Here is a 72089-nt window from a genome sequence, read left to right on the forward strand (position 1 = left end):
ACAATTATAATACTAATTGCATTTCACATAATAACATCTATAGAGAGGTTCTGTTCTAATTTAGGTATTAAACCAAGGAAAATGCTAATCCGACTCGCCCAAAAGATAATAGCATGTCAAAGGAGAAAAAACCACTTGCAGATACTTTCCATTATCGTGCATGCCTTAGCTAATTAATTATCATATCCTGATGGTGGTTTGCTCCATAATTTTCAAAGATTTGCTGGATAATTGTTTATTTTATTGGATTATCAAGTTTACCATCCGGATCTCACTTCCATTGTTTATGTATTTATATGTCTGTGGATCTTCAACGAACCTACCAGCTAGTAGCTGTTAATGGAAAGTCTCACAGGATATGCTAATAATGATTTATTTAAATTTAGTAGCTGTTAAATGATAATGATGTGTCTTTGGATCTTCAACTAACATTCCACATTTAATAGTACCAGCAAACTTGATGAGACATACCAGAATTCTATCGGATCGTGTTGAAAGAAACATTAATGATTGATACCTCCATAGCATTATTGGAGTGAATGATTGTATATGATATTAAGCCGTTAAGATCTTTGGATATGAAGTGTGTGTGTATATATTACATTACGATAAAACTAATTTAAATTTGTATTATTTTAATTAATGATAAGATTAAAGAAATCAATGATTTATGTTAGGGTGCTTTAGATTTAGCCCCTTACAACTGTTGAACTCTAGACATAAACTGTGACATCCCACATCGTCCAGGGGAGTGATCCTTATATGTATATTTCCATCTCTACTTAGCACGAGGCCTTTTGGGAGCTCACTGGCTTCGGGTTCCATCGGAACTCCGAAGTTAAGCGAGAAGGGGCTAGAGCAATCTCATGATGGGTGACTCACTGGGAAGTTGCTCGTGAGTTCCCAAAAACAAAACCGTGAGGGAATGGTAAGCCCAAAGCGGACAATATCGTGCTACGATGGTGGAGCGGGCCCGGGAAGTGATCACCCCCGGGCAGGGATGTGACAATTTGGTATTAGAGCCTAATCCTGGCCGTGGTGTGCCGACGAGGACGTCGGGCCCCTAAAAGGGGTGGATTGTGACATCCCACATCACCTAGCGGAGTGATCCTTATATGTATATTCCCATCCCTACCTAACACGAGGCCAAGTGGTCCCCCCAGGCCAGGATGTGTCAGTTTGGTATTAGAGCCTAACCCTGGCTGTGGTATGCCGACGAGGACGTCGGGCCCCTAAGGGGGGTGAATTGTGACATCCCACATCACCCAGGGAAGTGATCCTTATATATATATTCCTATCTCTACCTAGCACGATGCCTTTTGGGAGCCCACTGGCTTCGGGTTCCATCGGAACTCCGAAGTTAAGCGAGAAAGGGTTAGAGCAATCCCATGATGGGTGTCCCACTGGGAAGTTGCTCGTGAGTTCCCAAAAACAAAACCGTGAGGGAATGGTAAGCCCAAAGCGGACAATATCGTGCTACGATGATGGAGCGGATAATATCATGATGGGTGTCCCACTGGGAAGTTGCTTTTAATTCCTTTTTAAAAAAAAAGAAGTTCTTTTCTTCTTTTATGTGAAATCGCCTAATCCAAATCTAATTAGTTCAATATACATTCTATAGATAAAGTAGATACATTAACTTGTGAAAATTTAAAAGAAAAAAAAAAAGAGGTAAAAATAAACTAGTAGATACATTGTTTCTTGTAAAAACTAAACAATTAGTTACATTATTTTCATAAAAAAATAAACAATATGTAAATTTTTTTTTTAAATTACACAATAGGTGCACAATTTTCGTAAAAATTAAATAATAGGTACTTTATTTTTGGAAAAAAAAAAAACTAGTAGAAACATTGTTTCTTTTAAAAATTAAACAATGAATTTATAAGGTAAATTAGTTTGCATGTATTTTGTATATATGGGTTTGTTATTATGTAGGTAAATTATTTTTCATGTATTTTACATATACTGGGTATATTATTTTTCTTTTTTTAAGCAATCTAACATTTTAAAATTTTAATAGTAGGTGCACTATTTGAATCAAATGTTTTTTTTAGTAGGTAAATTATTTTGCATGAATTTTACATATATCAGGCATATATATATATATATGTGTGTGTGTGTGTGTGTGTGTGTGTGAAATAATTTACCTACATTAATATGTAAAATATAATTTTATTGACTTAATTAAGCGTGTATAATAACATATATTAGATGTGATAACCCGTTCCAAATTTTACGTTTTTATTTTATTTTAAAAGCGTGAATTTACGAAATTGCCCTAGAGATAAGGACTTTGACTTCCGTTGACCATCGACTTGAGAGATGTGGGACTTATTCTTTTAGCATATCCTCGTAGTACTCATTGGTACGAACGTATAGGCGAAAGCCGTTTGCGAGTCCGGATTATAACGGTATAGTTACGGACGTTCGAAATTAGTTATTCAAGGTTTAGTGTTTATTTAAATTAAATCCTCACTTTGTGGGGGAAGCCCAATCAGAAATGGAGGAAAGAAAGAAAAAAAAAAAAAAAAAAAAAAAAAGGAGGTGGTTCCCGTCCACCCGCACCCACCGCGGGTCCATTTTCCAAGGCCGATTCCGGCCAACTCCGGTGGAGTTTTTCGATGCCACCACCATCATCTTGAAGCTCTCATTCCCCTCTACAAAACCCACCCAAGAACCACCTTGATTAACCATGGTATGGGGCGGTTTGTGGCCACAAAAGTTGACGAAAATCAATGGTGCTCCCGCCACCCTTTTCGATTTTCCGGCAAATCGGCAAAGCGATGGCCGATGCCACCACTTGGGATTTGTAGCCCATCATCCCAGGACCAAAACCCAACCAACCTTGACCCCGTTGGACCACCGTAGACGATGAATCGACGTCGGGAAGTTTTAGGCACCCGCCGGCTTTGTGGGAAAAATTGACCATCTTCCGTCCACTTTTGGACTTCATGGCAGGTATGAAAGTTGCTCCACTCACTGATATATTCATTTCTGTGAAGTTTGAGAATTTTTGGAAATAGTTGGATTTTCCGGCGAGTCGGGGTGGCCGACCGCCACCCGCGGCGGCGCGTGCGGCGGCGCGTGGCCAATGGGCCGCCAATGCTATTTTTAGGCTATGTCAAATGTCTTGAATTCAGTTTTGTCATTTGAATGACGTAGGTTGATAGTTGGAACCTAAATTCGTTACGATACGTTACTTGATAAAAATGTGAATCGATGATCCGACCGTTGGATCGTCACCAAAATTGGGTAAATTATAATACGTAATATTTAAAGATCATAGGAATTTATGGATCAGGAATCCGACTTACGGATCTTCCTGAATTGGATTTGTAAGTTAGTAAAATAAATGTTCACGGCCACTTGTTTTAGGCAATTGGCGGAGATCTGACCGTTGGATCGTAATGAAATTTTAATATGTTATTCTAGAAACATATTGTGGATCGTTGGGAGTTGCGGATTGGAAATCTAATACGCAGATCTTTCGGGTCAAGTTATACAGGGTTGTAAACCTTACCGTCGATCTTTGATCGACGGTTGACTTGTGGTCAATGAGTCTCAAACTATTTTAGAATGTCGTTGAGGTTGTGTTTTATGTGAATTACGTATTCTTCGGATAAGAGTTTTGAGATGTGATTTGATAATTGGTCACATGGACCAATCATTCAGGACGCCTCGATGTGTGCGCTTGAGAATCATAGCGTGGATTCTAGGTGAGTGGATCTTTTCCTTTTTATCGTACATAGTGTTGAGAGTTCTATCGACACTTTTAAATTGATTAGGTATATTACCTTCGTATAATTATTATGAATGCTTGAAGTACCTATATGAACTACGAATGGCTTGATCCCTGTCTAGGGTACGTAGGCAGTCTAACGAGACGTTAGATGCAGCCATAAAATATTTGAGACAAAAGCCTTGCTTGGGAAATTGAGTAATGCGAAGGAAATTGGTAAAGGCAAGTTTTAGTTTTATGAATTAGTTTGTTAAATTAGTGTTAATTGGGTTGTCATGGATAATTATCCCTGAAAATAAGTAGTTTGAGAGTAGGGCATTATTGATTGTACACTTCTCACTGTATTGTTTATAATTGAAAATGCTACGACATGGTTGAGTATTAGATTGCATCATGGTATATCCATATGTATATTACTTGCATATAATTATTGGGAATGCTTTCAAGTGCAAAGGTGAACTCAGGACACCCAGGTAAGTTTAGGTGAGTTTATGGTATTAGTTGAATCGATTGAGTTATAACATGACTACAGTTATGTGTTAGGCAACTTCGATACTGTCATACTGGTTGCCATGAGTTCCACATGTTATATTGAGATGCATTGAGAGCTCATAAACCTGCACCTCGGTGTTAGTGCTCCCGCCCGTGGCCAGGGCACAGTCCTTCACGTGATGTTCACCTCTCACACCTTACGCTCACCTTGGATTCAAGGTAGGTGCACAGTCCTGTCGTACATACCACTTTAGGTGGTTCCGACTCGTAGGTGACCCGCGATTATTCGCCCAGTCTTCACGTGATCGTACCACTTGAGCGTATTTATTTACACCCAGTCCTGTCGTACAGACCACTTTAGGTGGTTCCGACTCGTGTGTAGGTATACTTATTGAGCTATTGGCTAGCCATGATTGATGAGATATGGATAAGTCGTACAGGTCACTATAGGTGACTCCGACTTATATGCTAGTCATGATTGATGAGATATGGATAAGTCGTACAGGTCACTATAGGTGACTCCGACTTATATGCTAGCCAGGATTGATGAGATATGGATAAGTCGTACAGGTCACTATAGGTGACTCCGACTTATATGCTAGCCATGATTGATGAGATATGGATAAGTTGTACATGTCATTTTAGATGACTCTGACTGATATATCACTTTGTATTGATTTAGTTCATTTGGCCTACTTATTAATGTATGGTGGAGTTGATGGCAAACCGTGGTTTTGGTCATTTCTGAGTATGGTTTGGATATATGTATATATGTTGTACTGTCTTATGGAAAACGATATGGGTTTTACATTTAGGGGCATTACTTTTAGAGAGGTAATAACTTTGGGAAGCTTGGTTTTATTGCTTACTCACACCTTCTATTTGGTGCCCTCCAGCTTTTAGCTGCTGAGTTTGTATCGACAAGAATCTGTGGCGAATCTTAGTATTGATGGATATTTTTGAGGGTATGATTCTTACCCACACTACTGTACCTTACTTATGCTCTGACATCCTGGTACTTAGACACTTTTAGATTCAAATTTATTCACTTTTTATACACTATCACATTTTATGGCTTCGTCACCTTCCAGGTGTCAGCCAACATAGCTCGATTCAAGGTCCAAGTGGACTTTCTGGGTCGGGGTGTGTCATTAGACATGTTTTATGTTATTATATATTAGGCAATGAATTTATAACATTAATGTTTTTTTTTTTTTTTTTTTTTTTGTAAAATCATTAATTCTCCCTTACCATCCAACCGCATGACATTAATTATGTACATCAAACATTCAAAGAGGGTTTATAAATAAAAAAAAAAAAAATTCAAATAGGGGTATTTTAGGCATGCATAATTTTTTTTAATGTGTGAAGTCAAACATAATTAATGAATTTGCTGATGTGAATCTAGTTAATGGGTTTTATTCAAGAAAAAAACTTATATCAGGTTTTATGTAGAGAAAATTAAGTTTTAGGGGTTAAAGTCATATTTTCAGTTTATGTTATCTTGCCATATTTGTAACCTAAGGGCTTGTTTTGAAATGTTAGAGGTCTTGTGCAGAAGATATTAGATGAGTCTTTGTATAAAAATTCATGCTACAAAGCTAAATTATATGTCTATAGTTGTACTAATAAGTGATCTAAATGGAGTACCATTACTTGAGTTATAATTGAAATCAACAAAGCTAATATATACATCTATAGTTGTACTAATATGAAAATTGGGTTTTCCTTATTGATATAATTGCTAGTGCTGCCCCTTCTGCTATATTCGCAATAATGCAATTTTTAGGATAGCATTGCTGGAGTGGAAGTGATATTATTGTTTTAATTAAAAAAAAATCAACAAAATCATGAAAAATAAATAAATAAAAACAAAAAAGATAGGTTGTATTGGCATACAAAATAAAATTGTGACACGTAAACAAATAATTGCCCATAAAATTGCTAAATTTGATCACAATCTATTGATTAGTCTCTTGGGTTAGCTCTCCGATCTTTAGATATTGAAGAACGTTGAGGTTATACTATAAAATTAATTGAAAATATAAGGAATAGCTCAACTTACTTATAAGCCCATGCAAGATCACTCATTCCATCAATATAAGATTCATTCTCAATAAGTGCTGATGATTTGTCCGAAGTTGCAACATCCTCAGTTAATTTCTCAAATTCATTCGACAATTTTGCAAGTGGGTGAAGGAGCCTCGAACCCAGATGAGGAGAGATGCTTTATTTCCAATTGGGTAGTGTTATTCACACATTCTTTTTTACCTCCCACACACACTTGTTAATTTTTGTTAATTGATCTTCTTCAATTCATTCGATCTGATGCCACAAATTGAGAAGGGTGTGTGAGAGATAAAAATGAGTGTGTGAATAGTACCACCCTTTCCATTATGGCAACTCTCCTTTTATGTTGGTTATATTCAGCAAAAGAAAATTGTAATTGTCCTTTAATGACCAATTTCCCTTGTTTTTAGTTAATTTTATTTGACTTCGTCTTCCAAGTGCGTGTAACATGTATTGTGAGAATGAATGACTCGAATTTGTTTGTCCACAATATCTTTGTTTGTCAAGTATCTTTCTACTTATTTAATGACATATGGCGTATGTTGTATGTGCTTGTGTTCTGAACACATTAAAAAAATATCTTTTTTTATGTTCAAATTCTCCGTTCGTAATTTAGAGAATTCAGGTTATTCTATAACTTGTCAAAACAAAAGATTGTTCAACAGCAACCACCATTATATTAGACATTACGGAGTGTCCACAATCCACATCCTGGAACCATAAACTCGTGGTAGGATGAGGAGGAAAAATTCATCCTCACGCGTTTTTTAAGAGAATTATTGGTACTTGTTGTATATACAATCTTCCATTCACTTTCTCCAATCTTCCACGTAACGATTTCTTGTAATACAAGTCTTCATACACTCTGGCAGCGTGGTGCAATGTTAAATAATTGATATTATTTATAGACAATATTTTTTTATGGTCTGAATAGACTATATGTATAAATAATGCAAGTCAGGGATGATCCATTGGCAATGAAAATCTTCAAAGATCTAAAAATATATATATTTTTTTAACAAACGATATTATCTACACTAAGAGAAAAAGATGTGCTTAGCTTCACAATAGACTATCAATAATATGGTTCAAATTTTCCTTTGCGCGAGAATCAGACCAAAGATCTCTCACTTACAAATAAAAATGAATATCACTAGACCGTAGTATTAAGTGACATAGATCTAAAAACATTAATTTAGCAAGATTTTGTGAATCTAACATTTGTGGATACCCTTACCTCATCAGTCATCCCCCTACTTTTTTTTTTATCATTTCTATTTTGTTTTATTAGAAAGTCGGAGTTGGTAATGACTTTTTAGCTAAAAAAAAAAAAAAAAAAAAAAAAAAAGGGTAAATATCAATTTACTACCCTCATGTTTCGTGATTTTCAAAATTTAGTACATCAAGTTTTTTTTTCGCCTTAGAGTCATACCTAAAGTGTCAATTTTGGGACAGTCTCATATATCTTTTGGTCAAACTGTTAAATTTGTCGTTTACTGAAGACGTGACGCCTATGTAGACAATGACTGGACGTCACGTGTCATTAAGAGGTTCACGTGAATTTTTTAAATTTTTTTTAGAAGGGGTTCAAAAAAAATAAAAATAATAATAACCGAAACAAAGCAACCTCCCTTCTCTCCTCCTTCTTTCCTCCTTTCTCATTTCTTCTTCCTTGTAAAATCCCAGAAACAAAGCAACTCTCAGACCCAGAAACCAAAAAATGTAGAAAACCTATGATTTTGCTCTGGCTGAGATGAAGAAATCAGTGGCAGAAGGATCTTCTTGCAGGGTTTGTCCAAGGTGGGCTCGAGCTCTGATTTTGGCAAAGTAGGCAGGCTTGAGCTCTGAGAAACCGGGGCGCTGTCGAGGAACATCACGGTGGTGGGAAATGGGTGGTGTAGCGGAGAAGATCGGGTCGGGGTCGGGATCTCTTCAATAAACCCTAGAAATTGCAGAGAAAGAGGGAAAGCTGCTTTCTCTCCTCCGTATTTGAAATTGGGAAAAGATTGAATCTTTGCTAGATTGGAGAATGGAGGGAGGTACAGAGAGAGGAGAGAGAGGTAGAGAGAGGAGAGAGGAGAGAGGAGAGATGAGAGAGAGAGGTAGAGAGAGAGAGAGGGGGAGGGTGAGAGGGTGCGGGGGTAGAAGACGGTTTCAGTTTTTTTTTTTTTTGAACCCTTTCTCAAAAAAATCCATGTGACCCTTAATGACACGTGGCATCCAGTTATTATCCACATAAGCGTCATATCATCAGTTAATGGTAGATTTAACAGTTTGACTAACGGATGTATGAGACTGTCTTAAAATTAACACTTTAGGTATGACTCTAGAATAAAAAAAACTTGATGTACTAAATGTTGAAAACTACAAAATATGAGGATAGTAAACTAATATTTGCCAAAAAAAAATAGAGAGAAATGATTCTCTCTCATTCCATTTCCCTTAGCTCCGGTTCTCTCCTCTTTCTCTTTCATTTTTTCTTCTTTTCCTATAAAAAAGACAATACAAGATGTTGACGTGATTTAATCGTAATCATTCAACTAGGAAAAGACTGAAGAGTGGAAAAAAAAAAGGAAAAAAAGAGAATCCTGATAAAAAACACAAACGCATTACAAATCAATCTATCCGAAAAAATAAATAATGATAATAAACATATGTACGCACAATATTTTACTAGTGTGATGGTCAACTACACACAATGTTTTTTTTTTTTTTTTTTTGGAAACTACACACAATGTTATTTGTGAATTGATAACACATACTGTCCTATTGTGAAATGGTAACATATACCGTCCTATTGTGAATTGGTAACATATACCGTCCTATTGTGAATTGATAACATATACTTTGTCATTGTTTAAAACTGAAAAGACACTATAAAACGGAGATAAATAAACAAACCTTCCATCTATCAATGCATATTGTGAACTTGTCTTCATATGATTCCAATTAGAGAAATACCAAGGAGACTCTCAAAAGTGGAACTCTTTTCATAGATTCTTTGTCACCTTATATTTTTGGCACAATATTTTACAATGTTAATACGAGAATTGATGTTAAACTGTGAGGTGATCGTAGAGAATTCATAAAGAATCTCATTTTTAAAGAGTTGATTTTGCATTCAAGAAGTATGATTTTAAAAATATATGACTTACTATCTATCATGTGTTTCATGATTTAAATGCTTCTTAAATTGGATGACCCACTATTAAAATATTATGCAATTTAACTCTAGTCACTTGTATTTAAGGAGGTAGGAGCCGAAATTATACACACACTTTAACATTCTTCTCTTATAATTTCTGAGTAGCATCCATCAAAACTGCTTATAAACATGGTGTTGCATGGTAAAATTGGGACTGAAATAGAAATTAAGGCACCAGCTGACAAGTTGTATAACATCTTCAAGAGCGCCCACCTCATCCCAAACATTTCTACTGCCCATATCAAAGGAGTTGATGTTCATGAAGGAGACTGGGAAACACATGGCTCTATTAAGATTTGGAAATATGAACTAGGCAAGTACAAATTCAATTTTTATTCATGTTTAAATATTAACTATATACGTATGACCTTAACAGATGTGCTCAACGTCATCATACGTTCATAGCATGAGTTTGCATGTTTGTATATATACACCATAGGACCTCTTAGTTATGTTACTGTTTCCTTCAAATTTTGCTCCGGGCTATGAGTTTCCAATACGGTAAATACATGTTCCCTACGTACATGCAGTCATGTTGTCCTGTTTTTGCCAATGGAGCAAGATCCTGATCACTGGAAGGGGCTTCGATCTATGTACACACACACACACACACACATGTTCCCTACGTACATGCAGTCATGTTGTCCTGTTTTTGCCAATGGAGCAAGATCCTGATCACTGGAAGGGGCTTCGATCTATGTACACACACACACACACACACACACACACACCATACAGAGAATGAGAAAGATTGTATATTTTGGTGTGGTGAAATTAAACATGAATGCGTGCATGCATATATAGGGGACCATGTCGGAATATTCAAGGAACAGGTGGAGCTAGACGATGAGAACAAGGCCGCAACTCTGATTGGATTGGAAGGAGAAATGTTCAAGTATTATAAGAGATTCAAGGGTGTCTATCAATTCACTCAAAAAGATGAAGGCACGGGTATTGCAAACCTGTGGATCGAATACGAGAAACTGAACGAAGACGTTGAAGCTCCAGATAGATACATCGGTTTGATGGTTAACCTCGTCCAGGATCTAGATGCTCATTTTCTCAGGGCATAAATGAATTAATTAATGAATAAAACCATATGGGCAGCATATGCAACGGTTGGAAAGAGCTTCTACTGGCCTTGTTAAACGTAATTATATGTAATCATGCATGCATTTGTTCATCAATGCGTACGTGCATAAATAAAATGCTTTTCTTAATTATGTACGTGTGTATTATGAGAAATGTACGAAGGGATGTCCTATGTATGGCATAGTTATGTGATAGATTATGGTTATGAATCGCATCTATGAAATAGAGTAGTCTTTGTTGATTTCTCCCTAAATTTGTAGAGTTTGACCAACTTTTTCTTTGAACTTTAATTTTAATCAATTTCTTCATGAACTCTTATAATTATTCAGTTTTGTCCCCTGCTGTTAAGGTTTTTGAATTTTTCATCCAACATTTCATTAACGTTCGCCTCGTTTGCAGCTTCAAAGAGTAGAAAAGTCATTTTTTATTTTATTATTATTATTTTTTATTTTTCTTTAAATTTTTTTATTTTTTTATTTTTCTATAAATTTTTATTCTCTCTCTGAAACTCTCCTACACGTCCAAGCCATGTAGGAGACCTCCATCATTTCCAAACTTGAACGCTCCTCTTCCAACAATCAACCAGATCGGTGATATCGGATCCTATAGATTTCTGCCATGTCTGGAAAAAGAGGGTGGTGATTGGGAGTTTGGGCCTCTGGTGGTGGTGGGAGAAACAGTGGTTAAGCTGGTGAAAATGTGCGGCCACGAATTTAGGGGCAGTGGAGGAGCAGTCTTTACTGACCAAACAAGTAGAGTAAAATCGTAAGACAATAGGTTATTGTTTATCCATTTGTTGTGAGTGTGGAAATGATGTAGGTCAGGGGTGGTTAAACGGATATAGGAACTGCGGGTCAAGCGGGTAATCAAGGTTCAGGACGGGTACGGGCCGATTCTTAATTTTTAAAAAGAAAAACGGGGCGGGGTGGGGCTTTGAAATTTTAGGAGGGGGCCGGGTTCAGAAGTATAAAAAAGGGGTACCCAGACCGACCCGTTTGTGTAACATCCCAATTTAAAAATATCGTACAACTTGCGAAAATACCCCTGTGTTGGGTTCTGTCTCCCAGGCCACTTCCTTTTGTTCCTCCCCCGTGATAGTTCTCACTCTCGAGAACACTCTCTCCTTGTCTCCTTGTCTCCATCTCTCTTATCTCAATGCTCTTTCCTCTCTGAGAACACACAGACAGACCCCCCACTTCCCCGTGTTTCCCCCTTCCCCAATCTCTTAAACCTTCTCCCTTATTCCTCTCCTTGTTTCTTCTTTCCCCATCTTTGCAACTCTCCTTCCTAGAGCACAAACACACCACACATACACCCCACCGCAACCTTCACCGCCTCTGCGTACACTCCGGCGAGCACTATCACCACATGTGGACCGTTCCTCCTCCTTTTCTCACCTCCCTGCGATCTCACTCCCTCTCTCTCGACAGTCAACGTGCATTGTCTTCCCCGACGAAGGCAGAGGAGTTGAGGGGTCGTGATTCCTGTGATTGGGACTCCAGGGGCTTGAGGGATTCGGGGTTGAGGGGGCGTGGCCTTGGCGGAGGGAGGCGGAGACGTTAAGGGGTCAGGATTCCTGTGCTGCTATTTTCCCAAACAAAAAGAAAAAAAAAATCTGTGGACCCAACCCGGACCGGCCCATTTGAAATGGGCCGGGTTAGGTCTGATTCCTGTATTGAAATATAATGTACCCGACTTGGCCCGACCCGTTTCTTTTAAACTCAGGTCCGGTCTTGTTCCTTCAAAATTGGGCCGTGCCCAACCCTATGTAGGTTTCCTCCATGGCCTGGTTGTTGATGAGTGGAGACTAAAGAGAGAGTAAGCATTTAAATTTAGAAAGAAAAAAAATTTAAACAAGCAAAATGACGGTCAAAAACTTAACAATAGGGGGAATTGACTAATTATAAGAGTTTAGGAAGGTAATTGGCTAAAATTAAAGTTTATGGATGAAATTGGTCATTAAGGGACAATTACAATTTTCTTTTGCTGAACATAACCAACATAAAAGGAGGGTTGCCATAATGGAAAGGGTGGTGCTATTTACACACTCATTTTTACCTCTCACACACCTCTCTCAATTTGTCGTCTTAGGATAGAATGAATTGAAGAAGATCAATTGACAAAAATTAACAAGTGTGTGTGGGAGGTAAAAAAGAATGTGTGAATAACACTACCCAAGTGGAAATAAAGCATCTCTCCTAATCTGGGTTTGAGGCTCCTTCACCCACTTGCAAACTTGTCGAATGAATTTGAGAAATTAACTGAGGATGTTGCAACTCCGGACAAATCATCAGCACTTGTAGAGAATGAATCTCACGTTGATGGGATGTAGTGATCTTGCATGGGCTTATAAGTCAGTTAAGTTATTCCTTATATTGTCAATTAATTTTAGGGAGTTTTAACGAAACACTCCCAGTACTATTTACTTTTAACGAAAAATCACATTTTTACCTTTTTTTCTAGTACTATTCACTGCACCTTTATTTGTTATTTTTCATTAAAAGTAAATTTTTTTGAACTTTTCATTAGTTTTCCTTTAATTTTATAGTATAACCTCAACGTTCTTCAATATCTAAAGATCGGAGAGCAACCCAAGAGACTAATCAATAGATTGTGACCAAATTTAGCAATTTTATGGGCAATTATTTGTTTACGTGTCACAATTTTATTTTGTATGCCAATACAACCTCTCTCTTTTGTTTTTATTTATTTATTTTCATGATTTTGTTGATTTTTTTTATAATTAAAACAATAATGTCACTTCCACTACATCAATGCTATCCTAAAAATTACATTATTGCGAATATAGCAAAAAGGGCGGCACTAGCAATTATATCAATAGGGAACACCCAATTCCCATATTAGTATAACTATAGACGTATATGTTAGTTTTGTTGATTTCAATTATAACTCAAGTAATAGTACTCCATTTAGATCACTTACTAGTACAACTATAGACCTATAATTTAGCTTTGTAGCATGATACAAAGACTCATCTACTATCTTCCGCACAAGACCTCTAACATTTCAAAAATAAAAACCGGCCCTTAGGTTACAAATACGGCAAGATAACATAAATCATTGATTTCTTTAATCTTATCACTAATTAAAATAATATAAACCTAAATTAGTTTTATCGTTATGTAATATTTATACACACACTTCGTCGTGCCAAATCCAAAGATCTTAATGGCTTAATATCATATACAATCATTCACTCCAATAATGCTATGATATCATATACAATCATTCACTCCAATAATGCTATGGAGGTATCAATCATTACTGTTTCTTTCAACACGATCCGATTGAATTCTGGTATGTCTCATCAAGTTTGCTGGTACTATTAAATTTGGTAGGTTTGTTGAAGATCCACAGACAGATCATTATCATTTAATAGCTACTAAATTTAAATAAACCATTATTAGCATATCCTGTGAGACTTTCCATTTAACAGCTACTAGCTGGTAGGTTAGTTGAAGATCCACCGACATATAAATAGATAAACAATGGAAGTGAGATCCGGATGGTAAACTTGATAATCCAATAAAATAAACCATTATCCAGCAAATCTTTGAAAATTATGGAGCAAACCACCATCAGGATATGCTAAGGCATGCACGATAATGGAAAGTCTCTGCAAGTGGTTTAATACCTAAATTAGAACAGAACCTCTCTGTAGATGTTATTATGTGAAATGTAATTAATATTATAACTGTTAACAGATGAACATGAAGAACTCAGAGAAAGATTAAATGAATGAGAAAGCAGAAAAGAAAGGAATTGATGAGAGAGATACTATTTGAGTGTATTACTTCTGAATGAATTACATAGATACTACTACAACTTTATATAGCTCTCATGAGCTTTCTTGTGTCTTAAGCTGGAGTTAACTGACTTAACAAACTCTTACAAACTCTAACAGCTACTAACAGCATTTCTAACAGACATTCTTCAGCTAATATGGTTTCTATCTTCAACAGTAATGAGTAGTGACTTGTGGTTAGATCAACAACAATTAATCATCACAGCCTGTTATGTACTAAATTGTGTTTAATACTTTGGCCATAGAAGACAGAGCCATTACTCTCCCACTCTAGTTTCATTCACTCTTGAATTCAGATAGGCCGCTGGACATGGGTTGAATATCACAAGGCTGTCTATGGCAGGACCTTGTATTTAATTTTCTGTCCCCAATAATTTCATATATGAGTACATATACCCATATCTGTCAGGAGCAAAGATTTTTAATTGTGAACAATACGGTATGATTCACTTCATTTATTAAAATCTTTAGTAGAGCGTTATCTTACTCCAAATGCAGAATTATTCCTCTTTGTTTGTAGAGGCTTTTCTACAAATTATGTGGTGAGGCTGCCTGATTGAAGATTTATCTTTTGTTATATGAATTTCAATGCGATTTGGAGAGTTAGCTCGCCCGTCACGATTGTTGCCTCTCCATTGAAATTATTTAATTTGCTCAATTGTATGATCTCATCATATATATATGACACACTCCGACCCGGAATGTACACTTGGACTCCAATTCGAGTTGTGCTGGTGGACACCTAGAGGGTGACGAAGCCATAAAGTGTAGTGTAGTATTAAAAGGATGTGAATAAATTTAAACCTAAAAGTGCCTAGTCAAAAGAGTGCGCTGGTGAGCGGGATTGAACCATTTTCACACGTGATGGCAGAGCATAAGAATGGTACAGTAAAGTAGGGTGAAGGTTATACCATTGAAGATTACCACTTATTGAGATTTGCCAGAATCCTTGTTTACACATAAACACAGCTACTAAACCTGGAGGGGCGAAAAACAAAGTTGAGTGGGTCAGCAAAACAACGTTTGTAAGAAAACTTTATTTTCGAACATAGTAACCCCTCGCTGTAAAACAAGTATAGTTTCCTTAAAACATACTACGTAAGTATGTAACAAAAGTACAATAGCAATATAATCAGAATTATGTCAAGTCATGATATATCAAATGCTGCCAGTAATATAATCATGTGATAATCAAGTATAACTAAGTGCTCATCCATCTAAGCTAACAGACGAGTTCGTACAGATAATTTCTGACACGAATAGGACTGGGTGTAATCAATACGCTTTAGTACTACAATCACGTGAATGCAAGATCTCCCATAGTGCATAGACGCATATATTTTCTCACATTTTATTTATTTATGTCATTCATATTGATTGAATTAAAAGAGAATTCAAAAAATTAAATTAACTCAAAATGTGTAAAAGGAGAAATGGGTGTGCAAATGGAGATCTTATTCTAAATTTATCCAACTCGATACATATGAACAATTTACTACACAACTTGCCAATTCTCTTTAGCGCATGCCTTAAGGTATTGTGAGTAACCTAACTGTGATATCAGTTTCTTTGTATAACTTTTGACAATCATGTTGTTCAGGATGTATTCTCACTGTTAATTACACAATGAATTTTGAGTTTTTCTTTCGATAGTTCTCCAATATATATGCACTGTGAGAATGTAAGGACAAAGTTCCACATCGGTGAGAGATCAAACCATGTAAGGGTATATTAGAGGTTAGGTTGCTTCCTGTATTGTCAATTGATTTTACGATGGAACATGAAGTTTTTTCATTATATCGAAGCAGGTTGGTCCATGTGTGAAGTGCCCAACAGCCACTCCACATCACCTATTTGTGTTGTTCATGTGTCCAGCTTGAAAATTGTCATACATGAAGGGGCGTGTGAAAATGTGAGGTCAAAGCCTCACGTAAGTAAGGGACCAAACTATACAAAGATTTATAAAATGTTGGGCTACTCTTTATATTGACACTTGATTTTATTGTGAATCCCAACTTTTTTTCGTTGCACCTGATTAATTACACAGCTTTTAAAAATGGGGAGTTCTTTTTCCTTGATAAAAAATAATAGGGCAAGGGAGTTGGTGATGACTTCTCAACAAAAGAACAAACTTAATACCTAAATTTTAATCTATCCAGAAGGGACAAAAATGTGATAATTGAAAAGGTAAAATATAATATTGTAAAAAAAAAAAAAATCCAATGATTGGTTAATTTGGGTACTGCCACTTGTACTAATATTTTAGATTACAATAATTTCATAGTGACTCTCTTGGACCTTATCTGTTCGAAAGTAAGTAGTAATCACATCATTTTGTACCTAAAAGCTAAGCAAAATAGGGAGTGACTTTAATATTAGGGTGATATTATTGTTATTTAAAAAAAGGATTTTTGAACTTTAATCCTTGAAGAACATTAAAATTCAATAAAAACCTAATGTTAGATTGGATATTGATTTTAGTCATCTAATGTGTGTTTAATTCAAATTTATATTATTTTTTAATATTTAATAGATATCTTATTTAATTTCATTATATTAAAATTAAAATTATTTATTATTATACACATTTTAATTCATTATGTTTATTTTAGTTCTTCCAATTAGTCTACCTAATTAAACGTCCGTATCATAATATATTTTACTAAATTAGTGTACCGAAATGTCATTTCCTAAATATATTGTAGTGAATTAGTGGCACATAAGAAAATATGCAAAAACATAAGTGTACCAAAAAATTCCGTACCTAAATATATGATATTAAACTAATGTACCAAAATGTTGGTACCTAAATATATTATAATAAACTAGTGTACCGAAATGTTCGTACCTAAATATATTATAATAAATTAATGGCACATAAGAAAATATGCAAAAACATGTGTACCGAAAAATCTTTACGAAAATATTTCTTATATAAGATAGTTACCATAATGAGAATTAAAATTTATAATATTTTCATAAAATTTAATTTATGAACACCATAAAATTATAAATAAAAAAGAGAAACATTTAATATGCTGGCATTAAATAGAGTCTAGGGACTAAAATCAACTTTTAATCTCGTGTAAGACATTTTTCTAAACTTCATCTAATTTAAGAATTAAAATCTAGTTTTCTATTTAAAGGATCTTATTTAAGCACTTTTTACAAGTGTATTTTTCATTATAAATATATAAAAAAAATTATGTGCACAATAATTTTTTAAGATATCAACAATAGAATCCTAGAATTATTATTGATCCAAATCATGTACTTAACTGAAAGTTATTACGACATTTGTCTGATTTCCTTTATCTGAATTTTTTTTTAATAAATAACTGTGTTTCACTGTTTCCTCAAAAAAAAAAAAAAAAAAAAATGTGTTTCATGAAATTCATGTGATCCTTTCAAGCATTACGTACATTTTCAAGGTTATCCAATAAATTAATATTACACAATTGAATATTGTAGCAGTAAGGGCAGCCCTTCAGTTTCTTTAAGAGCCTGCCTTGTACGAATCGCTGAGTACCATAACAAAGGATCATCGTAAACATGGCTCTGCGCAAGGTTGAGACTGAGATTGAAATTAAGGCACCCGCTGAGAAGTTCTACAATATCTTCAAGAGACAGGCTCACCACGTCCCAAACATTTCTTCTGGCAGTATCCAGGGAGTTCAGGTGCATGCAGGAGATTGGGAAACTCATGGCTCTATTAAAAGTTGGAATTACAGTGTAGGTAAGGCCATCTGTACATAATATATAAATATCTATATGTATTTGGTGTGTATCTTTTTTCTTGAAGACGAGAACATAATTATATGTTAATCATAATTCAGCAATATCAGCAGGATCGCAATTAACGGAACCCTAATTCACAAGTGAACAACTAACCCATGAGTGAAAAATACAGTACTGATATAATGGATAATTAAAACAATATATCATATTTAAGAATTGGAACTGATTTTGAATTCAATACTCAAATGTCGGTAAAGAATCTAGGTGTGCCACAATAATGCAGTTGGTTCAACTCAAATTTGAAACTTAGACTCCATTTTGACAACCATTTCATGTTTAGTTTTCAAAAAATGAAAATTAAAATCAAGATAAATTTACAAAAACTCACAAAAATAACTTCAGTTTTCATTTTTGTGAAAACTTAAAACAAATTGTTTATCAAATGTCTATTTCAGTGTTTCTTTGGTTAATATATAAATTGCTTTCTTGTGAATACATAGGGGACGAAGTTGGAGTATTCAAGGAAAAAGTGGAGTTTAACGACGAGAACAAATCCATAACACTGAATGGTTTGGAAGGAGATGTTTTCCAGTATTACAAGAGCTTCAAGCCAGTCTATCAATTCACTCAAAAGGATGAAGGCAACATTGCGAAATTGTCGATTGAATATGAGAAACTGACTGAGGATGTTGCAGCTCCGGACAAATATGTCGGTTTGATGGTTAACATCGTCAAGGATCTTGATGCTCACTTTATCAAGGCATGATTAATTAAGGAAAGGAAAAGCATGCAATGGTGAAACGCGATGTCCATCATTAATATGTAATATTTGTGTTAATAATGCGTGCTTTGCTTGATAAAAATGCTTTGCTATGTGAGTTTGCCTTATAATAAATGTACGTGAAGGGATATCAGATATAGGATTGTGATGCATAAACTATGATGTGGGATTGTGATGTATAAACTATATGGTTTATATGTAAAATAAAACGTGCAGTGCACCATCTTCACCTTGTTGCTCATCATTACATAAAATGGCCTTAATTAGTCTTCTTCTTCTTCTTCTTCTTTTTTTTTTTGTGTGTGTGTGTGTGTGTGTGTAAATTAAACAATGGGGATACGATCCTGGAAGATATAAAATGAAAAAATATATATATATATATATCCTCATTTTAAAAAAAATTATACGGTGAATTAACGTTGAAAAAATGATTTACATCATATAAATTACGACCAATCACTCCAACAATACTAAGAGCGGAATCGTTGAAGTTTCTTTCAATATGATCCGGTTAAATTCTGCTATTATTGGATACTTTTTTCTTTCCACTTATTGTTGATGTCTCATCATCAAGTTCGCTATTACTTATTAGAATTGAAATATATTGAGCATGCAATGCACCTTAGGGTTTACACATCTCATGATGAATAACGGGATGGGATCATCGGTGGATGCATAATTGTAATTTTTCATGTGAATAATACGCGTAGGTGGAAAGGCCGAGACATTGAAGGAAAAGGCTCTGATACCATGTCAAGATTGCAGAAACCTTGAGAAAAAGATTCAGAATGCAGAAAGAAGAAGGAAGATAGAGAGAGAATCAAGCTAGAGAGAGAGAAAGAAATCGTTGTGTTTGTTGACAGACTTGCAACTGTTTACAAAATCTGTTTATATTTTGTTACAAAGCTTTCTCACTAAGCTAAGGTTAACTGCCTAACTACCTTATAACAGCCTATGTAATCTCTTGACAAGTGCCATTCATTTTTGCCATAGATTCATCTTTCACTTGGATGTTGGTTTTCTTTACTTCACTATTCGTACACTTTGGAGGGATCAGATGTCCTGGAGCTAGACAAAAGCATTAAGATAATTCTCCAGGTCACTCCAAAGAGTGAAGGAAGTTCCACGAAAATTGCTAAGGAATATGCAAAACTTAACAAGACCGATTCGTCTCCACATAAGTACCTCAGCTTTCTGGTGTCATTCAAGATATTGATGCCCATCTTCTCAAGGAATAAGCGCCAAGAAAAAGGTTTATACATGCATGGAACTTTGAGTAATCTTCAAGAATAAAGACTGGAAGAAGAGCAAGCTAGCCTCCTTGTTTAGTTCCGCCTTGGATTGTCTTTAATTTTATGAGCAAGAATGAATGAGTATAATAGCATTGTTATGTTATGGTGTGAATAAGTTAATCGATTGGCGTGTTTATACTTACATATAAGGGTGGAGTAAAAAATTTCATAAGAGTGGGCTATAATTTTCATGCTTTTACTGTACACCTATGGAATCCAAAAATATTTTTCAGTTCCACAACACAATGTATAATTCAATATTAATTTGTTTTTAGGTTTCATTTGGTTTGCTTTCCTTTTATACATTTATGCTACATACCCGCTCTTTTGCATCCCACATTTGACTTATGTATTTCTCTCTACCACTAACACAAAAAGTGAAAACCAAAACAACAACAAAAATTTAAATGGTTACCAAAAGAACTGTAAAACTTTATGGTTTATAATAGAGATTATTTTCTTGTGAAACCACAGGCGATGAAGGCATGAAGTCGGGATGTTCAAGGAAATATTAAACGATATAAGAAAAAGTCGATAACTATGAGGGCACGTTTACGCACTTGGAATCGGAATGAACAATAATTGGATTATGAATGAATCAAAGTCAACGTGAAATGGAAAGATGGATTTCCATTAAAATGTACCAATTACCTCCCAGGAATCAAAATGATGGTGTGAAGGCAGTTTTAGTATAAAAAGTTTATTCACATCCCCCTCCTAGCTCAAATCTCACCTCCTCTCTCAATGCAATCCTCAAAATTGGACCATCTAATGCGGGACTCGTGCATATTTTGATTCCTCTAAAATTAGTAAACAAGGGAATGTTATAAAATGGGAATGACATTCCGTGCATTTCCTTTCCCTATGAAATGGATTGAAAGAGATGTCTTCCAGTATTACAAGAGCTTTTAAGTCAGACTATCAATTCACTCAAATGATGAAGGCAGTACCCATTCCCCATCAGAGTATCACCTAACTATTGACAAAAAAAACATGTCCAACAAAAGGTGTGACACACTTCATGTCTCAAATTCCCATGCATACATACCGCATAGAACACCACGATCGAGTTTCTTACTATTGTTTTCATCTTTGTAAGACTTTGCAGGAGATTGTGATCCAAATTTCTGCACTGTTAGGCTTCCACCTCCAGAGAAACAAGAAGCAAACATGAAGAATTCATATCGAAAACAAACAAGTACACATCAACCTACAAGATGCTTGGGGATATGATGAAGTGCAGGGGAAAGGATAAAGCCTTAGTCTGAAATTGGATAAAACTTTGCTGCTGACATTATGCTAAATTCGAAGCATTGCGTTTATTGATGGTATACTTGGTAGTTTACTAATACTAGGTAATGATAAATCAAAATTTTGAGATAGAGATTTTTTTTCCCTTCTTTAGCTGATGAAAATAAAGAGTACTTAACCTAGCACCAGAGCAGCCCCCAACCCAACCCATAGCACCCTACCTTTCGCCAAGGATAAACCATGCAAAAGCAGCACCCCAGACCGGCTACGAACTATAAGTTTGGGTAGTGCTGTTTGCAAATCCCTTTTTATCTTCTACACGCACTTGTTAATTTTGTTCATTGATTTTTTCAATTCAATCCTTCTGACGGCCGAAAATTGAGAATTTATGAGAGAGGTAAATATAGGTGCGTGAATAGCAGTACCCATAAATTATTGCTCTTTTGGTTGCTGATACATCATGCATTGCGGGCATCTGTAAACACTAGTTTCTATGAAAAAAAAACTTAAGATAAAAAGATACGTTTCAAAAAAATAATATTCCAGAATCTATTTTGTTTGGAAATCCTGGAGGCCACCGGACCCTGCTCCAACGCAGTACCATATTGTGGACATGACAGCAACAACACATACCTGAATGGAATTTAGAACCTTAGAACTGTCCACACCACCAATGAAGATTAACAAGTAGCATTAATCAAGGTGTAATTAACATGGACATAACATAAGGACAACATATACTGACCTCATAACCGAGCAGAGTTAAGAAATTTTCACTTTTCGTGTTTCTTGAAATGTGCTCAGTTCTTAGTATATGGACACCAAAAAACACAGCACTTAAGAAGTTCAACAAATCTCCAACCGGAAAAGGCTTTGTTTGTTACAATTTGACCAAGTAAGCAAGTGAGAGAGATTAATCAGGCCATGGAGATGGAGGGAACTTGCATTGTTTCCACACGTATAAATGAAAAAATAAAGATCTATCATCTTGCGATTTTATTCTAACTGTTTTGGTCAGGAAAGGCTCCGCCTCCACTGGCCTTAAATCCATGGCCGCACAATGTACAAGCTTAACCACCATTTCTCCCACCAGATAATAACTGAGGATGTATGATAGCTTAGTATGCCTTCATGCCATGTCAGCTATAGTTGGTTACAAGTTAGTTGGGTTGTTAAAAAGTTAGTTACTTAGTTAAGTGAGCTGGAATGAGAGAGAGAGTATTGAGTCATCAATTGTAAAATGCTATATATAGCAACCTATGTGTAAAAGCTCATTACCGTTACAAGCAATAAAGAATATTCAGTTTCTTTCTCTCTCTTTCTCTCTTCATCTTCTTCTTTGAGCCTCTTCTACATTTTCTGGTTTCTGTCTTCATTAGCATAGCTTAATTCATCTGTAATTCATAGTTGTTAAGATAGTATCAAGCCAGCGATTCTGCTGTGAGGTTTGATGGTCCGCTTTGTTTCTTGATTCGGCGTCCAGTGATTTCTTGCTGCTGCATCAATGGCGTTATGGGTTTGTCGCAGTGCTGGTGGTTCTTTTCTAGAGAATTCAGGAGAAATTGTTTCATTCCTCCTGATCTAATTGTGTTGAACAATTCTTTCTGGGTGATTCTGTAGTATATGTAGGATTTGTGATTTCAGTTGTTCTGGGTAGTTGTTTGATTACTGATATTTGTCGAAAAGTTGTACTATAACGCATATACCAAATGCAGGTTCCACTTTTGGAGGGCATTATAGTCAAGGAGTATCATCTTCGAATTCAGCATAGATACCATATCATGTTCCTTGTCCAATACATATACCTTTTTCCTCTCAAGGTCCAGTGATGTTTGCTCCTTCATATCCTTTTTCACAGTCTCAGTGTTGTGCCTTGGCTGATTATCTTCACCAACATACAAACCCACAGTTGAATAGTTTAAAATACAAGAAATAAAGACACGGAGAAATTTACGAGGTTCGGCAAAAACCTGCCTACGTCCTCGGAGAGATATTGCTCTTCACTATGAGAAAAAAACAGTACAAGTTACACATGAGTTAAATCGACATAACCCAATCCCATATCCCTTGTACACCCACTCACAGAATTTTCCCAAGAGCCTCACTCTACCCCAAGAGTTCTTTCACAAGAGATCTTTCACTCTAGCTCTCTTTATTTCTCTCACCCTTGCCCTTGCTCTCTGCAAAAAAGAACTCTTTCTTCTCCTTTTTTTTTTCTACAAAGGCAAATGAGCTCTCTTGCTCTCTCTCTTTCTCTTGCTCTCTACTACTCTCCTTTTTAAACCGAAATGAGCCCTCACGGGTGTTTAAGACACCAAAACTTTTTCCTTTTGCTTTTCCTTTTTTTCCTCCTTGCTTTTCCCTTGTTTCCTCCTTGAAACAAGGAAAGATGTTTTCTTTCTTTCTTTAGCCGAAAGGCATTTTGGAGGATAGTCCACTTGGCCACAAACTCCAACAATCTCCACCTTGGCCAAGCTGTACCAAAGTCCATTGGCCTTACGTACCAGCATGCACACTCTGAATCAACCTCGTTGGTCCTGTTCCGATTCAGTCACTGCCAATGCATGTGCAGCTGCTGCAAGCAAAAAAAAACATTTAGCTTCAGACAGGATCTCGACACATCCTCGTCTCCTCCAGCAGGTTTTCCTCCTCTTCATTGTCTGCAACTTGGAAATTTGTCAGTGCACCCATTTCCAGCAACACCCGTCGAGCCAGACAAACATTCCTCACACTTCTCATTCTTCAGGACCATCTCATCACCTGTGAATCCCATAGCTCCACCTGCTGCAAAACCCCTGCCACACTTGAGACTATACATCACCAGGAGATGTGTTGCTTCGAGTACCTAGAGGGCATACTCGAAGTCTTCCGCCACAAAATTGCTGCTACCTGGACCAAGATCATCCTTTCTTTTTCTCAAAGGACAATTTATCCTTTTATGCCCGAATTCTTTGCAGTCATAGCATTGTGGTCCCTTGCCTTTGGAGCTTGATTTGAACCTGCTGTCTCTCTCAAATCCTCCTCCCAATTTTCTTCCACGATTCCAACCTTGAACAGCTAAAGCAGTCTCGTGCCCACCATCAACAATGGTCTTCCTCTTTTGTGTATCATAAGACACCAAAGAAGCCTGCACCTGCTCCAAACTTACTGTATCTTTTCCATGCAATAAGGTTGTCACAAGATTCTCATACGAATCTGGAAGTGAGGTAAGAAGTAAGAGGGCTTTATCTTCTCCTCAACCTTAACATCAACTTTCCTCAATTGATCCAAGTATCCATTGAACACATTCATGTGGTCCATGAGATTCCCGCCTTCATCCATCTTCAGCTTGTACAGCTCCTCTTCAGATGTAACTTGTTGGTCAAACTCTTAGCAATATAGAGTTTTTCCAACTTCTCCCATAGTGCAGGCGCAGAATCTTATCCATAACATGTTGATAATGTTATCAGCTATGCAGTGTCGAATCGTGCTAACACAACGCGACTCCAGCTCCTCCCACTGGTCATCTGTCATTTCTTTAGGCTTCCCATCTTTTCCCTTCAAGCTCTAACCAAGCCTTGTTGAGTCAAGACATCCTTTACTCTCATCTGCCAGAGAGTAAAACTGCCCTTCCCATTAAACTTCTCAACTGAAAACGACATGTTTGTAGTCATCATGGTGAATAATAAATCTGAACCTTCAATGAACCAAAGCTTCCAACAAAGCTCTGATACCAATTGTTGTGCCTTGGCTGATTATCTTCACCAACATACAAACCCACAGTTGAATAGTTTAAAATACAAGAAATAAAGACACCGAGAAATTTACGAGGTTCGGCAAAAACCTGCCTACGTCCTCGGAGATATTGCTCTTCACTATGAGAAAAAAACAGTACAAGTTACACATGAGTTAAATCGACATAACCCAATCCCATATCCCTTGTACACCCACTCACAGAATTTTCCCAAGAGCCTTCAAGGATACAAGAGATATCTGTCTCTATTTTCACCCTTCCTTGCTGCTTGCAAGAGACTCTTCTTCAAGTTTCTTTCCTGCCAAGGGCAAATGCTTTGCCTCTTTTCTCTTGCTTCTATAACGCTATACAAATGAAGTTCCCTCACGGGGCATTAGACAAGACTTTCTCTTTTCGAATTCCCTTTTTTCCTCCATCATTTTCCTTTCCCTCCTTCTTTTCCCTCAAGTCCTAGTGTTTTTCCTTCTATTCTTTCCAAGGCAGTTCACACTCAGATTCAAGGATATAATGAGGTTGCAAATGCTTATGGCTTTGTTGGGACAATCACTAATCCAAGGCAGTTCAATAATAATGGTCATCGACCTTATTATGGTTATAAGTCTAATGGGAATGGCACCTATAGACCTCCAAACTATGGGAACAATAAAGGTGCAAACTCTGGGGGACAATCAAATGGAGGAAGTAGGCAATCTTGGATTGGTAACACTGAGACAAGGTCTAATATAGTGCCTAAATGTCAAATTTGTTCTAAAAGAGGGGATACAACACCTAATTGCTAGAAAATGTCTACTCAACCAAGCTCAGTGGGACAAGTAATGGAATGTTAGATTTGTGGCAAGAAAGGACACAGTGCACTAGACTCTTATCACTGAAATGTCTTACATTGCCTCACTCTTTGATTTTAAGAAATGTCTTACATGTGCCAACTATCATTGTCAATTTACTCTATGTTAAACAGTTATGTAAGGACAACTTCTGTTGGTTCATATGTGATGATTTGAACTTCTCTGTGCTGGTAAGGTAACCAAAGATGTAATATACCAAGGAAGAAGTAAGGATGATGAGTTGTTTTGGATTCCACTGAAGTTGTTTCCAAGGGCTTTGTCTTCTTTAGTTCCACATTCAGTGGCATTACTTGGACATAAAGTGAAGTCTACAGTTTGACACCAAAGCCTTGGACATCCCAGCAATGAAGTGTTTTCAGAAATAACGAAGCAATCAAATATAGTTATTACAGTGGATATTAATAAACACTATGTTCTTTCTGTATTTCTGGTAAAATGTCAAGATATGTGCTTCTAGATATGACAAATACATGTAATTTTCCATTTCAAAATGTTCATTCAGATCTCTAGGATCCTTCATCAACTAGGTCTATAAAAGGATATAGATACTATGTTAGTTTTGTGGATAAGTTTACAAGACATGTATGGATATTTCCTTTGATCAATAAATCAAAAGTTTTTTGTGTATTTCAGAAGTTTTTCAGCTTTGTTCTCAATCAATTTAATGTAAGAATAAAATGCTTGCAAACTGATGGAGGTGGAGAGTTCATGAGTAAACAGTTTGATGATTTTTTGAAACTTAAGGGTGTAGTTCATAAGATTTCATGTCCATACACTCCCCAACAGAATGGGATGGCTGAGAGGAAGCATAGACATATCATATAGACTGCAATTACTTTAATGACCTCTGCTCATTTGCCTCGGAATTTGTGGTTCCATGCTTGTGCACATTATGTGTTTTTAATAAATAGAATGCCAAGTAAAACATTAGGGATGAAATCACCTTATCAATTGTTGTTTGGTACTACACCTCAGTTGCAAGATGTTAGGATATTTGGCACAGCAGTATATCCATATATCAGGCCTTATCATGAAAACAAATTGCAACCAAGGGTTATTCAATGTGTGTTTGTTGGTTATGCAAAGGGTTATAAAAGGGTGCTATGTTACATATGCAGTCTCAGAAATTGGTTATATCCAGACATGTTATACATGATGAGAGTGTGTTTCCTTACAAGCTCAAAGTTTGTGAAACCAAGACTCAATTTCAGGGTGTATCTCAAAGAAGGAATTCTTTGACTGCTCCAATTATTGTTACACTTCCAGTGCAGCCTAATTCTGGTAATTCAGTTGACAAAAATGTAGCACATGATTTAGTGAGTGTAAGCTCTACAAATTCAGCAATTGCAATTGTTATTGAGACAAAGGGAAGTACAATTGGGACAAGCAGCAACCGTTCAACAACAACACCATCACAGTCTACTGAAACAACTCACTCATCTCCTCCACACATAGCTTTGATGTTACTTGTCCACAATCCTGCACAATTAGATGTAATTCTTCCCTTACACGCACCTGAGGTACATGATCATATTCATCCTGATCAGTCTGTTTCAAGAATGCAAACTAGGTTGCAAACATAAGCCATTACAAGAAAAGACTATTCAACTTTTATAGCTACTTTCCCTCAGTTGCCAACTTTACAGATTGATGACCAAGACAAGTATTATACTGGAGGTTTCTCCTTTGTGGCTCAAATCAATGACTTGGCAAAACCAACAACATTTCGAAGTGCCGCAACAAATGTCAATTGGCAACAAGCAATGCAGGATGAGTTTGATGCATTGAAAGGTCAAGGTACATGGGAACTAGTTCCTCCACCTACACATAGAGCTATCATTGGCAGTAAACGGGTTTACAAGTTGAAAAAGAATCATGATGGTTCCATTTCCAGATATAAGGCTAGATTAGTAGCACAAAGGTATAATCAAGAACATGGCTTGGATTTTTTTGAAACATTTAGTCCTGTTGTGAGACATACCACAACATTAAACATTGAAATATAATTTTTTTGGTAAATAAAAAAAGTTGAAATAGAAATTGGGCATTCTATTTGCAAGTAATGCTCTAGACAGAACAATTGATCGACTGCAATAATATGCATGAAGTTATTTTTAGGGTTCTTTAGAGATGGAATCTTATAACTCTTGTTTTCTAAATTTAAACCCATCTATCTTTGAAAATTTAAATAAAACTCAAAATTCAAACTTGTTGACATGTGGGAAATTTAAATAACCTATTATTACAAATTATTTACAATGTATACTACATTTACCAATTACGTTAATGAATCTTATTATTACCTATAATAATGATGAATTTTGTTGAGTATTAATAGACATGATTTCAGAGTTTTTTTTTTTTTTTCCTCTCAGTGAAATCATTATTTCCATCTAGCATTTTTTTTAAGCAATCTAACATTTTAGAATTCAAATAGTAGGTGTACTATTTGGCACAATTAGAGTCACTGGCAAATCTAGAATTGATCCTTTTGAAATTATATGGAACTCTGATTAATTTTCAATGAAATGAGAGGGCAACGATATGAAGTTGTGCGTAGTAGCATAGGTAAGCCCCGGATTAATTGTACAATAAAAATATACAAATATCCATATATCATCAGACGGGATGATAAATGACGCAAATTAATTTCCGACAAAAAAAAATGACGCAAATTAGTTGTAACCATAAAACATACACGTCCATATAATTATAAGCTGAGGGGTATCCATCCCACGTACATATTATGATCGCCATATGATCATCATGATTCCAAATCTTTTGTTTATATATATATATGCATGTGCACATATGTATTAACACACGCAGAGATTGGGAGCCCTAATGTGTATACAAGCATGTTTATGCATGCTTAGGCACCAAGGTGAGCACCAATATTAGCGTACAAGTGGTAAGCCATTAACTACATATGTCATATATGTATTACAAATTACAATAAAATTACAATAATGAATGTAGAAAGAAGAGTTTTTAAAATGCGAGATCTAAAAACATACCTCTTTGTGGCATCGGTAGTAAGTACTTTATAGTTCGGATCTTTAGCAGGTTTATTGATAGAGATCAATTGTTTTTTTTTTCTCGGATGCATTGATATTCCTTTTTTTTTCCCTCATTCTAGCTATTGATATGGGAATGGGATAGAAGATTAGAGATACAATCAAATATCTGGAACTAATCGCTACCCCTCTCTTCTTTTTTCTTTGTTTTTTTTACTTATTGATATGCAATTATATAGCTAGCTAGTTGAGGAACAAGATGAGATGGACATGAATTAAGATCAAGCTCCACTAATGAATTACTATGGACATAATTCCAGTTGACGACAGAACCACCACTTCCCCAGTCACCTTCATATAAATCACACTCTTGATTTTATCAGAGCTGATAGTGCTTAGATGTGGTGTGGCCTGCTGGCGAAGTGCTCGTGGAAGTTCACAGCAGAAGCCTTAATTTCAACATCAGTCTCAACCTTACCAATGCAAGACATTTTTCACTGATTGAAGAAATGATGAAAAATATTTAGGCTCCGGGAACCGTGGGACGTCGTATTCTTAGGAATTCACAAGCTGACGTTATTGTTTTCATATTTTACTATTTACCCTCTATTTATATTCCGGAGTCCCTCTACCAACAATATTTGTTCTAAGGGCCGAGACATTGGTTTTAGGTAAAATGGTTAGTATCCTCTGGAGGAGGTTGGTTTGACAAAAATACTCATAGAAATGGTCACGTGGTTGTTGATAATTTAACAAGAATATTGATAAATTTTTTACGAAATGTCCAAAATGATTTATGGTGGACAAACTCAAGACTACTTCTATTGATTTTTATTGTCAAAAACCAAAATGAGACGTTATGTCAATCTCATATACCATTTTTACAAAAAATAAATAAAAACCCTTAATTTTATCTAGCAAAATGATTGTCATGCGGCTACAGGTTTTAGACATAGACAACTAAAATCCAGATTTTCCCCAGATTTTATGTTTCGATATAATATTCGTGTTCAGAAATATACCTTTTTAGATTTTTTTTTTTTTTATTAAAGATAGTGTTATTTACCTACCTCTTTTTACCTCACATAAAATCTTATTAATTTTATTCGTAGATCTTTTTCAATTTATTTAATCTGATTGATTGAAATTGATGAGGATATGTGAGAGGACCACCTTTTATTACTTGTGGTTCTGTTACGTTCTCTGAGTACTAATTAATGAATTAATAGTTTTATGATAATGATGTGTCTGTAGATCTTCAATGAATATTATGCATGTTTTGGAAATAATTAATGAATTAGTACTCAATGATAATCAAGGTTCTAAAAATCGCTATGCGCTAGTTGGGCAGCAGGCAAAAGTCTAGCGCCTAGGCGGTCTACATGGATGTATGTAAATTTATTATATATCTTGTAAATAAATACCTATTTACACCTAAAAAAATTATACTTGTATGGATAATAAAAAAATGATAAAATGCAAAAATAGAAGTAGAAGAATACACAAATTATATACATCCAAAAAGTTCAATATTTAAAAAATAGTAAGCGTATAATCATAAAGATGAGGATTTGGATGATAAACTAAATTATTCTTGTTCATGAATCATGATCCTTGCATTGGATTGGATATATACTAAATTATTTAACCTTGTTGTATCTAGTTTATTTCTTTTCTTTGTATGTATCCCCTCAAAAGTGCTCCAATTCGTTTCACTATTGGATGAACTTGTAGTAAATCCATCATTTGCAAATTAGGTACACCATTTCCACCATGAAACCAAAAATGAAAAAAGCACACAATTAATATAAAATATACAAAATATATATAAAAACACCGCCTAGGGCCTCCTAGCTCCAGACCAATTTTTCGAAATAATTTTGTCCAAAATTGGGACGGGTCCTTCACCGCCTAGCGCCTAGGCGCCACCTAAGCCCATTTTTAGAACACTGATGATAATAATGTGACTGTGAATCTTAATATTGTACTTGTTTTCGGAATAATTAATGAATTACTAGTTAAATGATATGATGTGTCTGTGGATCTTCAACTAACCTACCAAATTTAGCAGTGCCAGCAAACTTGATGAGACATATACCACAATTCAAGCGGATCGTGTTGAAAGAAACATTAGTGATGATACCTCCATAGCATTATTGGAGTGAATGATTGCATATGATATTAAGCCGTTAATATCTTTGGATTTGGCACGACGAAGTGTGTATATATATTACATAACAATAAAACTAATTTAGATTTATATTATTTTTTATTAGTGATAAAATTAAAGAAATCAATGATTTATGTTAACTTATCCTCCATAGCATTATTGGAGTGAATGATTGTATATGATATTAAGCCATTAAGATCTTTGGATTTGGCATGATGCAGTGTGTGTGTGTGTGTGTGTGTGTGTGTGTGTATTACATAACTACAAAACTAATTTAGATTTATATTATTTTAATTATTGATAAAATTAAAGAAATCAATGATTTATGTTATCTTGCCGTATTTGTAACCTAAGGGCCGGTTTTGAAATGTTAGAGGTCTTGTGTGGAAGATAGTAGATGAGCCTTTATATAAAAACTCATGCTACAAAGCTAAATTATGTGTCTATAGTTGTGCTAATAAGTGATCTAAATGGAGTACCATTACTTGAGTTATAATTGAAATCAACAAAGCTAATGTATACGTCTATAGTTGTACTAATATGGGAATTGGGTTTTCCCTACTGATATAACTGCTAGTGCGCCCTTTCTGCTATATTCGCAATAATGCAATTTTTAGGATAACATTGTTGGAGTGGACGTGATATTATTGTTTTAATTAATAAAAATCATGAAAAATAAATAAATAAATAAAAACAAAAGACAGAGGTTGTATTGGCATACAAAATATAATTGTGACAAGTAAACAAATAATTGCCCATAAAATTGCTAAATTTGGTCACAATCTATTGATTAGTCTCTTGGGTTGGCTCTCCGATCTTTAGATACTAAAGAACGTTGAGGTTCTACTATAAAATTAATTAACAATATAATGAATAGCTCAACCTAATTATAAGCTTATGCAAAATCACCCATCCCATCAATATGAGATTCATTCTCAACAAGTGCTGATGATTTATCCAGAGTTGCAACATCCTCAGTTAATTTCTCAAATTCATTTGACAATTTTGCAGTGCTGCCTTCATCAATTGAGTGAATTGATAGTCTGGCTTAAAAGCTCTAGGAATACTGGAAGATATCTCTTTCAATCCATTTCATAGGGAAAGGAAATGCAAGGAATGACATTCCCATTTTATAATATTCCCTTGTTTACTATTTTAGAGGAATCAAAATATGCACGAGTCCGGCATTAGATGTCCAATTTTGAGGATTGCATAGAGAGAGGAGGTGAGATTTGAGGTAGGAGGGGGGATGTGAATAAACTTTTTATACTAAAATTACCTTCACACCATCATTCTGATTCCTGGGAGTTAATTGGTACGTTTGAATGGAAATCCATCTTTACATTTCACGCTAACTTTGATTCATTCATAATCTGTTTATTGTTTATTCTGATTCCAAGTGCATAAACGTAACCTCATAGTTATGGACTTTTTCTCATCGTTTAATTTTTCCTTGAACATCCCGAATACGTTTATTGTTTATTCTGATTCCAAGTGCATACCCTCATAGTTATGGACTTTTTCTCGTCGTTTAATTTTTCCTTGAACATCCCGACTTCGTGACTTCATCGCCCATGGATTAAAGACAATCCAAGTCGGAACTAAACAAGGAGGCTAGATTACTCAAAGTTCCATGCATGTATAAACCTTTTTCTTGGCGCTTATTCCTTGAGAAGATAGGCATCAATATCTTGAATGACACAATAAAGCTGAGGTACTTATGTGGAGACGAATCGGTCTTGTTAAGTTTTGCATATTCTTTAGCAATTTTCGTGGAACTTCCTTCACCCTTTGGAGTGACCTGGAGAATTATCTTAATGCTTTTGTGTAGTTCCAGGACATCTGATCCCTCCAAAGCATCACCTACTTGTTTGCTTCGTCCATTTCCACCTTTTCCTTCAATGTCTCGGCCTTTCCACCTACACGTATATTCACATAAAAATTACAATTATGCATCCACCGATGATCCGATCCCGTTATTCATCATGAGTTGTGTAAACCCTAAGGTGCATTGCGTGCTCAATATATTTCAATTTTAATTCTAAAATTAAACCTTATACGTACATAAAGGATGAGGTTGATGTCCCCCCTATTCTCTTATATTTTTCAATTTTCCTTTTTCTCTAATTTAAAATTTTGATATGGGGGAGTGTTCGGTGGGATCCCAGAGAGGATAAGATTCTTCGCCTTCATGTTTGAGAGTTCACGCTTCGCATCCTACATCATTATCGCCTTTATTTGGGGAAAAATATATATATGTGAGGTAACACAAACCCTAGCTAGGTTTCAAATTAGCATGCTTATTTTGCAGCAAGGAAGTGGGAATTATTAAGACAAAACTCAGTTTACGTTAGGCGGATAGAGGAGGGTGATTAGGCCATCTCCAATGGAAATGAATAAAGGTTCAAAAGCCAAAAAATAGCCTGATTTGTCCAAAAATTCATCTTCAACTTATGGCTGGACTATAATTCTATGGGTCCACCAGACCATTATTTGGCTAAAAGGGCACCAGGCCTGCCAAATGTAGCCCCCCTCTTGGCCCCTTTTTTGGGACACAGCTCTCAGTTGCAATAATTAATTTAAATTCAATGGCTAGATTTGAAAACATTCAACAATATTGTAATTAAATTAACCAATAAATTTAAAATATAAACTTAAAACTAATAAATTATTGAGAGGGCCTATGTTTAGCCCTTTTAGTTGGAGATAATATATGAGTATGGCATGATATTGCTCATTTAAATAATTTTTTGTAGAGCTATAATTCTAAACGGGGCAATACTTAACCCGTTCGGTTCGAGATAGATATTACGTATGGTGTATTTCCAGAGCTTGACAGAGCCAGAAGTTTCCCAGTCCCCTTCATGTACTGCAACATGGTGTACATTATCAGAGGAGGCTTTGGGAACGTCGTGGTGCTTGTTGCTGATGGGGGATGACACTGTACAATTTATCAGCGTCGACTTTGAACTCTACCTCAGCCTCCATAGTCTCCACTCCAGCTTGTAATCACCAGCCCCACTCGCAGCCATTTCTTTAATTAGTTATTAGTAATATGTAATAATTAACAATAACGTTCGTCCAGGGAAAGTTGTACAACTATCAGGCTTCCACTTCTTATATAGAGCCACAACCCACAAAATTCTTAATAAATATGTTTTAGGTCACGACCCAAAAAAGAAAACCATGTTGTAGTTGTGGAGGCAGCTTGTGGATATATATGATCTGATCACTTGAAAGGATAATGACGAGTCTATGGATCTTCCACATGGGAGGTTTTATTACTTCACCTACCAAATCATGGCCGGAGCCACTAAGGGATCATCCCCTGGCCCGTCCTGCTCTTTTTTTTTTTTTTCTCTTTCCAGATATTACTGCTGCATATCAGTCTAATACTCTTAAAATTTAAGTATGTTATCAATCCAAACTCCTTTTCGTTCCAGGTGAAACCTCGTTTTCTCTCCAGCTCTTTTATTGCGATGCAATCTTCACTTCCCCTTTTTATTCTATTAACTTTTATTTAACTTTAACTTGTATTTTAAAATTTCTTGCTTACTTTTTACCTTATGTTCGGGTTTCTACAAATATTTTTTAAGTGTTTCTATTGAATTTAGGATCTTTTAATTTTTATGCAAGTTACCCCAATTTTTCATATTTTGAGTTCAAATTACTTATGTAATAGCGAACTTGATGATGAGACATCAACAATAAGTGGAAAGAAAAAAGTATCCAATAATAATAGCAGAATTTAAGCGGACTATATTGAAAGAAACTTCAACGATTCCGCTCTTAGCATTGTTGGAGTGATTGGTTGTAATTTATATGATGTAAATCATATTTTCAACGTTAATTCACGGTATAATTTTTTTAACAATGAGGATTTTTTTTTTCATTTTATATCTTCCAGGATCATATCCCCATTGTTTCACACACACACACACACACACACACACACAAAAGAAGAAGACTATTTTTTCTTTAAAAAGTACTAATTAAGGCCATTTTATGTGATGATGAGCAACAAAGTGGAGATGGTGCAATGCACGCTTTATTTTAAATATAAACTGATGAGTCAATATTTTACTATATATTTTATCTTATTTTTAGTATTAATATATTAGTTATTTTGGTAGAATTTTGATACTTTGATTTATATTCTTAATGTAGGATATTCAACTTCCTCTGGGGAAAAAAGTGATCAAATGGATGAATTTTGGAGTGGTTCCAATTGGAGGATGTTCGTGTGCCTTTCAAGATGATTGTATAAAAATTACAGATTTTTCTACCAAGCCGTTTGAATGTGGTGATGAAATTAAGCCCAGCGCGCAGCTTTCCCAGATTGACGTTTCTGAACGTTTTGGGTATTTTGAAGGTCAAGATAGCATATTTTGAAGAAGATTCCTTCTGAGGATTTGTAGGGGATGTCTTTAGCTTTCAAAAGAAACCTTTTAGAACCAAATCGGAGTTGATTTGGTCGGTCTGAGAAGTCCGAATTTTAGTTCAAATAGGAAACCTTTTATTTTCTGTTTTATTATTTTATTATGTTTTCTAATTTTATTCTAGGACCTTTTAGGGTTTTATTTTGAAGTAGTATAAATAAGATATTTAGCCATTAGGGTTAAAAAAGGAGAGAAGGGAGGAGGAGACGCACAAACCTTTAACAATTCAGTTTATTTTCTAGGTGTTTTCTATCCTTATTCTCAATAATATTTTGTTTTATGATTGTTCGTAGCTAATTTCTTTTGCTAGGGCGAGGCTTTGAGCCTTAGAAAGAATCTGTAGTTTCTTTTCAATTTACTTATGATATTATGCATGCATGTTATGAATTATTAATCACTATTTTAAACTATCTAATTGTCTTGATGATTGGCCACCATTAGAATCTTTAGAAAAGTAGTTTGATGCAATTTTGGTCGAAAGTTCCCTGAAATTGGTGCTGGCTTCTTGTGATTAATAATTGTAATTTCACTTAGGATGAACACCACGTCTTAAGGGTTGCATGGTTTTTCAAAGGGTTTTCATAAAGCATAATGAGTCTTTCATGTTCAGATTTGATCCGATCGTTCGGACAGGTTGCATGATAGATATATGTTCTATGTTAGAGGTTCCAAGTAGAATATATATTAGGAAAACCTAACCTTCAAAATATGCATGGGTAATTCATAAGTAATTAGAAGAACTATGTAGGATTGTTAGGGTGACGGCTGAACCCTAAGTTTGTACATCACAGTCCCTGTGGAAAATGACCTTACTTGAGCTGTTATACTACGACAATCTTGTACTCTTGCAAGTATTTGTGTGATTTTGACTTCTTTTTTGTAGGTGAGAAAAATCCTATCATAAACCATGGTTTATACATCACAATCCCACATCATAGTTTATGTGTCACAATCCCACATCTGATATCCCTTCACGTACATTTATTATAAGGCAAACTCACATAGCAAAGCATTTTTATCAAGCAAAGCACGCATTATTAACACAAATATTACGTATTAACGATAGACGTCACATTTCACCATTGCATGCTTTTCCTTTCCTTAATTAATCATGCCTTGATAAAGTGAGCATCAAGGTCCTTGATGACGTTAACCATCAAACCGACGTATTTGTCCGGAGCTGCAACATCCTCAGTCAGTTTCTCATATTCAATCGACAATTTTGCAATGTTGCCTTCATCCTTTTGAGTGAATTGATAGACTGGCTTGATGCTCTTGTAATACTGGAAAACATCTCCTTCCAAACCATTCATTGTTATGGATTTGTTCTCGTCGTTAAACTCCACTTTTTCCTTGAATACTCCAACTCCGTCCCCTATGTATTCACAAGAAAGCAATCTATGGTTAAACACTAAAATGGACATTGATAAACAATTTGTTTTAAGTTTTCACAAAAATGAAAACTGAAGTTATTTTTGTGAGTTTTTGTAAATTTATCTTGATTTTCATTTTCATTTTTTGAAAACTAAACATGAAATGGTTGTTAAAATGGAGTCTAAGTTTCAAATTGAGTTGAACCAACTGCATTATCGTGGCACACCTAGATTCTTTACGGACATTTGAGTATTGAATTCAAAATCAGTTCCAATTCTTACATATGATATATTGTTTTAATTATCCATTATATCAGTATGTATTTTTCACTCATGGGTTAGTTGTTCACTTGTGAATTAGGGTTCCGTTAATTGCGATCATGCTGATATTGCTGAATTATGATTAACATATAATTGTGTTCTCGTCTTAGAGAAAAAAGATACACACCAAATACATTGTAGATATTTATATATTATGTACAGATGGCCTTACCTACACTGTAATTCCAACTTTTAACAGAGCCATGAGTTTCCCAGTCTCCTTAAAGCACCTGAACTCCCTGGATACTGCCAGAAGAAATGTTTGCGACGTGGTGAGCCTGTCTCTTGAAGATATAGTAGAACTTCTCAGTGGGTGCCTTAATTTCAATCTCATTCTCAACCTTGCGCAGAGCCATGTTTATGATGATCCTTTGTTATGGTACTCAGCGATTCGTACAAGGCAGGCTCTTAAACCAACTTAAGGGCAGCCCTTACTGCTACAATATTCAATTGTGTAATATTAATTTATTGGATAACTTTGAAATTGTAATGCTTCAAAGGATCACATGAATTTCGTGAAACACTTTTTTTTTTTTTGAGGAAACATGAAACACATTTATTTATTAAAAAAAAAATCAGATTAAGGAAATCAGACAAATGTCGCAATAACTTTAGGTTTAGTACATGATTTCGATCAATAATAATTTTAGGATGTTATTGTTGATATCTTAAAAAATATTGTGCTCTAAAAAATTTTGATATTTATAATGAAAAATACACTTGTAAAAAGTTCTTAAATAAGATTTTTTAAATATCAATAATATCACCCCTAATATTAAAGTCACTCACTATTTTACTCAGCTTTTAGGTACTAAATGATGTGATTATTTCTTACTTTCGAACATATAAGGTCCAAGCGAATCACTGAAATTTTTGTAATCTAAAATGTTAGTACAAGTTGCAGTACCCAAATTAACCAATCATTGGATATATATTTTTTTTACAATATTATATTTTACCTTTTCAATTATCACATTTTTGTCCCTTCTGGATAGAGTAAAATTTGGGAACTTCAACGAAAAACTCATGGTACTGTTCATTTTAACGAAAAATCACATTTTTACATTAAAAAGTCAATCATGGTACTATTCACTTTACCCTTTATTTTGTCCTTATCGTTAAAACTCAAAGTTTTCAAAACATTTTTATTAGTTTTCCTTCAAAATTTAGTTATTAAGTTTGTTCTTTTGTTGAGAAGTCATCACCGACTCCCTTTGCCCTATTAAGCCCTAGTTTAGTACTGAGGTGATTCTGAAAAAAGTGGCTATGTTTGGTAAACATTTAGCTTCAACTTTTTTTCACAATTTTGGATAAAAAAAAGTCAAAAACATAAAGTTGCAAAACTCAGCTTTGAAAAACCAGCTTTTTTCACATCTGTTTTACATAAAAGTTTATCAAACACTCTGCTACTTTATTTTACAGCTGCTTATTGTCACAGCACAGCAGAATCAATTTTTTTAAAAGCACAACAATACCAAACCAGCCCTTTGTTCTTTTGTTGAGAAGTCATCACCAACTCCTTGCCCTATTATTTTTTATCAAGTAAAAAGAACTCCCCATTTTTAAAAGCTGTGTAATTAATCAGGTGCAATAAAAAAAGTTGGGATCCACCATAAAATCAAGTGACAATATAAGGATTAACTCAACCTCTTATAAGTCTTTGCATAATTTGGTCCCTCACCGACGTGAGGCTTTGACCTCACATTTTCACACGCCCCTTCACGTGTGGTGATTTTAAAGCCGAACACATGGACAACACAAATAGGGTGACGTGGAGCACGTGTGGCTGTTGCGCACTTAGGCTTCACATGTGGGCCAACTTGCTTTAATATATACCATGACGAAATTTCATGTTCCATCATAAAATCAATTGACAATACAGGGAACAGTCTAACCTCTAATACACCCTTGCATGGTTTGATCTCTCACCGTATTTGTCAAAAAGTAAAAATCTTTGTTCCGTGCAAACAGATACGGGTACATGTTCGTCTCATATGAAAATACGAGGTGAGGTTCCGCCAAGGACATGCTGGTGATATCGACCCCATGTCCAGCGGCCTATCTGAATCCAAGGGTGAATGAAACTAGAGCTGTGATGATTGTTGTTAATTTAACCACAAGTCATTGCTCTTTTTTCCTTTTTCATTTTTTTTTGTAAACTAGTCACTGCTCATTACAAGCATGCAAAGAGAATCACATGTTTCACATGAAAAGGGAAAAGGTCTATGCATGCTTAGCTTTATCAAAACCAACAGGATCTTCTTCGGATTTATTTGTTGAGGATTCTAGAGATTCGTAAATCGTATCCGTTTATCGTACATTGTGCGGTCAATTTTTGTCAAGTACTGTTTACGTTTAATTTTAAATAAAAATATTTAAAATAATTTCTGACCGCACGATGTAAGATGAATGGACAGAATGGACGGATCCCTAGGATCCTCACAAAAAGGATCCGGCGAGGTCTCAAAAGGGTTATAGTACTTTCCCGTGATATGGGTAATGCTAGGGAGACTAAATTTGCAAACTAAATTATGTGTCACCAATAGAAATGAACATGTTTATCAACACTTAAGCAATAAACCAATCATTAACTTCCATATTCTTTAGTTTTCAAAATTTAGTTTACAAATTAAGTCTACAAATTAGTTCTTTAATTAGCATATCCTGATAGTGGTTTGCTCCATAATTTTCAAAGATTTGCTGGATAATAGTTTATTTTATTGGATTATCAAGTTTACCATCCGGATCTCACTTCCATTGTTTGTCTATTTATATGTCTTTAGATTTTCAACTAACCTACCAGCTAGTAGCTGTTAAATGGAAAGTCGAACATGACATGCTAATAATGGTTTATTTAAATTTAGTAGCTGTTAAATGATAATGATGTGTCTGTGGATCTTCAACTAACATATTTAATAGTACCAGCAAACTTGATGAGACATACCAGAATTCAATCAGATGTTGAAAGAAACATTAATGATTGATACCTCCATAGCATTATTGGAGTGAATGATTGTACATGATATTAAGCCGTTAAGATCTTTGGATTTGGCACCACGAAGTGTGTGTATAAATATTACATAACGATAAAACTAATTTAGATTTATATTACTTTAATTAGTGATAAGATTAAAGAAATCAATGATTTATGTTATTTATCCGTATTTGTAACCTAAGGGCCGGTTTTGATTTTTGAAATGTTAGTGGTCTTGTCACATCCTGGCCCGAGACGGATCACTTCTCAGGCCTGCTCCACCACCGTAACACAATATTGTCTGCTTTGGGCTTACCATTCCCCCACGGTTTTGTTTTTGGGAACTCACGAGCAACTTCCCAGTGGGTCACCGATCATGGGATTGCTCTAGCCCCCTTCTCGCTTAACTTCGGAGTTCCGACGGAACCCGAAGCCAGTGAGCTCCCAAAAGGCCTCGTGCTAGGTAGAGATGAGAATATATATATAAGGATCACTCTCCTGGGCGATGTGAGATGTCACAGGTCTTGTGCCGAAGATAGTACATGAGTCTTTGTATAAAAATTCATGCTACAAAGCTAAATTATAGGTCTATAGTTGTACTAATAAGTGATCTAAATGGAGTACCATTACTTGAGTTATAATTGAAATCAACAAAACTAATATATACGTTTATAGTTGTACTAATATGGGAATTGGGTGTTCCCTATTGATATAAATGCTAGTGCCGCCCTTTCTGCTATATTCGCAATAATGTAATTTTTAGGATAGCATTGTTGTAGTGGAAGTGACATTATTGTTTTAATTAAAAAAAATCAACAAAATCATGAAAATAAATAAATAAAGACAAAAGAGAGAGGTTGTATTGGCATACAAAATAAAATTGTGACACGTAAACAAATAATTGCCCATAAAATTGCTAAATTTGGTCACAATCTATTGATTAGTCTCTTGGGTTAGCTCTCCGATCTTTAGATATTGAAGAACATTGAGGTTATATTATAAAATTAAAGAAAAACTAATGAAAAGTCCAAAAAAAAATTTACTTTTAATGAAAAAGGACATATAAATGTGTAGTGAATAGTACCACGAAAATGTAAAAATGTGGTTTTTCGTTAAAAGTAAACAATACTGGGAGTGTTTCGTTAAAACTCCCTGAAATTAATTGACAATATAAGGAATAGCTCAACTTACTTATAAGCCCACGCAAGATCACTCATCTCATCAATGTGAGATTCATTCTCAACAAGTGCTGATGATTTGTCCAGAGTTGCAACATCCTCAGTTAATTTCTCAAATTCATTCGATTATTTTGCAAGTGGGTGAAGGAGCCTCGAACCCAGATTAGGAGAGATGCTTTATTTCCACTAGGTAGTGTTATTCACACATTCTTTTTTACCTCCCACACACACTTGTTAATTTTTGTTAATTGATTTTTTTCAATTCATTCTATCTGATACCACAAATTGAGAAATGTATGTGAGAAGTAAAAATAAGTGTGTGAATAACACCACCATTTCCATTATGGCAACCCTCCTTTTATGTTGGTTATGTTCAGTAAAAGAAAATTGTAATTGTCCTTTAATGACCAATTTCCCTTGTTTTTAGTTAATTTTATGCTGATTCAAATATGAAAATTAATTGACTTTTTCTTCCAAGTGCGTGTAACATGTATTGTGAGAATGAATAACTGGAATTTGTTTGTCCACAATATCTTTTTTGTCAAGTGTCTTTCTACTTATTTAATGACATATGACGTATGTGCTTGTGTTTTGAACACACTAAAAAATATCTCTTTTTATGTTCAAATTCTCCATCCCGTGATTTAGAGAATTCAGATTATTCTATAGCATGTCAAAACAAAAGATTGTTCAACAGCATCCACCATTATATTAGACATTACGGACTGTCCACAATTCACATCCTGGACCTGGAACCATAAACTCGTGGTAGGACGAGGAGGAAAAATTCATCCTTACGCATTTCTTAAGAGAATTATTGGTAATTGTCGTATATACAATCTCCATCCACTTTCTCCAATCTTCCACTTAACGATTTCTTGTATATACAAGTCTTCATACACTGGCAGCGTGGTGCAATTTTAAATAATTGATATTATTTATAGACAATTTTTTTTAATGGTCTGAATAGATTAGGGCTGGTTTAATATTGATGTGCTTTGAAAAAAAACTATTTTTGTTGTACTATGAGAATAAACTCATTTTTGCTGCTTCACATTTTTAGTTTTTTTTTTTTCACCCAAAACTGTGAAAACAAGTTGTTTTTAAGTGTTTACCGAACATATTTTTTAGCTTAACTTTTTTTATACTCACTTTTTATAAAAGCACATCAGTAGAAACCAGTATTATATCTATAAACCATGCAAGTGAGGGATGATCCCTTGGCAATGAAATTCTTCAAAGATCTAAAAATATTTTTTTTAACAAACAATATTATTTACATTAAGAGCAAAGGGTGTGTTTAACCTCACAATGGACTAGCAATAATATGATTCAAATTCGCCTTTGATGAGAATCGAACCGAAGATCTCTCACTTATAAGTAAAGAGAAATATTACTAGATCATAATATTAAATAACTTAAATCTAAAAACATTAATTTAGCGGGATTTTGTGAATCTAACATTTGTGGATACCCTTACCTCATCAGTCATCCGCTGTACCTTTTTTATCATTTCTATTTTGTTTTATTAGAAAGTCGGAGTTGGTAATGACTTTTTAGCCAAAACAAAATAGAGAGAAATGATTCTCTCATTCCATTTCCCTTCACTCCAGTTCTCTCCTTTCTTTTTTTTTTCTTTTTCTACAAAAAAGGTAATAAAAGATATTGACGTGATTTAACCGTAATCATTCAACTATAAAAAGACTGGAGAGTGGGAAAAAAATGGAAAGAAAGAAAATCCTGATAAAAAAAAATAATAATAAAAAAAATGCATTACAAATCAATCTATCCGAAAAAATAAAAAAATGATAATAAACATATGTACACACAATGTTATTTGTGAATTGATAACATATACTATCCTATTGTGAATTGTAACATATACTATCATATTGTGAATTGATAACATATACATTGTCATTGTTTAAACTGAAAAGACACGATAAAACGGAGATAAATAAACAAACCTTTCATCTATCCATGCATATTGTGAAATTGTCTTCATAGGATTCCAATTAGAGAAATACCAAGGAAACTCTCAAAAGTGGAACTCTTTTATGGACTATCTGTCATCTCATATTTTTAGCATAATATTTTATATTGTTAACATGAGAATTGATGTTAATCTATAAGGTGATAGAGAATTCATAAAGAGTCTCACTTTTAAAGTGTTGATTTTGCATTCGAGGAGCATGGTTTTAAAAATATGTGACTTACTGTCTATCATGTGTTTCATGATTTAAATGCTTCTTAAATTGGATGACCCACTATTAAAATATGGACAATACTTTGGGTACTGACTATTCAGTACCCAAGAGGGTGGTGCTATCCACACACTAACTTTTACCCCTCATACACCTCTCTTAATTTCAGGCCATTGGATTGAAAGAATTGAAGAAGATCAATGAACAAAAATTAACAATGGCGTATTGAAAGTAAAAGAGGGTGTGTGAATAGCACTTCCCTATCCAAAATAGTAACCCAATGACAAGGCCCCGTAATATTAAAACACCTGTCATTTAAAACTCTTCCCGAATACTTGTTATCTTGTTAACCAAACACCCAACTTTATCTTCAACCCACATCCAAACACCCATCTTCTTCCTTCTTTCCACGCAATTTAACTCTAGTCACTTGTATTTAAGGAGGTAGGAGCCGAAATTATACACACACTTTAACATTCTTCTCTTATAATTTCTGAGTAGCATCCATCAAAACTGCTCATAAACATGGTTCTGCATGGTAAAATTGGGACTGAAATAGAAATCAAGGCACCAGCTAACAAGTTGTATAACACCTTCAAGAGCGCCCACCTCATCCCAAACATTTCTACTGCCCATATCAAAGGAGTTGATGTTCATGAAGGAGACTGGGAAACACACGGCTCTGTTAAGATTTGGAAATATGAACTAGGCAAGTACAACTTCAATTTTTATTCATGTTTAATTATTAACTATATATGTATGACCTTAACAGATATGCTCAACCTCATCATACGTTCATAGCATGAGTTTGCATGTTTGTATACATACACCATAGAACCTCTTAGTTATGTTACTGTTTCCTTCAAAGTTTGCTCCGGGCTATGAGTTTCCAATACGGTAAATACATGTTCCCTACGTACATGCGGTCATGTTGTCCTGTTTTTGCCAATTGAACAAGATCCTGATCACTGGAAGGGGCTTTGATCTATATACATATACATACATATACATATACATAAATATATATATATATATATATTTACACACACACCCCATACAGAGAGAGTGAGAAGGATTATATATTTTGGTTTGGTGAAATTAACCATGAATGCGTGCATGAATATATAGGGGACCATGTCGGGATATTCAAGGAACAGGTGGAGCTAGACGACGAGAACAAGGCCGCAACTCTGATTGGATTGGAAGGAGAAATGTTCAAGTATTATAAGAGATTCAAGGCTGTCTACCAATTCACTCAAAAAGATGAAGGCAAGGGTATTGCAAACCTGTGGATCGAATACGAGAAACTGAACGAAGATGTTGAAGCTCCAGATAGATACATCGGTTTGATGGTTAACCTTGTCCAGGATCTTGATGCTCACTTTCTCGGGGCATAAATGAATTAATTAATGTATAAAACCATATGGGCAGCATATGCAACGGTTGGAAAGAGCTTTTACTGGTCTTGTTAAACGTAGTTATATGTAATCATGCATGCATTTGTTCATCAATGCGTAAGTGCATAAATAAGATGCTTTTCTTAATTATGTATGTGTGTATTGTGAGAAATGTACAAAGGGATGTCATATATATGGAATAGCTATGTGATAGATTATGGTTATGGATCGCATCTATGAAATAGATAAGTCTTTGTTGATTTCTCCCTGAATTTGTAGAGTTTGGTCAATTTTTTCTTTGAACTTTAATTTTAGTCAATTTCTCCATGAACTCTTATAATTATTCAGTTTTGTCCCCTGCTGCTAAGGTTTTTGAATTTTTTATCCAACATTTCATTAATGTTTGCCTCGTTTGCAGCTTCAAAGAGTAGAAAGTCATTTTCCTCAATTTATATATATATATATGTATATTTTTTTTCCTTAAAATTGTTATTCTCTCTATGAAACTCTCCTACACGGCCAGGCCATGTAGGAGACCTCCATCATATCCAAACTTGAACGCTCCTCTTCCAACAATCAACCACATCGGTTATATCGGACCCTATATTTCTGCCATGTGTGGAAAAAAAGGGTGGTGATTGGGAGTTTGGGCCTCTGGTGGTGGTGGGAAAAACGCTGGTTAAGCTGGCGAAAATGTGCAGCCCTGGATTTAGGGGCAGTGGAGGAACAGTCTTTACTGACCAAACAAGTAGAGTAAAATCGTAAGACAATAGGTCTTTGTTTTTCCATTGTTGTAAGTGTGGAAATGATGTAGGTCTCCTCCATGGCCTGGTCGCTGATGAGTGGAGACTGGAGAGAGAGAATAAGCATTTAAATTTAGAAAGAAAAAATAAAATAAACAAGCAAAATAACGGTCAGAAACTTAACAGTAGAGGGAATTGACTAATTATAAGAGTTTAAGAAGGTAATTGACTAAAATTAAAGTTTATGGAGGAAATCAGCCAATCCCTACGAGTTTAAGGGGGTAGTTGGCCAATAACTCTAAAATAAAATGTGTGGCTTACTCCACAATATAGGTCCAGTTTTTGCTTTATCATTCTATATATATAGCTTTTTTAATATAAACTATATTCTACACTAAAGAGGAGAGAAAATGATTTATACTCAAAACGTAGTAAGATGATATAAAAAGACCCCAACCACCAATGCAATCCCTTTGCATATATAGCCTTAATTGTACTCAACAACTAACATGTGTGAGTACCTCAACCTCACCTGCCCATTTAATCATTTCTTTCTTATTGTGCAATCCTTAACAACCTAAATTATAAATCGAAAAGATGTCAGTTTAATTTTAGAAATTGGGTTTTTCTTGATTTTAAATTTTTCCGGTCGTTTTAATTTTAGTATTATATTATATATGTGGAACATCTAAGTTTTTTTGTAACTGAGTATCTTTATCCCGTGGAGGCAAGATCTCCCATAGTGCATAGACGCATATATTTTCTCACATTTGTTTATTTATGTCACTCATATTGATTGAATTAAAAGAGAATTCAAAAAATTAAATTAACTCAGAATGTGTAAAAGGAGAAATGGGTGTGCAAATGGAGATCTTATTCTAAATTTATCCAACTCGATACGTATGAAAAATTTACTACACAACTTGCCAATTCTCTTTAGCGCACGCCTTAAGGTATTGTGACTTGTGAGCAACCTAACTGTGATATCAGTTTCTTTGTATAACTTTTGACAATCATGTTGTTCAGGATGTATTCTCACTGGTAATTACACAATGAATTTTGAGTTTTTCTGTCGATAGTTCCCCAATATATGTTGTTCAGGATGTATTCTCACTGTTAATTGCACAATGAATTTTGAGTTTTTCTTTCGATAGTTCTCCAATATATATGTAATGTGAGGACAAAGTTCTACATCGGTGATAAATCAAACCATGCAAGGGTGTACTAGAGGTTAGGCTGCTACCCGTATTGTCAATTGATTTTATGATGAAAAATAAAGTTTCTTCATGGTATATATATCAAAGCAAGTTCGCCCACGTGCCCAACAGCCACACGTGCTCCACGTCATCCTATTTGTGTTGTCCATATGTCTGACTTGAAAATGACCACACGTAAAGGGTCATATGAAAATATGAGGCCAAAGCCTCAAGTCGGTAAGAGACTAAACTATGCAAAAGTTTATAAAAAGTTGAGTTACTATTTAGAAATGGCTAGTTCTTTTTCCTTGATAAAAAATAATAGGGCAAAGGAGTCGGTGATGACTCCTCAACAAAAGAACAAACTTAATACCTAAATTTTAATCTATCCAGAAGGGACAAAAATGTGATAATTGAAAAGGTAAAATATAATATTGTAAAAAATAAAATAAAATAAAATCCAATGATTGGTCAATTTGGGTACTGCTACTTTGTACCAACATTTTAGATTACAACAATTTCACAGTGACTCGTTTGGACCTTGTATGTTCGAAAGTACGAAATAATCACATCATTTTGTACCTAAAATCTGAGTAAATAGTGAGTGATTTTAATATTAGGGGTGATATTATTGATATTTTAAAAAGGAATTTTTGAACTTTAACTTTTGAAGAAGATTAAAATTTAATAAAAATCTGATGTTAAATTGGATATTGATTTTAGTCCTCTAATGTGTACTTAATTCAAATTTATATTATATTTTTGTTTTAATATTTAATAGATATCTTATCTAATTTCATTATATTAAAATTAAAATTATTTATTATCATACACATTTTAATTCATTATATTTATTTTACTTCTTCTAATTAGTGTACCTAAACGTCCGTATCATAATATATTTTACTAAATTAGTATACCGAAATGTCTGTAGTGAATTAGTGGCACATAAGAAAATATGCAAAAACATAAGTGTACCGAAAAATTCCGTACCTAAATATATGATATTAAATTAGCGTGCCGAAATGTTGGTACTTAAATATATTATAATAAACTAGTATACCGAAATGTCCGTACCTAAACATATTATACTAACCTAATGTACCGAAATGTTCGTACCTAAATATATTGTAATAAATTAGTGGCACATAAAAAAATATGCAAAAACATGAATACCGAAAAATCTTTACGAAAATATTTTCTTATATAAGATACTTACCATAATGAGAATTAAAATTTATTAAATTTTCATAAAATTTAATTTATGAACTCCATAAATTTTATTTTTATTTTTATTTTTTATTTTTGAAAGGAAGCGATGAATTGATAACTAAACTCAAAAAGAGCTACATATGTCTTGGAGGAGGAGCTCCTGAATAAGCGTAGGAGGCTCCTCAATCCAAACTAGATTATTGCTACTAGACAAAGCAAACTTAGCAAGGCGATGGGCAACGCCATTACATAACCTGGAAGCATGAATGAAAATAACCCGAGAAAAGGTGGACGCCAATTGCAACACATCCCCCGCAATCATACCTACCTCTGAAAACCTTGTGTTTGAGCTACCTGCAGACCATATATCGAACCGCTAACATCTCCAACAACGCCACGGAAGTGATCCCTGAAAACTGGTGCGCTCCAGCCGCCAAAAAACCACCCCTCCAGTCTCGCAATACCACACCCACGCCCCCCCCCCCCCCCATATTTGTATGACTCATCACCGCTCCATCCGTATTAAGCTTGACCCATCCTTGACTAGGAGGAGACCATCGCAGAGGAGTCTGCATCACCACCCTGGTAGACTCACAATTTGCAGCCTGGAAAGCCGATAGTCATGCAGAGACCTTCTGCCACACGACCATAGGTAAAACTTTGAAACCCTTCCATACCCATGAATTCCTTTCTTTCCAAATGCCCCACATAATCATACACGCCAACTCAAAATCCACCTTTTTCATTTCCAACACCGAAAGTAACCAATCCTTAAGCTATATACGCATAGTCCCCACCGACCGAAGGCCAGATGGAGAAATAAACCACACTGCTCTAGCAAAAGGACATGACAACAGCACATGTGCAGCCGTTTCCTCCTCCCCTTGACACACCCCACACTCCATCTGTACCCCGACCCCTTTCCTTCGGAGATTGACTTTGGTCGGGAGTATATCATGGCATACCTTCCAGGTGAAATTCTTAACTTTAGGAGGGATATGAGCCTTCCAAAGATGCTTCCAAAGCTTCTCATAAGCACTGCCATTAGTAGAAGAAGACGCACTACTATTCACCGATTGAAGCCATTGACGAGCTACCTTATACCCACTCTTCACTGAATACAAACCCCGCTCATCATAATGCCACACCAATCTATCCCCCGGGGCACGAAAACTAATAGGCAGAGATAGAATCAAAGCTACTTCCTCCAGGCCAAAAAATTCCGATAACAAATCGGTACGCCAAACCCGTGTAGAAGTATCAATGAGTTCCTCAACCTTCATTTGAAGTCTTCCAGGTGGAGGCGCAGAAATAACCTTGAAAGTACTAGGCCAAGGCAACCACCTATCCAACCACACCTTAACTGTCTGCCCATCTCCCACCACCCACCTCGATCCACGAACCAGAACCTCTCTTGCCTTCATAATACTTTGTCAACAAAACGAAGCAGATCCAGTAGCTTCCGCATCCCAAAAGGAAGAATTGGGGAAGTACCGAGCCTTGAGAACTCGCGCCACCAAAGACGTGGGTTGATGGAACACCCATCACCCTTGCTTAGCCAACACTGCCATGTTAAAAGCATATAGATCCCGAAACCCTAACCCACCTTCAGCTTTGGGTTTACACATCTTGTCCCAAGACCACCAATGGATTTTCCGATCCTCTGAGCCATTCCCCCACCAAAACCGCGACATGAGTTGATGTAACTCATCACAGAACGTCTTCGGGAGTAAAAAACAATTCATCGCATAAGAAGGAAGGGCCTGAGCAACAACCTTGATAAGAAGCTCCCTTCCGGCACTACTCAAAAAGCTTACTCTTCCACCCATTAAGCATTTGCGTCACCCGCTCCTTAATAAAAGAAATTATAAATAAATAAAAAAAGATATCTAATATGCCGGCATTAAATAGAGTCTAGAGACTAAAATCAATTTTTAATCTTGTATAAGACATTTTTCTAAACTTCATCTCATTTAAGGATTAAAATCTAGTTTTCTATTTAAGGGATCTTATTCAAGCATTTTTTACAAATGTATTTTTCATTATAAATATATAAAAAAAAATTATGTGCACAATAATTTTTTAAGATATCAACAATAGCATCCTAGAATTATTATTGATCCAAATCATGTACTTAACCCAAAGTTATTACGACATGGTCCCTTGAAGAATTACATTTTCAAAGTTATCCAATAAATTAATATTACACAATTGAATATTGTAGCAGTAAGGGCTGCCCTTAAGTTTCTTTAAGAGTCTGCCTACGAATCGCTGAGTACGATAACAACGGATCATCATAAACATGGCTCTGCGAGGTTGAGACTGAGATTGAAATTAAGGCACCCGCGGAGAAGTTCAACATGGCTCACCACGTCCCAAACATTTCTTCTGGCACTATCCACGGAGTTCAGGTGCATGAAGGAGACTAGGAAACTCATGGCTCTGTTAAAAGTTGGAATTACAGTGTAGGTAAGGCCATCTGTACATAATATATAAATATCTACATGTATTTGGTGTGTATCTTTTTTCTCAAAGACAAGAACACAATTATATGTTAATCATAATTCATCAATATCAGCAGGATCACAATTAACAGAACCCTAATTCACAAGTGAACAACTAACCCATGAGTGAAAAATACATACTGATATAATGGATAATTAAAACAATATATCATATGTAAGAATTGGAACTGATTTTGAATTCAATACTCAAATGTCGGTAAAGAATCTAGGTGTGCCACAATAATGCAGTTGGTTCAACTCAAATTTGAAACTTAGACTCCATTTTGACAACCATTTAATGTTTAGTTTTCAAAAAATGAAAATTAAAATCAAGATAAATTTACAAAAACTCACAAAAGTAACTTCAGTTTTCATTTTTGTGAAAACTTAAAATGTCCATTTTAGTGTTTCTTTGGTTAATATATAGATTGCTTTCTAGTGAATATAGGGGACGAAGTTGGAGTATTCAAGGAAAACGTGGAGTTTAACGACAAGAACAAATCCATAACACTGAATGGTTTGGAAGGAGATGTTTTCCAGTATTACAAGAGCTTCAAGCCAGTCTATCAATTCACTCAAAAGGATGAAGGCAACATTGCAAAATTGTCGATTGAATATGAGAAACTAACTGAGGATATTGCAGCTTCGGACAAATACGTTGGTTTGATGGTTAACTTAGGATATTGATGCTCACTTTATCAAGGCATGATTAATTAAGGAAATAAAAAGCATGCAATGGTGAAACGCGACGTCCATCATTAATATGTAATATTTGTGTTAATATTGCGTGCTTTGCTTGATAAAAATGCTTTGCTATGTGAGTTTGCCTTATAATAAATGTACGTGAAGGGATATCAGATGTAGAATTGTGATGCATAAACTATGATGTGGGATTGTGATGTATAAACTGTGGTTTATATGTAAAATGAAATGTGCAGTGCACCATCTCCACTTTGTTGTTCATCATCACATAAAATGGCCTTAATTAGTACTTTTTTAAAGAAAAAAACTAGTCTTCTTTTTTTTTTTTTTTTTGGTGTAAAACAATTAATGGAGATATGATCCTGGAAGATTTAAAATGAAAAACAAAAAAAAAAACCCTCATTGTTTAAAAATTATACGGTGAATTAACGTTGAAAACCTAATTTACATCATATAAATTACAATCAATCACTCCAACAATGCTAAGAGCGGAATCGTTGAAGTTTCTTTCCATGTGGTCCTCGAAAATTCTGCTATTGTTGGATACTTTTTTCTTTCCACATATTGTTGATGTCTCATCATCAAGTTCGCTATTACATATTAAAATTGAAATATATTGAGCATGCAATGCACCTTAGGGTTTACACACCTCATGATGAATAATGGATCGGGTCATTGGTGGGTGCATAATTGTAATTTTCCATGTGAATAATCTACATATATACGTGTACGTGGGAAGTCCGAAACATCGAAGGAAAAGGTGGAAGTGGACGAAGCAAACAAGTAGGTGATGAGTCATACAGCTTTGGAGGGATCAGATGTCCTGGATCTAGAAGAAAGCATTAAGATAATTCTCCAGGTCACTCCAAAGAGCGAAGGAAGTTCCACGAAAATGCTAAAGAATATGCAAAACTTAACAAGACCGCGATTCGTCTCCACATAAGTACCTCAGCTTTCTGGTGTCATTCAAGATATTGATGCCTATCTTCTCAAGGAATAAGCGCCAAGAAAAAGGTTTATAAATGCATGGAACTTTGAGTAATCTTCAAGAATAAAGACTGGAAGAAGAGCAAGCTAGCCTCTTTGTTTAAATCCGACTTGGATTGTCTTTATTTTAGTGAAAATATGACTTTAGCCCTTCAAACTCAATTTTCTTCATATAAAACCCTACATAACCTTTTTACTCAAAGAAAACCCAATGACTAGGATCCACATAAGCAAATTCATTAACTTCATATTAATTCACACATTTTACATTTTTCACATGCCTATAATACCCCTATTACATACTTGATGTAGACAATTAATTGTAAGGAAATAGTAAATGATTTTGCAACAAGAAAAAAAAAGAAGACATTAATGTTAAAAATTTATTTCATATTACTTTTTTAGAAAGGTTTTGAATTTTCATAAAACTATTCGATTAAGTTTTTTCACCCTACTCTTGAATACTTTTGAATTTATCCTTCTTTTATTAATATATTAGAACATTGTATTTCATTATCTACATGCACATTAATTTACCTACGCACAATTATACCATGGTCTAAAATAATATCTCTTTTTTACAATGATGCAAAATAATGTTTATACCAACAACAAAACGTGCCTAACATATTTACTAATACATGGAAAATAATTTACCTATATTAAGAAGAAATGTAGTTCGATGCATAGTATTAAAAATACTATGTTACACCCATGTTTATACAACAATAAACCGTGCCTAACATTTCTAACAATACATGAAAAATAATTTACCTACAAGTTAGAGAAATGTTATTTGGTTGGGTGTAGTATAAATTGTTTTAATAATTAGAAAAATTAAATATAACTAGGTGTAGTGTAATTTTTTTATATAATTAGAACAAATTAATTTACCTACCTACTCTTTGAAATGTTCATTTCCAATGATGCAAAATGTTCATTACCTAACTACAAATTAATTTCCAATAATTTACCTACAACAATTATACGATGGGTGTAATGTAATATCTTTCTTTACAATGATACAAAATATTGTATGTACCAACAACAAAATTTGCCTAACATAAGTACTTGTACATGGAAAATAATTTACCTGTAACAAAAGAAATGCAGTTTGATGTATAAAATCAACAATATTATGTTCCACTCATGTTTATACAACAACAAAACGTGTCTAACACATATAAAAATACATAGAAAATAATTTACCTACAAGTTAGAGGAATGTTATTTGATTCAAAATATATAATATAGGTGTAGTATTTGTTTTTTAAAATAATTGGAACAAACTAATTTACCTACCAATTAATATGGATAAAATTGCTACAAAATATATCACAAAAAAAAAAAAAAAAAAAAACTACTTTTCTAGTTTGCAATATATACGGTTAATGCAAACACTTTTTTCATTTTATTTCACTTTTTCTACTACTTTTAATTTGGCATAAATTTAGGAATTTGGAAAAGGGACCATAAAGTATGAGCGGCATGAGTGTAAATAAGTTGTATTAATAGGTCAATAGTGTTCCTATATGTTTGCAAATTTTAAATTTGGACTTAAACTGGATTTTTAAAGATAGATGAGTTTTTATCTAGAAATAATGGATTGTAAGGGTCAAAATCTAAAGCACCCTTAATTTTATGAGCAAGAATGAATGAGTATAATAGCATTGTTATGTTATGGTGCGAATAAGTTAAATCGATTGGCATGTTTATACGTACATATAAAGGGCGGAGTCAAAAATTTCGTAAGGGTGGGCTATAATTTTCATGTTTTTACCGTATACCTATGGAATCAAAAAATATTTTTAAGTTCCACAAACACAATGCATAATTCAATATACAAAGACCAAAAATTAGATCATCGACGGAAGGAATAAAAACAAATCTTAAAAGTGAAGACAACTTAAAATATTAATTTGTTTTTAGGTTTCATTTGGTTTGCTTTCCCTTTATACATTTATGCTACATACCCACTCTTTTGCGTCCCACATTTGGCTTATGTATTTCTCTCTACCACTTACACAAAAAGTGAAAAACTAAAAAATAAAAAATAAAAAAGTAAATTAAATGGTTACCAAAAGAACTATTAAACTTTATGGTTTATAACTTTATAATAGAGATTATTTTCTTGTGAAACCATAGGCCATGAAGTCAGGATGTTCAAGGAAAAATTAAACGATGAGAAAAGGTCCATAACTAAGAGGGCACGTTTACGCACTTGGAATCAGATTGAACAATAATCGGATTATGAATGAATCAAAGTCAACGTGAAATGGAAAGATGGATTTCCATTAAAATGTATCAATAAACTCCAAGGAATCAGAATGATCGTGTGAAGGTAGTTTTAGTATTAAAAAGTTTATTCACATCCCCCTCCTAGCTCAAATCTCACCTCCTCTCTCAATGCAATCCTCAAAATTGGACCATCTAATGCGGGACTCGTGCATATTTTGGTTCCTCTAAAATTAGTAAACAGGAATGACATTCCGTGCATTTCCTTTCCCTATGAAATGGATTGAAAGAGATGTCTTCCAGTATTACAAGAGCTTTTAAGCCAATCTATCAATTCACTCAAATGATGAGGGCAGCACCCTTTTCCCCCTCAGAGCATCACCTAACTATTGACAAAAAAACATGTCCAACATAGGGCGTGACACATTTCATGTCTCAAATTCCCATGCATACATACCGCATAGAACACCACGATCGAGTTTCTTACTATTGTTTTCATCTTTGTAAGACTTTGCAGGAGATTGTGATCCAAATATCTGCACTGTTAGGCTTCCACCTACAGAGAAACAAGAGCAAACATGAAGAATGCATATCGAAAACAAACAAGTATACGTCAACCTACAAGATGCTTGGGGATGTGCTGAAGTGCGGGGGAAAGGATAAAGCTTTAGTCTGAAATTGGATAAAACTTTGCTGCTGACAGTATGCTAAATTCGAAGCATTGCGTTTATTGATGGTGTACTTGGTAGTTTACTAATACTAGGTAATGATAAATCAAAATTTGGAGATAGAGATTTTTTTCCCCTTCTTTAGCTGATGAAAATAAAGAGTACTTTACGTAGCACCAGAGCAGCCCCAACCCAACCCATAGCACTCTACCTTTCCCCAAGGAGAAACCATGCAAAAGCAGCACCCCAGACCGGCTACGAACTATAAATTAGCGTAGTGCTGTCGACAAATCCTTTTTTATCTTCTACACATACTTGTTAATTTTGTTCATTGATCTTTTTCAATTCATTTACTTTGACGGTTGAAAATTGAGAATTTATGTAAGAGATAAATATAAGTGCGTGAATAGCGGTACCCATAAATTATTGCTCTTTCGGTTGCTGATACATCATGCATTGCGGCCATCTGTAAACACTAGTTTTTAAAAAAAACTTAGGCTAAAAGATACGTTTCAAAAAAATAATATTTGAGAATCTATTTTATTTGGAAATCTTGGAGGCCACCGGACCCTGCTCCAACGCAGTACCATATTATTGACATGACAGCAACAACACAGACCAGAATGGAATCTTAGAACTGTCCAACAATGAAGATTAACAAGTAGCATTAATCAAGATGTAATTAACATGGACATAAGGACAACATATACTAACCTCATACCCAAGCAGAGCTAAGAAATTTTCACTTTTCGTGTTCTTGAAATATGCTCAGTTCTTAGCATATGGACAGCAAAAAACACAACACTTAAGAAGTTCCAACGGATTAATCTCCAACCCGAAAGGGCTTTGTTTGTTACAATTTGAGATTAAGAGCAAGTGAGAGAGACTGATCACCAAAATTATAACAAATGAATATGATTCTCTATCATAGAAGTTCCACTGGTGCATTGCAACTCCTATGATAGACACAAGAGCTCCTAATTGTTCAATGAACCTAATTAACTAACAGTAATACCATCAAGCAAGGGTTCTATAACTACCTGTTAAATTCAACATTGAATAAATATTATTTGGTTTGGTATTGAATTGAAATTGATTTTTTCCCGTTGAGCATGTAGGATCATTACTTGAAGCTCAAATTTAAAATTTGATTCAACCACACAAATTTAAAATTTGATTCAACCACACAAATTTATCAATGAACTCAAAGAGAAATATCAAAATGAGAATGAATGACAGTCGGTGATAGAGTTGAGTTTGAAACTTGTAGAGAGAAATATTACTAGACGAAGTATTAGCGATACTAGTTCAATAAATTTAAAAGGCTTTTGTTTTATGTCCCCAACTAATGTTTGACGAAAAGATTTGTACAATCCAGAACAAAACTGGTTCGGCCCAAAACAGAGCCGGTCCACTCCACCGGTCTTCCTGTTGGACACGTGATACCCCTATGCAAATTGGGGAAGAACGATGAGGTTCATCAAGTCATCCTCTTGGGAAATACTAACGACGACGACTTGACAAGGCAAATGCAGATACCATGGTCGCCGGAAGCCGCTCCATCACGACCATGGCGAAGCTTTGCTTCACTCTCCCGCTCAAACCATCTCTGCCATTCTCCTCCCTCGTCCAAATCCAAAACCCCGCCAACCCACGAGTTGGTTTGACCAAGCAAGCGTTGACCGCCCTCCTGCAATCATGCTCTGCGCACCCAAACCAACTCAAACAAATCCACGCTGTCGTCCTTACGACCGGCCTCTCGATCAAGAACAGCCTCATCACCGAACTCCTCACCAATTTCGCACTCTTAGGTGACATGTCGTATGCCCGCCAACTGTTCGACCAAATGCACAAGCCACGGGTTTTTCTCTGGAACACCCTTATCAGAGCGTATGTTAAAAACCGTATCTTTATGGAGGCTGCGTTAGTTTACAGGCAAATGCACGTCCTGGGTATTCGTCCTGACCAGTTTACTTACACATTTGTGGTGAAGGCATGCACCGAACAGCCCGAATTGTGGGCTGGATCGGCTGTTCTTGCCCATGTGGTGAAATATGGGTTGGAGTTTGTTGCCATGGTGAGGATTGAGTTGGTTGCAATGTATATGAAATTTGGGGAAGTGGGTGTGGCGGATTTTCTGTTTGAAACTATGGTTGAGAGAGATTTTATTGCTTGGAATGCTTTCATTGCGACTTGTGTGCAGAATGGACATGCCGGTAAGGCTCTTGCATTGTTCCGCCAGATGGAAGCGGCTAGGATTAAGCCTGATGCTGTTAGTGTTGTGGGTGCCTATTCGGCTTGCGGGCAATTGGGGTGTTTGGAGACCGGGGAAGAAATCTACGGGATCATGAAAAAATATGGGATCGGATGCAATATAATTGTCGCCAATGCGCGGCTTGATATGTATGTGAAATGTGGTAGCATAGGATTGGCTGAGACCTTGTTTAAGGATATGTCTCAGAGAAATGTTATATCCTGGAGCACTATGATAGTTGGATATGCCATAAATGGGGAGAGTGAAAAGGCGTTGGATATGTTTTCGAGGATGCGAAATGCAGGTGTGCAACCAAACCATGTCACCTATCTGGGAGTTTTATCTGCATGTAGCCATGCTGGGCTAGTGAATGAAGGCAAGGCTTACTTCAGTAACATGGTTCAATCTGGTGACAAGAGCATCCGACCAAAACTTGAGCACTATGCTTGTATGGTAGACCTTCTTGGACGGTCAGGACATCTTGAAGAGGCCCATAATTTTATAAGAACTATGCCAATTGAACCAGATTCTGGAGTATGGGGAGCTTTATTGGGTGCCTGTACAATCCACCAAAATGTTGAACTGGGCCAGCGGGCGGCTGATATGCTTTTCAAATTAGCTCCTGATATTGGTTCATATCATGTCTTGATGTCAAACATGTATGCGGCTGCTGGAAGGTGGGATTTCGTCGACAAGTTGAGGCTCAGAATGAGAAAACGAGGTGTCAAGAAAGTGGCTGCCTACAGCTCGGTTGAATGTAATGGAAACTTCCATATCTTCTATGGTGGAGACAGGTTGCACCCAGAGTCAGCAGAAATATATGAGAAGTTGAAGGACTTATTGAAACAAGTGAAGAGTATAGGTTACGTTCCAAATACCAGTTATGTGTTTCATGATGTGGACATAGAGGAAAAGGAAGCCACGGTAAGCACCCACAGTGAAAAGCTTGCCGTTGCATTTAGTCTCATAAATTTAAGGCCCGAAAGCCCCATTAGGGTGGTGAAGAATTTGAGAATGTGTGACGACTGCCATAGTTTTTGTAAGTTTGTCTCTAAAGCTACCAAAAGGGAGATTGTCATGAGAGATAAAATCCGTTTTCATCATTTTAGAAATGGAGATTGTTCGTGCAACAACTTTTGGTGATCACAAGAAACAGTGATGACTTAGAGGTGATAAAGGTATGGAGATGTATTTTGGTTGTTGGTTTCCTCTTAATTTTCAGGTGTGTGATTCGAGAAGAACAACTGATGAGCTCACAACGGATACTAACTATTGGCTACGTAAATAATACTTGCACCAGCTTTTGCACTTTGTACCGACATGTGAAAGGAAGGACAAAGTATCAACGCCAGCAGATATCTCATCTTTGGCAAATGCCAAAAAGTTGGATTTCCAGCATGAGCATCTGCACAGCACATTGGTTTGTAACGTTTCAGTTAAACTCATTTACAGCACCCAAGAATTTTGGCTCAGAATGTGAAACTTGTGTGCAATGTTATCCCCCAACATTCATAAGAAAACGTTACCAGCTGTTCTAGTTTTCTTCCTGATTCCTTAGCATGCCTAAGGGAAGCATTGAGAAATGGTTTCAGTCCCACAACTGATAGATTGCAGAAGCTAAACACGGTGGCGGGTGTTGCCTTGGCATTTAACATCTCTATCATGGTTATTCATCATATTCGGTTCACTGTGATACAATGCCAACTATTGTCCTTCTTGATCAAGTATGGTTGCACATTCATCTGACTTTGGCTTTCCAAACTCTAGGGAAAGGGGGCATCTACTAACTAAGATCCTTGCTACGGTTGGACATACGGCATCATGTAACGTTTCTAACTACTTGATTAATTTACTTTTTCTGTTTTCATTGAAATTATGTTCATTATATTATCGTGAAGGAAATCAAATTTGATTGATAAAAACTAGTCAAAGTTTTTATTTTTCTTGCTAGGTAGTGAAGAGAAATGTAACATGCTGTGCATCACAAATTGCGGTAACAGAAGTCCATAAAATAAGAGAGATTTCTAGCAAATGTAGCAAGGCCAAAAAGTGTAGCTTGAGCACTTTAAATGTACAATAAAAGATCAACAAAAATGCATATCTGCCAACATTAAAAGTTTTCATCTGCCAGAGAGCCTCCCTTTTTGGGGAATCTCTTACGAATGAAGACTTACATGCAATCTCAGAACGACTCTCTCTTTCTTTCTACTCGCTCTTGGGGTACCCCCAAGCCCCTTCTCAGTTTATGCCTTTTTCTTTTCTCATCCTCTACCAAGTCCCTTCTGATACTACACTATAAGCTCCTTAAAATTCCCGTTGGACATTTCAGGGATGTTTTAAAGAGATTTTTCAATATGCTCAGAACACGGTACAGTAGGCTATATGTTATTATGCAAGTGGAAGAAACTTTTTTTTCAAATATCTCTCCACTTATATAATAGGATTATTATACAAAATGGTCCTTGATATTTGCATGATCAATAGAAATGGCTCCTAAAATTGAAAATCAATAGAAATGATCCCTGAGATTGTCAACCATCCATGATTTTGGTCTTTCCGTTAAAAACTCTTTGGGCAATTTTCATAGCTTCGTAATTCAATCGGTTATTAACCAAATTCGACCCATAATATATCAAAATGAAGATAAGAAAGTGTAGAACAAGATTATATCTATTTGGAAGCCCAATGATTGTCAGAGATGGCCGGAAAATAACTTGAAAGGTGACTGGTCCGCTGGAAAACTCGTCGGAAACTTGGTAAACTTTAAACGTTCATAACTTCTTCAATACTCAACGAAATCGAGTGATTCAAAAACAAAAATCATACTTCTCGATGAGACGAAGAGAATGGTATCTTTCTTTACTGCTAACTTGGCGTGGTTTGGCCGGAAAACTGCTCGAAAATGGTTAGCCACTTTCCAGCCATTGTTCGACTAAACCACAGCGAGTTAGCCTTCAAAAAAGGTATCATTCTCTTTGTCTCGTCAAGAAGTATTATTTTTGTTTTTGAATCACTCGATTTGGTTGAGTATTGAAGAAGTTATGAACGTTTAAAGTTTACTCAGTTTTCGGCGAGTTTTCTAGTTTTCCCGCGGACCAATCACTTTTTAGGCTATTTTCCGGCCATCTCCATCAATCATTGGGCTTCCAAATAGGTATAATCTTATTCTACACTTTCCTATCTTCATTTTGATATATTATGGATCAAATTTTGTTAAGAAACGATTGAGTTTACAAAGTTTTGAAAATTGTTCAAAATCGTTTTTAACAAATAACCAAAATCAGGATGGTGGACAATCTCAAGGACCATTTCTATTGATTTTCAATCTCATGGACTATTTCTATTAATCATGCAAATCTCAAGGATCATTTTGTATAATAACCCTATATAATAACATATAGCGCATGTCCGTGTTCCGGACACATCTCTGGCTGTTTTGGTAGAAGGAACTCCGTTTTGGCAATTTTATGGCCCTGCTAGTTTTTTTTTAATTAATTTTTAACTTTTCCAGCATAAAAAATAAATAAATAAAGTACTTATATGACTTGATAAATTGTAAGGCCGGTTTCAAATGACTTGTAACGTTATCCTTACAGCACAGGCAAAAAAATCTTAAGAAAACTCAAAAATCGATATTTTCACAAAATCTATGAGTTATAACTCATGGTTTTTTCACAAAAACCGAGAGCTGTACTTATGATATTAAAGTACATAAATTATGAGTAGGAAAAATCTGCAGATGTTATCGTGTTGTTAAAACGAATATAATAATTTAAAATACAAGAGGAGAAGAACAAAACCAAACTGATGATATACAGTGAATGAAAACACTATCTAATTCTGGCATTTTTCTGGGATTCTCTGTAAAAACAAAGTATCCCGCTCTCTTTTGAAGCTGTCACAAAACCCAACTTGGACGTTCCTTATTACCGTTCTTCCAAGAAACATGGCTGTCGTTAAACGAAAGGAAATGCCAAATAACCCCCTCTATTCACTATTTGTTCAATCAGTAAGTACTATGACTCCCCCAAGGTCTTAATCTACTTGTTTGGTGGGTGCTGCTATTTGGGCTTTGAGTTTTGAGATTAACTTACATGACACAGTATATTGTTATGGTGATATCTTATGTCATTTGATAAAGAGAAATTTACGCTAATGAGAGTAATATTAACACGAAACATCACGACAGTACTATCTTGTATCGTGCAAATGCAAGACCTTCTCAGGTGTTTCTTACCACCACTTGTTTAAAATTACCGAGGATTGAAGAAGATCCATTTTGTAGGATATATCAATCCTTGAAACCAATTATCATTACCTATATCATCAAGCTGTAATGATGCTGAATGCGACCTACATTGATAACATATATGATGAATTATATATATATATATATATATATTCGCTTGCTAATTTTGTGATAAACTTGGCCTTCCGGCCAACTTGTCCGCCAGTATCTTTTGTATTTATTTTCATTTATCTCTACGCTAGTCCCACATAACTAAATGTATTGCCCTCTAGAAATGTCGGCTCACACAGACTATAAATATATATCTCTTCTCTCTACATCGTTGATCAAGTGATACATCACGTATCATTAAAATGTAGAGAGAACGGTGATAACAGATGATTCAATGAAGATGTTGATTGAAGGACCCAAAAATGAAAATAAAATGTCTTTGAAAAGACAAAAACAAAAGACCTAGCAAGCAATATAATGCAAAACCTTGGGGTGGGTGGAAGCAATAAACGGGTTTTATGGGAGTTGACATAGAGAGAGATGAGGTGGTTGCATTTCGATCAGAGCCTCTTTAACTCTCTCATCACACATTTATGAACGACTCCAAGCAAACATTCATTTCATGGGGAATGACCCACTTTAATTAACTCAGTAATTTCCACAAACAAATTATTAACCTAATTAATTGATACCAAAATGTGAGTATGAGACGGTGATTCAAAGTACAAAGAGTAAATGATGTTTAGAAAAACTTGGAAATAAACTTTTAGAAGAAAAAAAAAATGAAATATATAGAACTAACGAAAAACATGACTCAATATTAAACGCAGTAACATTTTAAAATTTATACAACCAACTCATTGAACGTGATAAAGGTATAATTGTTATTTTGTTTAGTAATAGGTGATGACCAGACCAGAATCTTTTGATTTTTGAACTCTAATTAATTAAGTAGTAAAAAACTACTTGATTCGGTTAGCTGAAATAAATACCTTTTTCTGTTCTCTGGCCAATTTTGGGTTCGCGGGCTCTTAGTTTTATATATATTTTTATAGGATTAACATATATTAATTCAGTTTCTACACAACTCAATTCCAAGGAAGTTTCCACGGCTTTGTTTAATTGTGGATCAAACCTTGAGAGCTTGAACTTTGTTTGTCCGCAGGTGACATTGAAAACACTGAGGGACAACTAATTTCTATTATGCAAAGCTTAATTTTTTTTTTAAATGCATAAAGTGCGGAGTTGGATTCTCTCCCTTTTTTTTCTCTGCTTTCAATTTTATCTTCTTCTTTCTCAGTCTACAAAAAATGTAAAACAAAATGATGATTATGTGGTTTAATCTTGAGCATTCAAATAAGTGGGAATCGGGGTAGGAAAAGAAAAATGAGATGGGAGAGAATCCAGATTCCTAAAGGACCACAAGTTGTGGCTGCCCTCAATTTTAATCTAACAAGAGCAACCCTACTAAAACAAGGCAAGAAGAGTTGTCCTAATACCCTAGAGTTGTCGTTTCTAGGATTTTGGGACAATCCTCACATAAACTAAGACAAACGTGAGGTTGGATGAACTAAAATACAGAGGATCTCATGTTTTTATGAAAATTACGTACTTTACAAATGATGGAAGTTACAATTATAAAAGTAACTTAACTTATTTTGCCCATGCACAATGTTTTTTAAACTTTCCAAAGATCTAAAACATTAACTTCGTATCTTAAAAAAATGACATGGTCCAAAATTCTCTTTGTAAGTTTCTTTCCAAGGAATGGGAGGGGCTTTTTGAAGTTTAAAAAGTGGGGGAGTACCCGATGAGTGCTACATGCAAGAAAACCTTTAGCACCATTAGTTCATGTTGGGAGAAATGCACCCTAAATCCTGAGGAAGCGTGTTGGCCCATAGGGACGGGCATCCTCCTTGAGAGCTAAAAAAAATGATGCATTTAAGTCAAATGCAGATCTAGGAACAATCAATCAAAAATAGTCCAACTCCCAGCCAATATTTATTTCAGAGGACTTACAACCACATGAGTCATTCCCTACTTGCCCACGTGGCTCATTATTAGACGTTCATGTTTTACCCGAATAGGTTGAATGCTAGATGTACCTTAGACCAGTGGTCATGATCATTTGCTTTGAATCAGCGCTGTGTGATTAGGTCTAATTGCACTGTTGGAGAAGAAGCACTGATTGCACGGTTGGATCTGCCTAACAATAAACTATACACACTCCAATTTATACTGTTTTTAGCCTTATTTCTCCCTATGTATACCAATTCATTTCCAATCTTTAAATTGAATACCTCAAAAAATAATTAATAGACAGATATACACAAAGATGGGAGATAATCAATTTCTTATTTAGTCTACAATTTAGATGTTCATGCGAAGTTTGGTAATATGTCACATGATGTATTGGACAGATGCAATAGTTTATCAAGGATTTAATAATTCTTGCATACAAAAACAAGAAACCCTAAATCCAACACTTCATAGACTTACATCCAAAGGCATTTACAGTCTAGCTAAGATTGATTCTGTAGCTATACATTCTGTGCTGCAACAATGTAAATGTGTAGGGTTATGGGGGAGCTCTGAACCATGACATGAACAAAATTAAAGTGGAGAAGAATATATAATGAGTCACTGCAATTTTATGAGTCACTGCAAAAAGAAAACAAGAGCATTAACTAGCCTTTCCAATTTTTTCCCTTCCTCTTACTAGTCTCTGCATTTGCTCCTCTGCCCGTAACCCTAATCGTCAAACCCTACTGGAAAAGGCTAGAGCCATGCTCTCATTCTTTCTACCTCAAAAACAACAAAAATAAAAGAAAAGAAAAACTAATGACATAAAGATGTTACAGTCATATTTCACTTGAAAATTCTAGCTAGCTAACTGTAGCTAAGCTAGCAGTAGTACGTACTGGAATACACAGGAGAAGCAGCAGCAGCGGCAGCAGAAGCGGCCGTGCAGTGACATAGTAAACCCTAATCACAACCACTGATATCGAAATCAGAACATTAATTGAATTCGATATTAGTTAGTTGTGAAGAGGGTTTGGACCTGTATGAACTATTCTCTTGTCATCTCCGTATAGCTTGCCCGGGTCACCGTTGATCGCCGGAAGACGATGAACATGGTGAGATGGACTACTCGAAGGTGCGTAAAACGATACCTTGCCCAAAACTCGTGCTTTCCTCTGCGGCGATGACCTCATTATCCGACCGGTCCACTCATTGTCGTGACTGGTACTAGTAGTAGGAGTACTGGCAAAAACCATCAAATTACTCGTTTGAGCAAATATTAAAACGACACAGAAGATGAAAATCGCAATGCTTCTAGCTTCTCTACGGCCATTTCTGCTTCCTTTTCTTGTTCCACCTTCTCCAGCAGCTCTCATTGCACCAACTAAAAATTTTGTATAAATGCCAAAGACTCACAAAGCTCATAAAACTAAAAATGTAGTGTGAGTAATAGTACTACTTCTGGGAAAAGTTGCTTTTTTTGGCAGTGATTATCAGTGAAGAGAAGAAAGAAACAAAAAAAAGCTTAAAACCTTTTGCTGCTTGTTGGATTTTCCTCGTCTTGTGGGTCTGAAGGCACATGAGCTTGACCCTTGATCCCTGGAACCTTCTTATATTTTTTTTATTTCATCACTTCTGAGAGACTTGGGAGTCTGCACCTTTTACTCACCCCACCACCACTCACCACTGCTTTGCTTTTGCTCTTCGGTATCTGTTTGGTTTTTTGTGTGCTTTGATGTTTTTTTATATATAATATACATATTTATAATGTTTCTCATATATGCTGCTGGCTTCGACTTGGAGACGGTGGGGACTGTCCAGTATTAATAGGCCGTTGTCCCCGGAACATTTTCAAATCTAATCTAGCAATGTGGAAAGGAAAAAAAATGAAGCCTTATACTAAACCAACTACCTCTTATGCTATGTTTACTAAATCGTAATCGGAACTTAAATAAAAAGTTAATCTCAATTACTGAATCATTCTTGTGTTTATAAATCATAGGGTGAATTGCTAATTTAGTCTTTGAATTATCACATCAGTGAAAGTTAGGTTTTTAAACTATTTTTTCAAAAAAATATGTCATTGAATTATAAAAATATGCCAATTACATCTATAATATTATATTCAAAGCTACTATATTCCAATTTTATGTCAATTTAAGTTACGTTACTTACATGTTATAAACATTGGAAGGTAGGTTGGTAGTTTTTCATAAAGAAATAGTGTATGTAGTTAACTTTGAAGGCTAAATTGGGAGTTTTTCATAAGAAATAGTGTAAGTTAACTTTGGAGGGTAATTTAGACTTTCTATTCGCAACCTATATGAAATGTTAAGGGCTTATAGGCGAGAAAAAGAATGGTATTACACTCTAACGTGTGTCAAGTGACTTAAGTTGACGAAAAATTGGATAAACTAGCTTTGAATATAACAATAGGGATGAAAGTAGCAATTTTTTATAAATCTAGAAACTTATTTTACTGAAAAAATAATTCCAAGAATCTAATTTTCACTGTGGTGATAATTCAACAATTAAATCAGCACTTCACCTGAACCATATTGAAAGTAAGAATGGAGCCTATTCAATATAATAAATTTAATTTAATTCTTGATTTTGGAGAAAATTCGACTTTTGGCCGGATAGGAAGTGGCATTCTAACTTCTAGATAAACAGCACATTAGAATTCATTTTTTATCCAGTTTATCCTCGCATTATTTCTAAACTTTCAAGCTTGCCCAAGAAAATAATTTTTTCCAGAACAAGAGCATCTTAGTAATTAAAATAGTTTTAAAATTGATTGAGAGAAATCAATAAACAACTTACATGGAATCCAATATTATTCTACTCCAATTAGAGGTATCTTCAGTAAACAACTTTAATGCAAGTCCCAATTTCGACTCCTACTCAATCCAATTCATAATTATTGACTTGAAACTAGTAAACATGTCATCAGTATAGTAGTACTTCTCTTCTTAACGTGCACGACAGTTTCAAGTTAAAATCGCACATTACAATCACTAAAAAAAATAGTAAAACTCAATCGTTGTACCGTCTTATGGTTTATCCATTGCTTGTGACACCAATAATTTTTTCTTTTTGGTATGTAGCTAGGGATGTACTATAATTTACCTGAATCTCTCTCTCTCTCTCTCTCTCTCTCTAATTTCATGGACTTTACTATTCTTTTACCATGCTTCAACTCTTTTGTCCTCACTAGCTAGGTAGGTACAATATGAAGATTTTGTTTTTGTATTGCACAGCTAATACAAAAACGCCTTGATCTTGATCTGATTGTTCATTGTTACTTACGTTACAGACACTTGATCATTTTGATTTTAATTTAATTAATTAACACTTACCCAAACTCCGATCGAGCCGATGCTTAGCGGGCCTACGGCCTGCAGTCTGAATATGGGCCGTCAAATGCATCCTGACGTTCCGTCTGAGGAGAAAGGCCCACTATTTGGACGTGGAGTTAAACTCTGGTCTCTGTATATATCTAAGATTTTTAATTTTCAATTTTCGACCAATAGAAGAAAGTTTTCAACTGAAAATTAAAAACATAATATTTGTTTGATAATTTTTTTTAGTTTTCTAATTGAATGAATTATCAAATAGATTATAGAAGAACAATATTACTATGTTTAGACGAGAGAAATAAATTTGAAATTTGAACAATGTTCAAAGTTTATAAATTAACATTCACTAATTATCTTGTCTGAATTATAAACATAAAAATCTAAATTTTTTGGGTGGAAAAAAAATCTTAAAATTTGAAACCTCTAATTTTCATGTTTAAATTATATATAAACATGTGTCATTCCATAAAGTTTTATGAGTGAGAATTTAAATATAATAAATTTTATATTTAAATTTCATTGTTATTAATTAATCAAATAAAAAAATTCACAAATTCTAAAAAAATAAAATTCGGCTGCTCTTAAATTTTTTTCGTCGAAACAGAGTATAAAATTTCATAAAATTATAAATTAACAAAAAAAATAAAATCCATTGGTGGAGAGAGAGACGAGAGAACAAAACGCTTGGTCACCGACTCACCCTTTGCTTTATCATTGCTTATGAAATTAGACTTTTGGTAAGATTTGGATGCGAATTGGGGAATATGCGCATCAGGAGGGGAGATTCCCAGCGTCATGCGCATCTTCTTCCCCTTTCTCCTTCCACCCAACTCAACTGAATTAACTCCCCTTCCTTTCCTCACCTCCACCAATCCCACCCAGGTTCTCTCTCTCTGTTTTGGTTGTACAATTTTCTGTGATTTTTCTGATGTGAATGTTGGTGTCTTGCTTGCTTTGTAATTATTGGGTTTCTTTTGGTTTTATTTGCTTTCTGGAGAAAATCAGGTAATGAGTTTTGGTCCGGGGTCGGGATTTTATCATGCACACAACCTGTTTGATAAAATGTCGCTTCGAAATCTCAGGTGCTTCTGGGCCGTCCGGTTATGTTGGTTTTACCATGACATGGGATCTTGCTCCGACCATCTGCATTTCGGGTGTTAAATAACTTAAATTATTCATGTGCGTTTTGATTCAAAATTGCACCTCTAACCACATTTGCTCAAACTAATTCCTGCTCCATTGAATTGATCCAATTGTCTTGCATGTAGCACTACAACACCTGAATTCTGGGCCGGCCGGTTATCTGGTCTTGTGGGTGATTTCGGGTTTTTAGTTCTTTAAGACCCTACGTAAGTTACATTGAGGTTTCTGCCTGGTTAGGTTTAACATCATTTCCTATGACCAGGCTCTTACTTTGATTGCTTAAAAGATGCAATGCAGCAGTACAACTTAGAAACATACACGGGTCCGGGATAGCTTTTAGTATACATGTTTAGATTAATTTCCAGGGTAAATTTGGCGATACACTTTAAAAAGATTCGAGCTTTTCTTTTGAATGCACGCTTTATTTGTAGCTTCAGTGGTTGCTCAACATTATGATTTGTTCTGCTCTTAATTTGTGGAAGTACTGCTGCTGTTTTGTAGTGGTGCACTTTTAAGCGGTATATTGGCTCGTAGCCAGCACGCTTCTTCCAACACTTGCCAGCAAGTGATTGCTGGCAATATGAGTCCCAAAAGTACATTGAACTCGAGCAGAGCCCTACAGGGATGCATGGGGTGCATGTGGTGTCCAGTTCTCGGTTTGAATCAGAAGAGACTACTCAAAATGACCTTTCTCACTCAACTTGTGGAACCTCACCTATTGGAGCAAATCAGCAGCTTTTTGTGCAGTGAGTGAGAAACTTAATTAATGAGACTTGTTTATCAACATATGCTATTAATATTTTGGACTATGCATAGTTCCCATCAACAGGACAAGACTAAGCAATGAGTAATATTTATTTAAGATAATTGTGATGAATTTCCGCAGTCTTGATGTCATGCTACATTCAAATACTTATTTAACTTTGTCTACTTGTTTTCAGGCGAGTGTGGCAGCAAAGACCGCCATGCTTGAAGCCCATCCAGGGCTGCTGCATTCAAGGTATTTTAGATATAAAAGCATTTTTTTAATCTTCATCTGGTTTGCAATCCAATTTGTTGCATGACAAACAAATATTTGCTTACATATTTTCCCATTTTATCAGGTGATCAGAGTGTTGCAGAAACACTCGTGAATGTGCTCACTTCACTTCCTTTTATAGTTCTTGGAATCCATGCCCCAAGGTAATACATTTTTGGAAGTCAGTGGATAGACATAAACATAATCTTGCTGATGCATCAGGTTTAATTAAATTTATCCTCCTTGGGGAAACAGGAAGAATCTAAATACCAAGCTATATGCTAATTCATTAATCGGAGTTGGAGTCGCCTCAAGTTTATATCATTCTTCAAGAGGAAAACTAAGGAAATATTTAAGATGGGCCGACTATACGATGATAGCCACAACAACAGTAGTAAGTCAGATAAAAGTCCCTAAATATAGTTGGCCGCACTCTTTATTATCAGCATCTGTGAGCTTTTTCTGGACGATGGCAAATTGCTTGAGTCAATATTAAACTCATCAAAATATTGTAATGGCAATACTTCCCGCAAACTTGAATGTATGGAATCATGTATCATATATAGAATTGTTAGAGCTTAAGAGGGAATTTCCACTTAGAAATCATTGCTCGATTCAAGCACTAAAAGTCTAAGATATAATGCTTCTCCACCTCCTGCTCTCTGAACATTTACCTGATTTTATTTATCTGAAGAAGTGCTAGGATTAATTTGTACATACTCAAAACTCATCTTTGGCATGTTTACATGGATTATGCCCTGCCAGTTGCCAATGTGTCATTTCTTGTACGAATTACTAGTTGTATCTGTATATTTTGTTTCTGTAAAGTTTCTCAGTTGCTCACTTTTAGGCATGTAATTGGAAATGGATCAACTCAAATTTTTGCAGTGTCTATCAAGAGCCCTCAGAAATGAAAACCCAAGGCTGCTGACGGTAGCTTCTGCATTATTTTTACCTTTCCAGCCTCTGATGGTTTCTGCCGTTCACACGGGATTAATGGAGGTAACTTTTAAGATTTAACCACCGTTCTTTATCAATTTTATGACTAGTGTCATCCTTGTTGGAAATGGTGCGTGATCAGCTAGTAATAGGTAAAATCATCCGACCATGATATTTATGATTTGAAAAATCTACGGTTTTAATGCATTTACAGAGTCTATTATATTCAACTCTGCGTTGTGGATGAAGCTTGACAAATCTGGAAACATGTTTTATGGAAGTAGGCTGTTAAATATCACGAAATTCAGACTTAAGCTTGCAACTTTCCGGTAATTGTTTGGAAAAGGACCATGTTAGTAATTAGTCATAGCCATAGGTAACCTGAAAAGTTTTATGTTAAGCTCCTCTCACTTTCTACTAAAACAGTTTCCCACTTTTCTCATCACCCGTTACTTCTTGTTTTCAGGTAGCATTCGCCAAGAGAGCATTGAAAGATCCAGAGCTAAGAAATGCCCACAATGTACATAAGATGTCATCACTATTGGGAGGTGTCTTGTTCATTGCCGATGACATGTTTCCTCAGACTCCGTTCCTTCATGCTGCATGGCACCTTGCTGCAGCCGTCGGTGTTGGCACCTGCAATAAGCTTCTGGAGTAGCCATCATTCAAACAGATAGAAGACCTGGCCAGCAGGCTAGATACAATTCTACAACCAAATTTGTCGATCCAACCTTATTATTTTGCAGAATGCCACCGGAATTATTATTTAGTTAATATCTAGGTAAAATCATAGGCGCAGGGACAAGGTACGAGGTACGAGGGTTGTCTGGGAAAGTCGGAACATTAACAAAAATTTTCCGATTGACATGTAAATAAGATAATAGCAGTATTATTGTTGCTGGTGGATATTCTGTGTAATTGAAAGATAGTGGCAACCAATTTCAGTACTAAAAGGGAGTATAAGATCACTCAATATTTTGTGTCATTTACTGAACAGTGACTTGAGCGTCAAAGTGTCTTTTACAGGTACCCTTCCTCCCCCTATGACGACAAGGGAATATGTGTGTCGTGCTTCTCAACATGTCTACAAGATTATTGTTGGAGTATTCGAATTTTTCCACTCCATATAAAAGCGTATAAAAGTGAAAATAAGTGTGCATAAATCATTTTTCTAAAGAAGAGAGGGGAAAAGCAAGAGAAGATTATAAATTACAATGATCAATGGCTCGGCTTTATTCATCCAAGGAAACAAATGTATCAGCGTTCATCGACCTTCTTGTCGACAACCCCTTGTAGATGTAGATGTTCTCGGGAACTTCGAATACCGAATACCTCGATCAGATGGCCTGCTTGAGATCTAGAGATCCAAGTTTTAGGTCAGAAGAGGATACGTACAGAGGCTCTGGCTCCACTTTTCTCCTGATCCTGCAGGTTAAACATAAAACCATGCACATTCTTCAGAAAAATTCAGTTCAGACTTCAGAGGTCGGAGACGCTCAAGAAAACGCGGAAAATTATTCCAAATCCAGAAGAGACATTTAAGTTACAATCCTAGACACCGCACGAGCCCTACGCCTAAGATGGTACTCGGGAGATTCACTCATTCGTCCCACTAGCAACCGGTAAAGCTCAGTAATTCTACAAAGAGAGATGTAATTACCAGTTATCTTGAGACCATCTGCAGCCATCGGTATCCACCACATGCAAGCTGTACGCGTGCCTGGATT

The 72089-nt window shown here is 35.4% G+C and overlaps 6 protein-coding genes, 1 non-coding gene and 3 pseudogenes across 10 annotated transcripts in view; 6 read left to right on the plus strand and 4 right to left on the minus strand.

Moving 5' to 3' along the window:
* Window positions 1-9598: 9598 nt before the first annotated feature.
* Window positions 9599-11379, plus strand: LOC103931882 (MLP-like protein 328). The gene is made up of 2 exons (XM_009341422.2): window positions 9599-9822; window positions 10314-11379. Exons 1-2 carry the CDS (start codon window positions 9639-9641, stop codon window positions 10580-10582), a joined length of 453 nt encoding a protein of 150 aa, XP_009339697.2. The 5' UTR covers window positions 9599-9638; the 3' UTR covers window positions 10583-11379.
* A 6488-nt stretch (window positions 11380-17867) lies between these two features.
* Window positions 17868-19175, plus strand: LOC103931883 (MLP-like protein 28). The gene is made up of 2 exons (XM_048572846.1): window positions 17868-18163; window positions 18666-19175. Exons 1-2 carry the CDS (start codon window positions 17980-17982, stop codon window positions 18929-18931), a joined length of 450 nt encoding a protein of 149 aa, XP_048428803.1. The 5' UTR covers window positions 17868-17979; the 3' UTR covers window positions 18932-19175.
* A 13740-nt stretch (window positions 19176-32915) lies between these two features.
* Window positions 32916-34286, minus strand: LOC103931881 (annotated as a pseudogene).
* Window positions 34287-36627: 2341 nt separating this feature from the next.
* Window positions 36628-37912, minus strand: LOC103931880 (annotated as a pseudogene).
* Window positions 37913-44205: 6293 nt separating this feature from the next.
* Window positions 44206-45412, plus strand: LOC103931879 (MLP-like protein 328). Its single transcript, XM_009341421.3, has 2 exons — window positions 44206-44452; window positions 44872-45412. The coding sequence occupies exons 1-2, from the start codon at window positions 44269-44271 to the stop codon at window positions 45138-45140; spliced, it is 453 nt and encodes a 150-aa protein (XP_009339696.2). The 5' UTR covers window positions 44206-44268; the 3' UTR covers window positions 45141-45412.
* A 4773-nt stretch (window positions 45413-50185) lies between these two features.
* On the plus strand, window positions 50186-51504 carry LOC103931878 (annotated as a pseudogene).
* Window positions 51505-56830: 5326 nt separating this feature from the next.
* Window positions 56831-59804, plus strand: LOC103931877 (pentatricopeptide repeat-containing protein At2g01510, mitochondrial). Of its 3 annotated transcripts, none has more exons than XR_007253998.1 (2): window positions 56831-59464; window positions 59593-59804. XR_007253998.1 is itself a non-coding variant. In XM_048572834.1 (2 exons), exon 1 carries the CDS (start codon window positions 56928-56930, stop codon window positions 58782-58784), a length of 1857 nt encoding a protein of 618 aa, XP_048428791.1. In that variant the 5' UTR covers window positions 56831-56927; the 3' UTR covers window positions 58785-58819; window positions 58942-59508. The 3 variants fall into 3 exon arrangements, 1 of the variants encoding a protein (XP_048428791.1); XR_007253999.1 differs by having other exon boundaries at window positions 59597-59804; XM_048572834.1 differs by lacking the exon at window positions 59593-59804 and having other exon boundaries at window positions 56831-58819; window positions 58942-59508.
* A 4690-nt stretch (window positions 59805-64494) lies between these two features.
* LOC103931876 (CLAVATA3/ESR (CLE)-related protein 16) lies at window positions 64495-65731 on the minus strand. Its single transcript, XM_009341418.3, has 2 exons — window positions 65436-65731; window positions 64495-65287 (listed from the first exon to the last, which is right to left on the minus strand). Exons 1-2 carry the CDS (start codon window positions 65482-65484, stop codon window positions 64920-64922), a joined length of 417 nt encoding a protein of 138 aa, XP_009339693.1. The 5' UTR covers window positions 65485-65731; the 3' UTR covers window positions 64495-64919.
* Window positions 65732-68227: 2496 nt separating this feature from the next.
* On the plus strand, window positions 68228-71347 carry LOC103931874. Its single transcript, XR_007254038.1, has 6 exons — window positions 68228-69151; window positions 69347-69405; window positions 69509-69587; window positions 69679-69817; window positions 70312-70425; window positions 70829-71347. It is a non-coding gene; the product is annotated as an uncharacterized LOC103931874 (transcript).
* The window catches only part of LOC103931873 (phytanoyl-CoA dioxygenase), a 3259-nt gene continuing 2490 nt past the window's right edge, over window positions 71321-72089 (minus strand). For both annotated transcript variants that reach the window (XM_009341416.3, XM_009341415.3), the window contains exons 8-9: window positions 72023-72089; window positions 71321-71787 (exon numbers count right to left, since the gene is read on the minus strand). The exon at window positions 72023-72089 is cut by the window's right edge and continues 20 nt beyond it. In XM_009341416.3, the coding sequence (XP_009339691.1) occupies window positions 71700-71787; window positions 72023-72089 (155 nt within the window). In that variant the 3' untranslated portion in view covers window positions 71321-71699. The remainder of the gene's footprint in view (window positions 71788-72022) is intronic.

Source organism: the organism of the source record quoted next, unplaced genomic scaffold (genome assembly GCF_019419815.1).
Source record: "Pyrus x bretschneideri cultivar Hongxiangsu unplaced genomic scaffold, Pyrus_bretschneideri_v1 Contig63, whole genome shotgun sequence".
NCBI classification, from domain to species: Eukaryota; Viridiplantae; Streptophyta; class Magnoliopsida; order Rosales; family Rosaceae; genus Pyrus; species Pyrus x bretschneideri.

Coding starts and splice junctions, on each gene's coding strand:
- LOC103931882 (XM_009341422.2), top strand. CDS start 9,639: ATGGTGTTGCATGGTAAAATTGGGACTGAAATAGAAATTAAGGCACCA. Junction 9,823..10,313: donor GATTTGGAAATATGAACTAG/GCAAGTACAAAT, acceptor ATGCATATATAG/GGGACCATGTCGGAATATTC.
- LOC103931883 (XM_048572846.1), top strand. CDS start 17,980: ATGGCTCTGCGCAAGGTTGAGACTGAGATTGAAATTAAGGCACCCGCT. Junction 18,164..18,665: donor AAGTTGGAATTACAGTGTAG/GTAAGGCCATCT, acceptor GTGAATACATAG/GGGACGAAGTTGGAGTATTC.
- LOC103931879 (XM_009341421.3), top strand. CDS start 44,269: ATGGTTCTGCATGGTAAAATTGGGACTGAAATAGAAATCAAGGCACCA. Junction 44,453..44,871: donor GATTTGGAAATATGAACTAG/GCAAGTACAACT, acceptor ATGAATATATAG/GGGACCATGTCGGGATATTC.
- LOC103931877 (XM_048572834.1), top strand. CDS start 56,928: ATGGTCGCCGGAAGCCGCTCCATCACGACCATGGCGAAGCTTTGCTTC.
- LOC103931876 (XM_009341418.3), bottom strand. CDS start 65,484: ATGTGCCTTCAGACCCACAAGACGAGGAAAATCCAACAAGCAGCAAAA. Junction 65,288..65,435: donor AATCCAACAAGCAGCAAAAG/GTTTTAAGCTTT, acceptor CAAAATTTTTAG/TTGGTGCAATGAGAGCTGCT.